The sequence below is a fragment of the Dryas octopetala genome, chromosome 9 (genome assembly GCF_963921425.1).
Source record: "Dryas octopetala chromosome 9, drDryOcto1.1, whole genome shotgun sequence".
NCBI classification, from domain to species: domain Eukaryota; kingdom Viridiplantae; phylum Streptophyta; class Magnoliopsida; order Rosales; family Rosaceae; genus Dryas; species Dryas octopetala.
Genome location: NC_141374.1, coordinates 4,039,141 through 4,110,446, shown reverse-complemented (window position 1 = coordinate 4,110,446; position 71,306 = coordinate 4,039,141). Strand labels below are relative to the sequence as shown.

Sequence of the window (71,306 nt, the reverse complement as noted above, 5' to 3'; positions counted from 1 at the left end):
TCACTTCAAAGGTTCGAATCTCTCAAACCGTAGCTCCGACCGATGTTGCTCGTATCTCTCAAACTGTAGCTCTGATCAATGCACAGTTTGCACCCACGAGTTCGTGTGTTTGAGACCTTTCCAACAAGCCACAAATCAAAGTCAAAAGCCCAATAGTTCAAAAAGTCAAAGAACGGGTCAAATTAATTTAAAACAAAAATTATAAAATTAACCTAAAATATTTTATTTCTCAAATAAATTTTCAAAGTATTTAAAATATTTTTCAAAATAAAACTTGAAAAAATACGGGGTCTCACAATTGTTTTAGAAGAAGAAATCAACGGCCACGTGGAGGGCCGTGATTAGAGCCAAAACGCCTTGCTAATAGTTAAGAGCAAGGTTTTCGACTTCGGTGTGAATGCGTGCCACTCTTCGGCTGATCGAAGCCGAAGAGAAATTAAAATAAAGTTGAAAATTAACAAATCTAGATACTAAATTTGACTTCTAATCAAACGATTGTGCAACAAAGAAGGAATGGAAAAAACTTTATCTAAGTTCTTTTTATGCCTAGGACAATTTAGGACTTCACTGTATGTGATAAAAATTGAAATTAAAAATACTGGGTTAAAGAAGATAAACTGAAGATAATGAGAAAAAAACAAAAAAAACCTAGATCTGGATTAAAGGAGAAAAGAAATAATTGGGAATAATAGATCTAAACAAGGTGAACGCCAGGAAGAGACTTAATTTTGAAGAAAACGACATAACATGAGACACAAAAACTTAAATAAAATAAATAACAGCATAAACATGAAATAAATGCTCGATAATGGAAATATTGGGATCTGGACCCATAAACTATGATAAATTAAGCACTTTTGATGAAATCAGTAATCAAAGCAAAGAAGGAATCACAATTGTATTAAATAAAGCTAGAAAAGTTCACATTGATGGGAAAGAGACAAGAAAATGTAATAAATAAAGCTGAAATCAGTACCAAAGTACATAAAAGTACCTAATGACTATTGAAAAGGACAATTTCTAGTTTACAATGGCAATTAAAAACTCAGAAACAGTATAGATCGATGATGAACAGTACATGGACTGTGTAAGAAAGAATTCAGAATAAAAATAAACTCTGGGTTTATGTGTGGAGGCAAGGGCCTTTTGCACTGTAGCTTTGCTTGCTTTATATAGCCTTGAAATATGCTAGGGTTTTCTTCTCCAACATACACGTGTAGGACCAGGATTAGTGATGTCACAAAATATCTCTTTGCTGACGCCATGCCCTTGGTGGGTAGGTAGATGACCCAATCTTATCTTGAATTATTTGTCCTTATCTGCTGATGCGCTATTGAAACAAAGTTACGCCTATTCGTAACCCAATCCTTTTTGGGGATCATCACACATCATTTTCAACTGGAGACATAAGTTTAGGTAGAACAAACAAGAAGTGTTGACTTTTTATTGACTTAAGAAGGGCCAAATGTTGGCTGATAACTGATGTTCCAATCAACACGTAGAATTTTTAAATAGGGCACCAACATTGCCCCCCCAAGTTATTGTGTTTCGGCCATCATGGCCGAAAACATAATGACTTGAAGTATGGTTTGGTCAGGAAATTCTACACTTAATTAGTATTTTTATACAAAGATGTGCAAAGCTAAGTATGAAAACCAACCGTCAAATGGAAAGGATATGTGCCACAGCTGTCACGTGATAATGGTTGGATTAATCAGAGATGGCCACATGGCATACTAGGGTTTATACTGAAATTATGACAAGACGGCTTGAATATTAAAATCATTATTTACCTCAATTTATGTTTCCAAGGTAATGACCTTTATTGAAACACGCAAGTCGTCTTCGCATTTAATAAAATAATCATTACTTTTTTTGAAACCTGAAATTCGAAAACCCCTCCTCTTCTTCTTCTTCTCCAAATCCTCTATATATACCTCTTGAAAACCTCTGTCATTGTTACGCCTCCATAAGTTTTCCAGAAAGACCTTGCCAAAATTTTCCCAAACCTACACTTGTTATTTCCTATTTTAGAAACTTCTCAAATCTTCTCCTCTTCAATTCGATGGCTTCTCAAACAGAAAATACCCAAAATCAAAACGTCCAGGTCTCAGATCCCGCCATTGTTACTACTCAGAACCCACTGCACATTCCTCCAACTTTTTTCGAAGACCTGGAAAAGGATTCCAACTTGCTTATTCAAGGGCTAACTGCTCTTGGAGCTCCATCGAGGGAAGTCATTCTTAGAGACTACCTTACCCCTTCATCCAAAGATATAAGTACTACTGCCCTCGGCCCAAGCTATGTGGCCAAGATGCCTGAAGATGATGAAGGCTTGCTCTTACGGTATAAGCTAAACTTGGATAGATCTACTCATTTCTCGACTGAAGGCGCTTGGAAACATTGGGCCGTGAAAACTCCTCAACAAGTATGACCGAAAGTATCGAACAAATGGTATGAATGGGTTTACCGTCTGGAGCCACATTTCGGAGCAAACTAGACCTAACTTGGAATTTATGACGCAATTATGGCTTGCACAATTGATATAACAATGGATCGGCCGTTGTTGGCTTCGGCCTTGTGTTTCTGGTCAAATGCGACCAACACTTTGAACTTAAAGCCTGGATGTTTGACACCTTCCGTCCTTGATATGGCGGCAATTTTCGGTCTTCCTGCTTTCGGTGAGGACGTCACCTCTCTTCTCGGCGATCGATGATGCAAATCAAGTTGAGGCGATCGATGAAAGTGTAATAGTTGACTGGTGGGCGATCTTTCGCCGAGATAGTAGGGCCGACAAAAATGTTGGCAACTATGGAACTTTCTACCAACAATAATGACCGAATGATTAGGGAACCGAGACAATAGAAGCGGCGGCAGTTACGCCGGAAGAACATGCTGCGTTCCTGACGTTCTGGATTTGTAAGTTCTTGGTTTGCCCAAAAGGTGCCAAAGTAACTCAAGAATACACCTTACTGGGAGACATGTTAGCTTCAGGCAAACAGTTGGTTCTCGGCCTTTGGGTTTTGGTTCATCTCTACTGGGGATTGCATGAAGCAATCATTTGGAAGATGCAAGTGGGTGGAGACCTTTTGTGGATGTTTCAAGTATGGCTTCAAGCCTACTTTCCCAAGTTCAGATCCGCTTCAGTGACTTTCCCTGTCGACAAAATTATCTCAGCCCACCTTTGCAGGTATCCTCTGGTCGAACATACTGCACATACAGTTTTCGATCATCTCTTTGACATGAAGGAGCTTGCCTTAGACAACTGGTAAGCCTGCTTGTTTTGTCGATATCCTCCTTCAATTGGTCGAGATTTAGTCCATCTTTACCTAGCTACTGAGTCAGAAGTTTTTCACAATAAATGTTTCTGGCGAACTGTTGTGGTTAGCCACGACCTTATCTTCGACAGTGCTGGGTTCAGGAGCAAAGAAGGGGTCGAAGCTTATAACCCACACTTTTGTGCTAGCCAATTTGGCTATATTCAAACTGTTCCAGTGCCACCCTTCCTTTCTCTGAACTGATGTTCATCCTTTTGGCTGGACCTAAGCAGCAGCAAGCTTTGGTCAATTTATACTAATAAAGTATTGGTGCCTAATCAATTGGCCTTTGATCGGTTTGAGCTTACAAAGTTCAAACCATCAACTTTCGCCTCAGTTGCTTATACTGCATTGTGGGGACTTGGACCCAGAATCTTTTCGGTGGGGGATGGGTTGAAAGCCAAGCTAGGGCGATCGGTGGTCTTCTTTTTGATCGGAACGAGACCGGGAGGAAGAAGAAAGCTCAAGTTGAAATTCGACCGAAACCAATTGGCCCCCATGCCCAAAGATTAAGGCCAAAAGTAAGTTTCCACTTATCGATATCTTTTATTTTAAACTCATACTTAGAACAATTCAATTCAGAAAACTTTTACTTTTACTCAGCTTGTAAGAAGGTTGGGACAATAGCTTTGGCTAGCAGTACCGTTGCATCTCCTACTCGGCCAGCATCAAGACGAGTTCCGGCCAGGAGAGGGGCTATAGCACAATTACTTCCCAGATAGCAACGACCGCCCCGGGGTCTTCAACGGTCGACATGCCTTCCATCGAGCAACCTTCGGCCCAAGCTCCCACTTTTTCATTGGACGGAAGCGAAAAACGAGCCGAAGAGAAAAGACAAAGAAAAGAAGAAAAACAAGCCCAAAGTCGGGAATAAGCTCTCCACTAGATTAAGCACCGAATGCTAAACCGTTCGGCTGCTCAGGTAGCCTTTTCATTTATCCTTTTTTTTTTAATCCTTTCTCAAGATTTCAAATCTCAAACATCTTATTTTAATAGGCAAACGAAGCTTTGGAAAAAAGTATCCCAGCCATTGAAACTAAGGGGGGGTGAATTCAATTAGGATTTTAAATGACTTTGGTGGAATTAAAAAATCTAGTGGTATTCAATCAAAATTTTTAAAGAGTTTATAAAAGTCTGGTGGTGTTCAATTAAGACTTTCAAAAAGTCTATAGTATTCAATTAAGACTTTTAGAGAGTTTATAAAAGTGACATAGTATTCAAAAAGTCATTGACTTTATTAAATGATAGACTTTAAAAGACTTTTATGGACTTTGTAGTGTAAATTATGTTATATCAAAGTCAATAATTCTCCAGCATTTTCCATGCAGATTTCAAAGGATTTCAAATATTAAAAAACTATTTAAAAAGTGGTATTTTTTTTTTTTTAAAAGAGTGATTCTAAATCCCCTAATCTTATTTCTTCACCCATCTCTTAATTTATTTTTTTCTAATTACTATATCCTCTTATATTAATTTTCTTTTTCTCTTATATTAATTGACTCCTCATCTTGAGTTGGAACCAATAGTATTGCTACAATGCAATGTAACAACAAGATATTCAAACCAACTACTTCACAGTCTTTAAGTACTCAACAAAATCACAAAATTATATATATTCATAATTTAAGAAATAATGTTACCACCACATCATATAATGTTCTCAACCTATCAATTCAATTAGACAAATTTCAACAACTCGTTAAAACACAATATTTGACAGTCTAACAACATAAAAACATAAAATTCAGAACACTTATAATCAAGGAATGAAATTTCGAAAATTTCGCCGAAATTTCGCCGAAATTTTCGTTTTTTAGGGATCCTGAAATTTTATCACATATCCGTTATTTTTCGTAAAAATTTCGCCGAAATTTCGAAAATGCTCCAAGCACATTTTGGTTAAATTTCGCCGAAATTTCGTCGAAATTTGGCGAAATTTCGCGTAGAAATTGAAGGGAGGCAGAGACCGGAGGGAGAGAGGGCCGCCGTCGCCGGAGGAAGAGAAGAGATCGGGAAGAAAGAGGTCGCCGTCGCCGGAGGGAGAGGAGATCGGGGGAGGAGGAGATCGGGGAGGGGGAGGGAGAGGGAGGAGAGAAAAGAGAAGAAGATCGGGGAGGGGGAGGGAGAGGGAGGGAGAGAGAGGAGAGAGAAGAGATTAGGGAGAGAGGACGGAGGAGGGAGGAGGGAGGAGTGAGGGGGGAGGGAGAGAAGTTGGTCTGCGTGAGTGAGGGGGGAGGGAGGTCTGCGTGAGTGAGGGAGAAGAATAGAAAGGTAGCTGCAGACTCATTTGTGCTAAAAAGTTGGGCCTTTCCAGAAGAATAGTTGAATCTGACTCTCAAGGTTCGGGTGTTCGTTCTTTAGGGTGCAGTCAAGTCAATGGTCAATGGTGGAACTACTTATCATGCTCTTTGTGCTTTGGGTGCAGCTTTTGCTTTTCAGTTAAAAAGGTAAGTGGTAAAATTTGGGTGTTGTTGTATAGCCTGCAGTCACGGGTGAAAAGGAAGAAGGAAAGAAAAAAAAGGAAGAAGGAAAGAAAAAAAAGAAAAGGAAAGAAAAGAAAAGAAAAGAAAAAGAAAAGAAAAAAAGAAAAAGAAAAGAAAAGAAAAGAAAAGGAAAGGAAAGAAAAAAAAAAGAAAAAAAGAAAAAAAAACACGTTTTATTTGCAGATGCGCTCGTTGACCCGAGACTTTTCCAACAAGACTAAAATCAAGACTGAGTCTTTTCTAATTTTTATTGTTTCTCAATGACTTGCCAAAATCACTTAAAATTCAAATAATTTACCAAAATTAACTTCGAGGTTCGAAAAACGTTCTGTAAAATCTCGTGAGCTCGTCTCAATAAATTTTATTTTTTTACTACTTCAAATTCATTTATTTCCTTCCAAAATTCCTCAGAAAAATTCTAATATCTTCGAATTAACAAGATAATTATCAATAAATCACTATTTACTTCAAAATAAATTATAAACCAATTTTTTGGGATCTCACAATCTATTTAGATTGTTTTTTGTTATTAGATTAAGTGGTTTAGAAAATAACAATACATGTCATTTTCTTATTTGTCCACATATGTTTTAAGGACAATTGGATTCAAAATGATTAAATATCCCTTAAAAAGAGGTCATTTTTATGTAATTAGTAATTAGTGAACTATTTTTATTTAACAGTATTTGCCTCCAGCGCACATTATATTCACCTTATATCATATGAAACCTACCATATAATTTGATTTCTTCAATATTTTTTATCAATGTAGTAGATAATTTATATATAATATGTTAAATAAACATATGGTCAAATTTCATTCAAAATTTCCGTATTTTGATAGCAATTTCCGTCGTTTTTGTTTAATTTTATCAAAATCGAAATTTTAATCGAAATTTCCGCGAAAATTTCCGTTGAAATTTCCATCGAAAATTTCCTCGAAACCGAAATTTTACTCCTTGCTTATAATAAATTATAGAACAAAATAATTTTGGTCCTTACAATTTTAGTCCCAACTTTTTATATTGTTTGTAATATTATGACAATTTATAACACATGCATCTCGGTCTTGAAGCTCATCCCCACTCCACTCACTCACGGAGGACAAAAAATTAAAAAACATATTGGAGAAATCCTAAAATAAATAATAAAAAATTATATTAAAGTTATTAGAAGTCTATAAAAATCCTTCAAAATCTATGAGAAAAGTCAGGGAAACTCTAAATAGAATTCTGTCAAAATCTATGAGGAGTTTATGAAAGTCATTAAAAATCCATCAACTCTACCAAAGTCAATGACTTTTAAAAACTCTATAAAAGTCCATTAAAATCCTAATTGAATACACCTCCCTAAGTCTAGGCCGAAATTCCATCCTTCTGCTTTCAAACACCCACCAGTAAGTTTCAAATCCCGACCTGAGTTCTTGACTTAGAGAATTTTACCCTTACCCATTATTATTAAACATATCCCTTTATTCTTCAGCCTAGGAGATTGATGTGTAGGTCTGAAAACTTATCATCTTTGGCCGAAGTAGTATTTATTAGGTCACTTTCTTTTGATGTTAGCCAAATGCCAACGAAGATGGCATATCTTCTTCCCTCTTTTTCCTGGTTTTTTGAATAGTCCTCTCGCAAGACAGGAAAAACTCCTTATACTTTGAGTATTTATATTTTCAGTCAAGAGAAAACATGGCCGATCTGAGGAACGAACTTGAAGATAACATGCCAGTAATGGACGATGTGATGCCGTTGGTTGAAAATATTCCCTCTGACGGCGATGAAACCACTTGTAGGGCACAAGCAGTCTCTGACGATGAAGGGAACGACATAGGTTTAACACTTAGAAAATTTTGTCAATGTGAATCTCTATTTTCTATGGGCCGTGAAATAATGAATAGAGGTGATGATTGTTGAGAAAATAATATTTTTCGGCCTTCAAATAGTCCGAAAAATATTGCCCCTCAGTGTGATAAATTTGTCAATTATCATCTTCAAATAAAACTTTGTCAATTTATTTGAACATGGGTTTTCTAAATCGGCTTCATTTTTTACCACCATGTCAAATTTCAAAGTTGACTCACAATTTTTGGCGCCCACCTCATTTTGCACAACCAAAATATTTTCATTTTCATGAAAAAATTTGCTCTCTGTTGGCTGTATTTTTGTTGAGGTCGGAACACTTTTCTCTTGATTCCCAAGTGTTGAATTGTCAACCTCATAAATTGGCCCCACATTAATATTGGCTTGGGAGGTGACTTTTTGGGCACAAACCTCTTTCTCCTTGAGTTCTTCTCGGCCCACTACAGCTTTTTCTTCACTTACTTCCTCCAATATTTCTTCTTTCTCTTTATGTGAGGAAGGTGGGGGCCCATTTTCTTCATGGATTTTTTGCAAGGTTTTGCCACATATTGGTTGGTCAAGCACATGCTCCAAAGGGGCTGTTTGACTAGTCAAATTATTTTTCGCTCTTGGGAACATGGCTTTAACTCTATCTTGTATTTCCTGATTACTCTCACGGAGCTTCTTCACGATCTCTTCAAGTTGTTTATGTGTTAACATAACCATATGGGTAACCATATGGAATGAAATACCCATGTTGATCATGATGTTGGCCGTTATAACGGCCATCAAAGCCGATATAGGAGTACGTCGGCCCATAGGAATTGTAAACAAATTGCCTTGGATGTTCATATGTCCCACCGGGTGTGCCAATCTGTTTTAGCACAAGAAATCAACGGCCATGTGGAGGGCCATGATTAGAGCCAAAACGCCTTGCTAATAGTTAAGAGCAAGGTTTCCAGCTTTGGTGTGAGGGCGTGCCACTCTTCGGCTGATCGAAGCCGAATAGAAATTAAAATAAAGTTGAACGATTGTGCAACAAAGAAGGAGCGAAAAAAACTTTGTCTAAGTTCTTTTTATGCCTAGGACAGTCTAGGACTTCACTGTATGTGATAAAAATTGAAATTAAAAGTACTTGGTTAAAGAAGATAAATTGAAGATAATGAGGAAAAAAAAAACCTAGATCTGGAAATAAGGAAACCATATCTGGATTAAAGGAGAAAAGAAATAACTGGGAATAATAGATCTAAACAGGGTAAACGCCATGAAGAGACTTAATTTTGAAGAAAATGACATAACATGAGACACAAAGACTTAAATAAAAGACATAAAAGCATAAAACATGAAATAAATGCTCAATAAGGAAATATTGGGATCTAGACCCATAAACCATGATAAATTAAGCACTTTTGATGAAATCAGTAATCAAAGCAAAGAAGGAATTACAATTGTATTAAATAAAGCTAGAAAAGTTCACATTGATGGGAAAGAGACAAGAAAATGTAATAAATAAAGCTGAAATCAGTACCAAAGTACATAAAAGTACATGATGACTATTGAAAAGGACAATTTGTAGTTTATAATGGCGATTAAAAACTCAGAAATAGTACATATCGATGATGAACAGTACATGGACTGTGTAAGAAAGAATTCAGAATAAAAATAAACTTTGGGTTTATATGTGGAGGCGAGGGCCTTTTGCACTGTAGCTTTGCTTACTTTATATAGCCTTGAAATATGCTAAGGTTTTCTTCTCCAACCTACACGTGTAGGACCAGGATTAGTGATGTCACAAAATATCTCTTTGCTGACGCATGCCCTTGGTGGGTAGGTAGATAACCCAATCTTGTCTTGAATTATTTGTCTTTATTTGCTGATGCGCTATTGAAACAAGTTACGCCTATTCTTAACCCAATCCTTTTTAGGGATCATCACACATCATTTTTCGGCCGGACACATAAGTTTAGGCCGAACAAACAAGAAGTGTTGACTTTTTATTGACTTAAGAAGGGCCAAATGTCGGCTGACAACTGATGTTCCAATCTACACGTGGAATTTTTAAATAGGGTACCAACAACAATCTACCCTACTTAAAAGAATTTCATCCTTGAAATTCCCAAGAAAAGTAATAATGGAACAACTTCAATCAAACACAAACAACAACAATCCATAGTTCTGTAAAGTTCTTTTCATTTATGAAAAATTGGAAAATAAATTACACAAGCTTTGAAGCGTTTATTCAATCAAATTTATGTAATTATTAATTAGTGAACCATTTTTTTAATAGTATTTGCCTCCAGCGTGCATTATATTTATCTTATATCACATGAAACTTACTATATAGTTTGGTTTATTCAATGTTTTTTTATCAATGTAGTAAATAATATGTTAAATAAACATATGGTAAAGTTTCATTTAAAATTTTTGTATTTTGATAGCAATTTTCGTCGTCTTTAAAATTAATCAAAATTTCTGCAAAATCTGAAATTTTACTTCTTGCTTCTATGGGGCCGGTTTCTGTGTATAGGGTTAAATTTACATTTTTTGTTTTTTTCGGTCTGAGGTTAAATTTACATTTTAGTACCTTAAGTTTTCTTTAGGCTTAATTGTGTTTTTACCATCAAAGTTTACATTGATTCCCACTTTACCACTCAGAACTTTATTTGTCCCACTTTACCACCCAGAACTATTTCCCATGTCCCAGTTAACCTTTTTTTGTCCATTCCGTCACTCCAGCCGTCAAAAAAGCTGATGTGGCATGAGTATTTTTGTCTTTTCGACCACATGGACACTCACCCAGCCACATGGACAATAAATGAATGCCAAGTCGTTGTGTCATGGAATGGAAGGCTTACTTGAATATTAGATGATGTATTATAGAAAAAGATTTATTTTTCAGAATGTTAAATATCATTTTAAAAGTGGAGAGAAGGGTTTCAAAAAGGCATAAAAGGTTTGGAGGCAAGAGATTCGATCTGTTGGTGGAGGGGAATATTACAAACAAAATCGAAGGTGAAGAATCTTGCAACCATGACTTTTCTGAGAGCGCCTGGGGCAGATCCTCCAGAGTACGGTGAGTGGACCCTAAATCCCCCTTTTTCTTATTCGATTACATGTGATGGAAATGGTTGGATCGATAAAGTTGGAATTTTATACTGTTGTGGTCCCTTGTTTTGAGTAATTCAATGATGCCATTTAAGACTGGTGATTGTTAGGGCACAAAATGTAAAAAAAATAAAAAATTTCTTTGACTGGTTGGGTCGTGTATGTCGTGACATTTTGGCTTCATGTGGTAATGTCTTTGTGTTAATTTAAGCCTAAATTTAATTGTTTATGTGTTCTCTTGCATTTTTTGGGTATTGTGTGTCAAACGGGCCGGGTCAGCCCGAGCACGACACGGGCTCTGCCCGTTTATAAGTACCTTGGCCTGGCACGAGCACGATTCAAGGCGAGCCGGGCCGTGCTGGGCCGGGGTAATCTTGCCCATTGGGCCGTGCCGGCCCGAGTCCATTACGATATTGTGCCGGCTCGGCCCACCATCTATCGGCCCGTTTATTAAAAAATAATTTTAACATGGATATGTGAAGGTGGTTTGAACATATGACCTCTTTATATCAATTAACTACCTCAATACTAATTGGGCTATTATGTTTGTTGTGTTAAAAAAGGGAAATAAATAGTATATAATACATTAGAAATATCAACCATGTTTTTTAAAAGCTAAATTAGGAACAATAACGACACAACCTTTTATGATTTAGGAAACCTAAACGTCAGATTCTTCTTCTACTCATCTTCTAGAATCTAAACCATATGCCATAACTCCCCTTCTTGATGTTTCATTGGAAGGGAGGAAGAAGAACGGCTTCTTCTTCCAAAAAATAGTAAATTTTTTTCTTAATTATCCTCCCAACTCCTAAGTTAATTTCAATGATTTGGTATTTTGGTTCTTCAAATATCCATCCTCTTGTAAATCCCTATTTTCAATTGTTAAAAATCATCAATTTCGACTCTTAATCTCTAGTCTCTGCTCTCAATTTCTCAATCTATCGATCATCTCTCTCAAAAATTTATCAAATATCTTGTTCTAAATCCCTAATTTCTCTCACTCATCCTCTAGTCTGTGGGCAACTCATCGTCTCATCATCGTGAATTCGTGGGTAACTCATCGATAAGTAGGCTGTGGGCAACTCATTTATGTTGTATCATCTACTGAAAAGTGTCTGATATTTGGCTCCAAAATTATCAACTTCATAGCATCAACTTCAACAATCTACAATTTCTGGGTTGGTATGTTTTATTCTGCTAGGTAGAAAGGCCTCTTTCTAAGATTTTTTTTTTGTATTATTCAAAGGGGGTATCCATCCAGTATACTTTTATGTCAAAATATATATGATCTTTGTTTTAATATCGTATAAGAACTTTTTATTTATAATTAGTTGTCTAATTTGTTTTCTTTTTGTTATTTTTTCAGGGTCGATCGACTCGATCTCAATCTCATCGGCACAGAATTATTGAAAATCTGGAATCACAAGGGAAGGTATTTTTCTGTTTCTTCTCAAGTTTTATTTAGATGGACCCTAGGGACCTTATGGATTTGGTGAATATCATGATAATCATTTTGAAACCCCTGCACCTGAAGATATGCCACATGTGGTTCAAACTCACCTAAACCCACTTATATTGACATTGACACTCAACCTGAGGGTAAAAAAAGAAAACGAACTTCTGGAGTGTGGATTCATTTTACACGTGAAACTCGAAAAAATGAGGATGAGAACATTGTACCAGTTGCAGTGTGTAATTTTTGCAAAAAATCTTTAACTTGTAAAAGTTCAAATGGTACTGGGCATCTTAAAAGACATGCTACAAATTGTCTATCTAAACATAGTCCTAAAGATCCTAAGCAGTCCCAACTATCTGTAGATGGAAGTAGTGTATCAGCATTTAAGTACAGTCAACCTAAAATGAGAGATGAATTGGCTAGATTTGTTGCAGGTGCTGAAATGCCTTTTGCTTTTGTTGAGGATCGTAGATTCGGAAGATTTGTGAAAGTGGCATTACAACCTGAGTATAAGAGAATTTCTCGCAACACTAATTGGAGTGATGTTTTGAAACTTTACAATGAGGAGAAAAAGAAGTTGATAAATGATTTTGCTAATTTGAAGGGTTCCATTGCTATTACTACTAACTTATGGGATGGTCGTAATAATTTGCCTTTTATTTGTGTTACTGCTCATTATATTGATGATCGTTGGTTGTTGCACAAAAGAATTATTGGGTTTCGTCTTCTTGAATATCCACATACTGGTAGTGCTATCTTTAATTCTATGATGGATGTGTTTAAGGAGTACTATATTGCTCAAAAAAAAATTTCAGTTAGTTTTGACAATGCTACTAATAATTCTTGTGCTATTGCTTTATTTCAGCGTGTTTTGCGTCCTCCCTATGGTGGAAATTTTTTTCATATGAGGTGTGTGTGTCATATAATTAACCTAATGGTGCAAGATGGGTTGAAACTTATTGGAAACAACCTTAGCTTAGTAAAGGATGCTATTGGTTATATTCATTCTTCTTCTTCTAGGACTCAAGAGTTTGCTAAGTTTTGTACAGCTGAAGGTTTGAAACCTAGGAAATTGAAAAAAGACATGCCTATTCGTTGGAACTCAACATATCATATGATTAGAAAATGCAAAGGTTATAGTAGTGCAATCAATTCTTTTTATAATAATAAAATGGATTCCCATTTGTTGAGGGAGGAAGAGTGGAATATTTGCTTTAAGTTAATGGACTTTTTGAAGGTTTTCTATGATGCTACATGTAATTGCTCTGGTGTTTATTATCCAACATCTCCTATTGCACTTAATGATTTGTATATGATTAGTGCTACTTTTGCTAAATATAAATCTGAAGAAGATGGTGACTTTACAACCATTTGTCAAACCATTGGGAACATGTTCCTTATACTTTTTGTTTTGGTGTGATAATGGATCCTAGGATCAAAGTAAGTGGTTTGGAGGTAATACTTGGTGAAATTGAAAAAAATTTATCTATTACTCTACCAATTACAATATCCATGATTCAGAAAACTTTGAATGATACTTATTTGTTGTATGAGAAGAAATATGCTACTGTTGGTGCACAAGTTACACAAGCACGCCCACTTTTTCCTTCATCTACTTCTACTTCTTCTAGTAGTGAAGCTGTTTTGGGCATGCTTGCTAGTAAAGGAAAACAAAATTATGGAAGCACTCGCAATGAAATTTTCAGGTACTTGGATACATATTTTTTTGAATACGTGACTGAGGAAGAAAGGAAAAGGTGTGATATGTTGGCTTGGTGGAAAGCACATCAAAATAGTTTTCCTGTGCTTTCCAACTTGGCACGTGATATGCTAACAACTCCGGTGTCTACAGTAGCCTCGGAATCTGCTTTCCTTATGTGTGTAAAGGATTGGGATGATGCAGATTTTCGAGCTCAAAGTTTTGTAGATGAAGATCTTGCATATTATGAAGATGATGACACATATTCTATATCTAACGATGAAAGCCAGAAGCGGATAAATCTGTCATAAGTTTTTGTTTTTCTTTAGTTTTTTTTTTTTTTTATCAAGACCAAAATATTCATTTGAAGTGGGTTCAATGCATTGAGTTTGATGTTTATTTGTTGTTTTTGAATTATCACAGATATCTGATTTTGGACTAGCAAAATGACTTCCTATGGAATATGGATACTCATCAGTCAATTGCTCCAAGTGAAATTGATTCACTGCCAAAATGATTGCGCACTAATGTTATATATATATATATATATATATATTGTGCAGGCACTTGGCTCCAGAGTACTATATGAATGGGATTGTGGATGAGAAAATAGATGTGTTTGCTTTTGGAGTTATTTTATTAGAGCACATCTCAGGCAGGAAACCAATGGATAAAAGGGTGGTAAAGCATGCTTACAAGGTGTTTCAGCAACAAGAACTATAGGGTCCTCATAGCTAGGGGTTTTAGCTTCAGTTTCCTGCATTATTCTAATTGCAATTTGTTTTTAGCTTTTTTATATTTTGTATCTCTTTGCTTTCTTTATTTTCAAATTATGTTGTAGTTTTTTATGTGGGTTGTGTGGCAGGGTGTCATCCCCCTTCATCCCTTTTGCTTGTAAGTTGTAATTGTTTTTGCCTTTAGCTTTGAATGAAGTTATTCACCAAAATATGCTAAATAAAAACTTGGGTTCCTTAGTTCATTTTCTGTGAAATAAAAAATTAATGTCATCTGAGAAAGCAAAAAAAAAAAAAAAAAAAAAGGGCTTGTGCTTGGACCCAGGCCCGGCTCGTTAACAGCCCGGCACGAGCACGGCCCGGCCCATCACAGGCTCGTGTTGGGCCTAGTGTTTGGAATAAATGGACCGGGCTGAGCCCGACACGATTATGAATAGGGCCGGGCCAAGCACGGCCCGAAGCTCGAACGTCCCGATTTTAAATGGGCTGGGCCGGGCCCGGCTTGCCCGTTTGACACCTCTAGGTAGGTGTTAGTGTGTTAATTTTGTTAGTAGGTAACACTACATTTATGTCTCTATGTCCTCTTGCATCTAAATAAACACATTGCATTTTGGGTGCTTGTGCATTGATAACTTGGTGTGAGTGTGTCAATTTTCTTAGTGCGTTAATTGTATTAACTTGGAATACATATGAAAATGGATAATGTTTTAGATTAAATTGTCTTAGAAAATGGATGTTGGTGTAAGTGAATAGACATGAAGATTTGACTTTTTTGAATCATTCCACATATCATTTCCATTGTTATAAAATCATTTATCTATAGCTGCCCTTATTGACTTCTTCATGTAATGCCAAGAAATGTATTTATACAGCAGAAAATTTTACATTTGAAAGAACATATTTGAAATTGCATAAACAAGAAACCTTTCTTCTTTTTATTGATGAGACAATGTAATCTTGAAAATTATTGATGGTACATATATATCTGTTGGCACACACTAAGGACAATTTGGTGATTGTGCATTGATAATTTGGTGGATTTGGTGTTTTGAAGTCTGCTGATAAACATGATAATTTGCTAGTTGTTTTATTTTTAATTTTTTGCCATGGCACTGAAATTTCTAGGGCTAAATATTCATGAAATTTTTTTGGTGTAGACATGCCAGATGTTTTAACAGTTGAGGTTCACCATGGGGGTAAGATTGATACCTTAGAATATGTTAGTGGTCAAGTTAGTTGGTCTGATTAATTACATGCATGTGGACTACCCATTCATTTTGGACTTGGGCAAGTGTACCAAACAGTTGGGGCACAATGAGCATGATGTTGCTTACTATGTGAGGATGTTTGACACTCTAGTTGAGTTAAAAACAAGTATACAATTGCATCAATTTATTAAGGCCATATTGGATAAGAGGGAAAGGGTACTTGTGATATATTTGAAGCACAGTAAGCATGTTGCTCTTGACGGCTGGGTGAGTGTCCATGTGGTCAAAAAGACCAAAATACCCATGCCACGTCAGCTTTTTTGACGGCTGAAGTGACAGAATGAACGAAAAAAATGTTAATTGGGACACGATAAATAGTTCTGAGTGGTAAAGTAAGACAAATAAAGTTCTGGGTGGTAAAGTGGATCAATGTAAACTTTGGGTGGTAAAAACACAATTAAGCTTTTTTTTTTTACATAAAATATGTATTTCGAACTTTCTCTCTTATCATTCTCATTTTGCAGTATAATCTTGTAATCGAAACCATTTATTTTTTAGATCACGCTTTTAACACCATATCAGTAAAAAATCAACCAAATTGAAAATCATTTGGTTATATAACTATTATCAAATAAATATATGTTATGGTAATAATTAAGCTCAATCTCTATTTATTTGATAATAGTTACATGACCAAACGATTTTCGATTTTATTGATTTTTCGCATAGAGCTTTAAATGATAATCTAAAAAATAAACGTTTTGGATCATTAAGCTATATACAATGCAAACTGATAATATAAGAGAAGTGGTCGGAGAGAAAGTTAAATTGGGAAGGTAGCTAGCATTCCCCTTCGAGTTATGTTTAGATCCCCAAATTTGAATCCAAATGATGCATCAATGTACGTGCAAGTATTTTATTTGTTCTAAATAAATGAACCTTAAAATTTAGAAAAAGTCTTAAATGGGACAATGGTACCATGTGTATATTATAATTATGGCGCCATGTCTTCAACCTGATTTAAAAAACTGCAAACTTTACTTGGTATAGGGGCACATGCCAATATATTATTATAGCTTTAGAGGTTGCACCATATATGTGGCACAACCACCCTATTGAAGAATCTTTCTAAAATAAATATTGTGCTTCACTTATTCTATGGGGCAAAAAGACTCTATGATTGTTAAGTTAATTGTACTTGTGTAAAAAATAAGGGATGTGCGATTCATTAATCAAATTTGTGGATTGCTTGCTAAATCCAAGTGCAAGTGTCGCGTAACAATATAAACTCAGAAGTCGAGTGTCGAATCCACAAAGAGTAGTGAAAAAGTTCACAAAATTTATTAAGAGAACTGAAACAAACGACAGAAAAATTAAACAAACTTTGAGTTGAGGAAAATTCAATAATAACAAAACACCAAGGCATTAGGGTTCCACCTACAACTTAAATATGCAATCCGTTAATTTGATTCTTCTTTATAACTCAATTAAGGTACAACTAGAGAGTGCTCTTATGTAACAACCAGACCCAAATTTCATGAAAAATTTAAATTTTTATTCGTAATGGCCATTTAGAGGGGTAGTGGGAGATTGAATTGTGAGATTTTGAGAATTTAATTTGATCATTTTGGAAAATAAAGAGGTTGTGATTTAATTTTAACTTTCTTTTAAAATTTCTTTGACCCAAAAGTTGACTTTTCATTCTATTGGGTTTTTAATTTTGACTTTGGACCGGTAGGTAGGTTTCGAGTCCACGATTTCATAGACACGTAGAACGCATCGATCCGAGTTACGGTTTGAGAGATATGGGCTTTTGAAGGGAAAGGTAATTTTGTAAATTAACAAATTTGGTTTTTTTTTTAAAAAAAAAAAACAAAATCAGATTTCTCTCTTTCCCCTCATTGCTCTCTCTCTCTCTCTCTCTCTCTCTCTCTCTCTCTCTCTCTCTCTCTCTTTCTCTTTTTCTCCCCCGCGACATTCCCTCTCTCCCCTGCCCTCCCCCAAGCTCCCTCTCTTCGGCCTCCCTCCCTCGCCAACCGGCCAAGAGGCAGCGACACCACGCCCAGCCCCTGTGTGCAGGTGGTGCCGAGGCCACCTGCAAGAAGCCCAGCTGCCAGCCAGTCCTGCCCCGTGCTTCCCCTCGCCAGCTGCCGCCCCTGTGCCCAGGAGTCCGCCGGAGAAGCCAGCAGCCACCGCCGACCATGATTCTTGAGGGGTTTTACTCCTCTAGGCAGTATCAACGAGGTTCAAGACAATCCGACGGAGGATCGATGTTGATTTCACACTGTGAGTGGACCCCTTGTTTTATAAATGATTTATGAATTTCATGATTTATTATTCTATTTGTTATCTTGCGTTTATTTAGATTTTTGCATCGTAAGTGGACTCTTACTTTTGAAATGTTTTGCATACTTTATAAATTAATTCTCTCTTGACTTATTTAAGTATGGATCAAGTTGAAAGATTCTTGAGAATTGACCCGTCTATAAATGATTTATGATTCTCAAACTGTACATTTACATTTGTTTAATGAATGCCTACCTTGAGTTTTATTAAATTAAGATTTGTTTTGGGTTTAAAATTGATAGAACCACCCCCGAATTCCACCCTGAAATCCGGAAAAGTCCTGTGGGATCCAAAATCAAGGAAAATCCTACCGAAAATTCGGCAAAACCTCCCCTGAAAATGGACTAACCCAAAAATTTCAAAACCTGTTAAAAGCACATCTAAATCAGCAACCACCTCTACCACAACCAAAAAGGGTCTCAGACCCAAAAATACAAAATGACCTTATACTTTAAATATGGTTATTAGAGCCACTACCCCTATTACAGCAAATTCTTCTTTTACAATTAAAGAAAAGAATCTTCCAAAATGGAAGCGAAGCCTACAAGATCCGGGAACAGAAAATGGATGCGATGCCTTGACGTGATTGACTCGACCTCCACCGAACTACTACCTTGGGGGGGCAAAACAATTTAAGACAAACAAGAAAAACTGTGAGATAGACTCAGTGAGTGGACAGTTAAATGGAAATGAAATCAAAGATTAAATATCTGTTCAGAGAAACCCTTTATAAACACGTTTAACTCTAAGACCTCACGTCGCTATTTGAAATCCCCCAGTTTTAAAACATTTTCAGAAACACGTTCAAAGTTGTTTTCATAATTTAATAAACCAAACAGACATAAACCATTTATCAAATAAAATTCAAACATTTAAAATTCTGACTAGTTTATGAATTTTAAATAAACGATCGCAATAAAACCTTATAATACATATATAATACAACACCCCAAGTCAGTTACCCGAAGAATCTGTCATACATGCGCAGAGCCGAGAATCTATCATACGCATGCAGAGCCTAAAATTATGTCGTACGTGCACGCAGAGCCACCCCTAAAGGGTCAAGCATCACGACACACGGCCCAAAACCTATGTGTGTGCCGCAATGGGTCCCAAAGACCTATCTAATCTGATAACCTGGAAGGGCACTGAAGTGGGTGGTTTGAAAATCAATAACAACTCATAAACTCATAAAAACCAATCTCAAGTCCTTTCATTTTCTTTCCAAAGCTCCCCGTAACAAGTCCGAACTCATCAAATATGCATTTGTTCAACTCACAATATCTAATTTCATAAATCCTTGAAACTTTGAAAACAAAAACCATAAATCTCAATTTAAACTTTGGAAAGAAGAATTTAAAAGCCAAATTTTAACTCAAAAATCTTTTAGCTTAAATTCAAACTCAATATAGCCAAGTAATAGAATTTAATCATCAACATATAAAATGTTTCAGAAAAATTAAAAGTTAGTCCACTCACAATGAGAAGTCTAGCTTCGATCCTCCACTGGATCGTCCCCAGCAACCGTCGTCTCGCCTAGAAATAAATAATAAAAACAATTAGTCTCAACTCACTAAAATTTAAAGTGTGTGCGTGTAAAACAAGTCTAATTGTCACGCCCGTCGTCTAGTTCAACCCCAAGATTACTTACTCAAATTTACCCTATAAAAACTTCCTTCTTCCTCGAAAACTCCTTGGCCCAAACCAACCACAACCACAAAACCAAAACACATTTTAATCTTAAGGAAAACAGCGCAAGATCTTACCTCGATCGAAAAATTTGTCCTAAGATGAGTTTAGTATTGGCAAAGTCACAAATTTCTGTCCAACACTTCTCGGCTTCTCCAACAACTTCGGACCTAGTCAAAATGGCAACCTACTTGGTGCTGCCCAAGGTGGCCATTTTCAAGACCAAAATAGCCAAATAAAGATGACCTCAGCAAAGCCCATTCAATTTCTCAGTTCTAAACTTAAATTGAGATTTCTAGAAGTGAAATTGTCCCAAAACAACAACAATAATTTGCCCCTAATTGAAAACCCAAGGTAAATCCTGAAATGGCCCTAAAACCCCATATTTAATCTTTAGAAATTTCTCAAAATCAGACAACCAAATCATGAGAGAATGAAAGTCCACTGAGAAGGGAAGAAAACCCACCTATTTTCGAAGTGGATGGCGTCGGAGCTTGGCCGGAGTCTAACGAGACAGAGGGGTGTCTCTGGCGTCGTTACTGTGCACGTGGGGCTGGGCTACCAGGGGACGTCCGTGGTGGTTTATGTCGGCGAGAGGGGAGCTGCGGAAAGGATGGTCGGCACGAGGGGGTCACGCCGGTGGGTTGTGGTGGTCGGCGAAGGCCAGTGGTGGTGATCGGTGGTGCGGTCTGGGCGGCTGATGTGCGTGCGCAAGGGTGTGTTGCAGAAGAGTGACTTGGAGAGAGAAAGAGTCTTGGGGAGAGAGAGAGAGGGAAGGATGGCGAGTCACTGGGTGGTGGTCTCGCCGCCTTTGGTCGCCGGATGGCGAGACACTCGCTGGAGAAGACCATGGGCCAGAGAAAAAGAGAGAAAATCGGGGGGGGGGGGGGGGGGGGGGTGGTCAGCTCGTGGGTGTGATAGGAGAGAAAAAGAAATGAAAAAAATTTAAGAGAGAGAGAGAGAGGTAGAAGGTTCTAGAAAGGGAAAGAGATTTCTGAATTTAAAATCCCCAATTTCAAAAGTCTAAAATGTCCTCGACTTCACACATCCATAACTTTTAAACTGTAGCTCCGATTGATGTGTGCTTCGTGTCTACGAACTCATGGACTCGAAACCTATCCAACGTGCCAAAAGTCAAAATCAAAAGTCCACTACATTTAAAAGTCAACTTTTTGTCACGCCCAATTTAACACAAAATTTAAAAATTAACCCAAAACCTTTTTAAATTCCAAATAAATTCTCAAAATCCTTAAAATAAATATTCAAAATATTTAAAATAATTATCTGGAAAATACGGGGTCTCACAATTTTAAAAAAATGTAACACTTTTAGTTGATAAGTTTTTAATAGCGTTAATCAATTTCAGTGAAAATACCGAATAAATTCTTAAAATATTTTAAAGTAATTTAGAAAAAAATTTTGAAGGTCTTTCAATTTTTGTTTTCTTATAAAGTCTCTTAAAATAAACAAAGTTTAATAAAAATTTTAAATTCCTAAAGAAATTTGGGTCGGGTCGTTACAAAAATTTCATGTTTTAAGAATAAATTTTCTCACAGCAAGTGTTGATGACATGTCATATGTAGAGATGAATCTGAAAAGAAATACAAGGGGCATTATATTATTAAACAATGATAGTTATGAGTTAGTTTCGAGAATGTTGTGATTGAAGTTGTGCGAGGATACCTGCCTGCTTGTGTATAGATTCGCTCTGCACGTGAAGTGGCGAACATTTCTGCCTGCTCGTGTATAGATTCGCACTGCACGAGAAGTGGTGAGCATTCATGTCTGCTCGTGCATCGATTCACTCTGCACGGGAAGTTTGTCTAAGTTTAGGTATTTATAGAGGAACTTGTTGTTCGTTTGCGTATTTATACATATTAATGTTGATTTATAGAGGAACTTGTTACTCCTATACATATTAATGTTGATTTTTACCTTTATAATCAGCAATAAGTGGTGTGAACCTTGCTAAGAGAATTAAGTTTCAAACCCTATCCTTAATACAATTATTTTCAATCGAAGATAAGTTAGCTTGTCGCAAGCTTTGTCAGTGCGACCTAAATTAGGATCAAGTCGAATATTTAATCTCACCTAAAATCATGCTAGATCAAATCGGGTCAATTTTAAACGGGTCGAGCTTAGGCTGGCCCAGCCCATGTTAATCTCACCTAAAATCAAGCAAATTAAGATAAGCGCCTTGTACACCGGCCAAAAAAAAAATAAAAAAAGATAAGTGTCTTTGTACTCATTGTTGGAATAAGCATATATAGTGGTTTACAAAGTTGCAGTTTTGCTCACCTCCTTTAACTAGGGTGTATGCCCATCTCCATTCTCAAATCATGACATCTGTTTAAATAATTAACCTTGAGTTAACATATTGTATATTTAATTATTTTTTTTTTACACAAAACTCTCTCTCTCTCTCTCTCTCTCTCTCTCTCTCCTCTGCATTCTCTCTCTCTCCCCCTACTCACCTCTCTCCACCCAAAATGTATTTGTTAGCTAGTTACTACTCAGTACTCATCCTCATCCATTCTTCATTAATTTTGTAGGAAATTGAACTTGTTAACAAACTTAGTACCAGAAGAGGTCATTCAACTTGTTCTTTGTGGCAATTTGAGGATCTTATGAGTACTTCACACTCACCCCCTCCTTAATTTTCCTATTTTAAGTCTAAAAAAAAACTGCATGTTTCTTTCTTGATCTAATTCTAATCATTAGCACTATATACATAAATTTCTCTGCATATGGTAATTTAAGCTTTTACTTTCCATACGACTGGGTCATTCAAATTGGTCATTCTTTTGGATTCATTTGGGTCATTCACCTGCAAAGGTTTACTTCCTATTTGCTTACCATATGGTTAAATTTTGCTGCCAGCTTTGTGCATAGTTAGGAATATACTAGTTTGGTTCTTTTGTGTCTTCGAAAAACAAAATCTTACAGTTAGAAATTTTATTTATATACTACAAGTGATGAATCTACTAGTTCTGGCAGGAGAAAATTTTATAAATTTTCAATTGTTTCTAATAAAGGTCCCTTTTCTATTGTTGATTTCTTGACAAATACTCTCTGTGTTAATGTAGCAAGAATTGTAGGAGGCCAGAATAAGGTCAAAAAAGGATTGAGGTATTACTTATAGTTGTCTGAAGTCTCTTTCTCTCTCCCCCCCCCCTTCCCCGCCCTAACTGTTAAATTTATTTCATGCTTGCATTGTTTTGCTTTACATTTTATGTTCTAGACTCATAGCCTCTTATTTTCTGTGTTTAACGTACAAATATTTCTTTTTTTCACAAGTCACAATCAACTTAGTTTATGCTGTATAAAAATTGGAATACGGTGCACTGGTTGGATATTTGAGGTTAGAAGACAACAAGGTATGTATCCCCTGTCTGTATCATTGGTGATTGAAAGCTTTGTCCTTCTATGTTTTGCTTAGTCTAGAGTTTAGTTACATGGTGCCTGAATGTTAGAAATTCTGTGAGATACCTTTTTTTTTTTTTTTTTTTAGTTATATGGTGCTTGAATGTTAGAAGTTTTGTGGGTTTAGTTATTTGGAGCCTGGATGTTATAACTTCAATGAGTTTAGTTATTGCAACTATGGTCCCTCAACTAAGCCACAAAAATTACTCTCTCTCTCTTTGGGATTCATTTCTTTTGACATAACTTGTTTTTGAAATTGTTGTTTATGGGCATGGATTTAGGGTCGCTTTGTTTTGGGGAGGCAATTGGCAGCAGCAAGAGAGCTTTTCACACGGAACTTCAGGTTTGAATAATATAACAACTCTCTCTCTCTCTAGGATTAGTTCCTTTTGATGTAAATTGGTTTCAAATTGTTGTTTATGGGCATGTATATAAGGCCACTTTGGTTTGGGGAGGCAATTGCCAGCAGCAAGAGATCTTTTCGCACAAACTTCGAGTTTGAATAATTTTAACAAATTTATAAAGCATGCACTAGGGTAATACAACTTTATGAAAAATGTCATCAAAGTATATGGTACAATTAGGTATGACCTTTGATGTAGTTTCACTTCATTTTGGGGAGGCCAATTAGGTCTGTAAGGATGTTTCTTCAGTAGGATTAGGTCACATGAAAAAAATTTAATTTGCATGAGATTTGTTTTATTTTTTGCTAAAGTTTATGTAAGGATATTTTAATTTGCATTAAGGTATGAAGTATGCAAATGTTTTACCCAAGTTTCTGGCCCTACTATCTTAAGGTATGGTTCAAAATCAAGTTATGTGTCAGAACATATCTAGGGTGTTCTGACCCAAATTTTTTGCTTTTGGAATAGACCAACAATTTTTCCATTACTCAACGTACATCAGTTAATTTAAAGTATTCTCCATTTTCTAGCTAATATGTGTAATAACTTTGGCGTTTTTTTGGCTTTGGTAGAAGATTTGTGTATATTTCTTGTGACTTTTGAGTTTCTGCTGTTTATTCTAGTTCACATCTTCTCTCTTCCTCTTCCTCTTTTTTTTTTTTTTTTAAAAAAAAAAAAGTTATTTGGGGTAGTGTTTTCTATGTGTGATGGTTTAGTTTATGGTGTAGTTTTTGTGAAATGATAGAGCTGTTATTTTCCTTTGATTTCTCAGAAACCAAACATGACTTCTTCCCTTTTTTTCTTTTTGGTTTTCTTGAATGTTGCTTTCGCAGGAATTCTGGTTTTTATTGATATCACATAGATTGCCCTTGTTGTTGGATCTATTTGATTTCATTTCAGGTAAAAGTGTTGACTCTAGCTCTTTCTCTGTAAGTTTTGATTCATGCTGTTAATTTTTCTAGCTATGTATTATTTGTTTTCGTAGAAAATTATCTTCTAAGAGGGAGATAAGTCTTGTACTCAAAGTGTATTTATGAATTTCAACCCTCCCCCATTGTTGATAATTCAAGTCAGCATCATGTCTTTAAACAAAAATTGTTTTACATATGTACAAGTTACAATCCAAAGAAGGATTTAAATGATAGAGAAAAAGCAGAGGGTCCATGTTCAAGCTTGCAGATAACTCCAATAAAAGATAAAACGCCGCAAACTAACTCCCTTGTAAAGCTGTCAGAGTTGTATTTCAAAATTGGGATGTCAGGTTTTTTCTTTTCTTGCTTTTTGTTTATGATGTGTACCTATTGTTTTGGTTTTAGAGAATAACTTATGTTCTAGTGTTCATTTGTGTTCAGCTCTTGGGTATTGTTTTGCAGATGGCTGTTGTTGGTTCAGTGGAGTATTGGATGAAATTTTCTAAAGTAGAAGTGATACCGGACACCAATATGTACAAAGGATATTCAGAGTCTGGAATCCCTGTTATATATCATCATTTTAAGAGGGAATCTGTGTGGTTTGATGATGCCAAAACTTGGTTCAATTTTGCAATGAGGCATAGTCATTCAAACTTTCTTAGAATGAAAGGGATTTGGACAAGCTCTGATGGAGATGAAATAGTGTTAATATCAGAGTGTTGCCAAACTCTTACTCAATGGTTAAAGGAAAATAAAGTTAGAGATGATAATGGTTACTTAACCGAGGGTTTTAAAAGGATAGTTATTGGCGTACTATCAGGGCTAATATGTATTAATTTTGATTTGGGTGCGACACATGGTACCATTTGTACAGATTCTGTATTCATGGTTGATGGGACGGCGAAACTTGGCCTATTTCAAGACTCGGGAATGACAACGAAAAGTTGTGATGCTAGACAGTTTTCCTTGATGATGCAAAATTTAGTTCTTATTCCGACTAATGGTGATGCTCCCGAATACTTCTCTCACCTTCTTACCGCATTTTACAACGATAAGAAGTAAGTTGCTTTAGACACTAAATATTAATGCACTTCAACTATTAATTGATATGCTGAAATTATTTTTGCTTGTAACAGGTCATTGAGATTCTCAGTATTTCATCCCAGCTTGTTATCCCCTTACTTGAGATGTAGATTTCAACATCTTGTGCACTCTGTATGTAATGAGTTAGGTATGTCCAGCAAAATATCTCATCGGTTGAGAAATGATGCTAGAATCAAGAATACAAAATGAACAAAGGCTGTACCTATGGTGGAATCAAAAGTTCATGGATGTGTTTAACTACAAAATTGATGACAACTCTATGGTCTATCAGGACTTTGTTTGGCATTTTGTTAGATATTGCCGAAATGTTGTGGAACACATGAGGCGTAAGTTCATTAAATTTTACCACACTTTATTTTTACGATTATGTTAGTGTTTCCTTTCCTTCAGTTGTGTACCTTTCGTTTGAAACGATAAATAAATTATGTCTAAACTTTTGTGATCAGTTTGCAGGCATAGTGGATTATGATAATATTGATGCAACATTAGATGTAATATTTCCTCATTTCCTCCCGAAATTGCACGCGAATCTCATCGGATCTAGACTATGTTTGTGGTCATTATATATATGTATATATATGTTTGGTGTCTATTGATAGTATCATAATAAGTCTGATATATCATAATTGCGAGAACATGCATATATCAGACTTATTATGATATTATCAATAGACACCAAACATATATATACATATATATAATAACCACAAACTTGGAGCTTGAATATATCACTACTACAAGCATCATTGCTTGATTCTAATAAAATAGGAGATTTAAAAGGTAATCAATCTCTCCCTCAATTTTTGTACTCCATTGAGTTATAATTCAATGAATTAATATTATCTCTTCCAGTTGACAATGTTATATTTGACTTCAAATGAAATTGAGGATTCGATCCAATTACTTTCTTGTTCGATTGTATGTGGAATCTTATGATCGCTTCAACACTACTCACATGAATTCAATTTTTTTCATTTATCAATCGGACGATGTTAATGAAAAGAGACTAATGTTGCTTTCATTAACATTGTCCGGTTGATAAATGATAAAAATTGAATTCCTGTGAGTAGTGATGAAGCGATCATAAGATTCCACATACAATCGAACAAGAGAGTAAATGAACCGAATCTCAATTCCATTTGAAGTCAAATATAACACGGTTAACCAGAAGAGATAATATTAATACATTGAATTATAACTCAATGAAGTACAAAAATTTAGGGAGAGATTGATTACCTTTTAACTCTCCTACTGTATTAGAATCAAGCATTGATGCTTGTAGTAGTGCAAACTTGACAGCTTCAATTGCTTCTTGTACTGGAATGTCTTTGTTATATGTTGGAAATCTGCTCTGCAATTCAGCGTGAGCAAAACCACCACCCGAGCCAATTGCATGAAAATTAGAAATCTTCACCCATCGTCTTGTAATCTTCTTCATCTCTTTGTTACACCGATATATAGTCCATAATTAGACGAAAACTTAGACATAATTTATTGATGCAAACTTAGACATAATTTATTTATCTTTTCAAACGAAAGGTACACAACTGACGGAAAGGAAACACTAACATAATCGTAAAAATAAAGTGTAGTAAAATTTAATGAACTTACGTCTCATGTGTTCCACAACATTTCGGCAGTATCTAACAAAATGCCAAACAAAGTCCTAATATCCCATAGAATTGCCATCAATCTTGTAGTTAAACACATCCATGAACTTTTGATCCCACCATAGGTACAACCTTTTTTCATTTTGTATTCTTGATTGTAGCATCATTTCTCAACCGATGAGATATTTTGCTGCACATACCTAACTCATCTTGCTGCACATAATTAAGATGTAGATTTCAACATCTTGTGCACTCTGTATGTAATGAGTTAGGTATGTCCAGCAAAATATCTCATCGGTTGAGAAATGATGCTAGAATCAAGAATACAAAATGAACAAAGGCTGTACCTATGGTGGGATCAAAAGTTCATGGATGTGTTTAACTACAAAATTGATGGCAATTCTATGGTATATCAGGACTTTGTTTGGCATTTTCTTAGATATTGCCGAAATGTTGTGGAACACATGAGGCGTAAGTTCAATAAATTTTACCACACTTTATTTTTACGATTATGTTAGTGTTTCTTTTCCTTCAGTTGTGTACCTTTCGTTTGAAAAGATAAATAAATTATGTCTAAACTTTTGTGATCAGTTTGCAGGCATAGTGGATTATGATAATATTGATGCAACATTAGATGTAATATTTCCTCATTTCCTCCCGAAATTGCACGCGAATCTCATCGGATCTAGACTATGTTTGTGGTCATTATATATATGTATATATATGTTTGGTGTCTATTGATAGTATCATAATAAGTCTGATATATCATAATTGCGAGAACATGCATATATCAGACTTATTATGATATTATCAATAGACACCAAACATATATATACATATATATAATAACCACAAACTTGGAGCTTGAATATATCACTACTACAAGCATCATTGCTTGATTCTAATAAAATAGGAGATTTAAAAGGTAATCAATCTCTCCCTCAATTTTTGTACTCCATTGAGTTATAATTCAATGAATTAATATTATCTCTTCCAGTTGACAATGTTATATTTGACTTCAAATGAAATTGAGGATTCGATCCAATTACTTTCTTGTTCGATTGTATGTGGAATCTTATGATCGCTTCAACACTACTCACATGAATTCAATTTTTTTCATTTATCAATCGGACGATGTTAATGAAAAGAGACTAATGTTGCTTTCATTAACATTGTCCGGTTGATAAATGATAAAAATTGAATTCCTGTGAGTAGTGATGAAGCGATCATAAGATTCCACATACAATCGAACAAGAGAGTAAATGAACCGAATCTCAATTCCATTTGAAGTCAAATATAACACGGTTAACCAGAAGAGATAATATTAATACATTGAATTATAACTCAATGAAGTACAAAAATTTAGGGAGAGATTGATTACCTTTTAACTCTCCTACTGTATTAGAATCAAGCATTGATGCTTGTAGTAGTGCAAACTTGACAGCTTCAATTGCTTCTTGTACTGGAATGTCTTTGTTATATGTTGGAAATCTGCTCTGCAATTCAGCGTGAGCAAAACCACCACCCGAGCCAATTGCATGAAAATTAGAAATCTTCACCCATCGTCTTGTAATCTTCTTCATCTCTTTGTTACACCGATATATAGTCCATAATTAGACGAAAACTTAGACATAATTTATTGATGCAAACTTAGACATAATTTATTTATCTTTTCAAACGAAAGGTACACAACTGAAGGAAAGGAAACACTAACATAATCGTAAAAATAAAGTGTAGTAAAATTTAATGAACTTACGTCTCATGTGTTCCACAACATTTCGGCAGTATCTAACAAAATGCCAAACAAAGTCCTAATATCCCATAGAATTGCCATCAATCTTGTAGTTAAACACATCCATGAACTTTTGATCCCACCATAGGTACAACCTTTTTTCATTTTGTATTCTTGATTGTAGCATCATTTCTCAACCGATGAGATATTTTGCTGCACATACCTAACTCATCTTGCTGCACATAATTAAGATGTAGATTTCAACATCTTGTGCACTCTGTATGTAATGAGTTAGGTATGTCCAGCAAAATATCTCATCTGTTGAGAAATGATGCTAGAATCAAGAATTCAAAATGAACAAAGGCTGTACCTATGGTGGGATCAAAAGTTCATGGATGTGTTTAACTACAAAATTGATGGCAATTCTATGGTATATCAGGACTTTTTTTGGCATTTTGTTAGATATTGCCGAAATGTTGTGGAACACATGAGGCGTAAGTTCATTAAATTTTACTACACTTTATTTATACGATTATGTTAGTATTTCTTTTCCTTCAGTTGTGTACCTTTCGTTTGAAAAGATAAATAAATTATGTCTAAACTTTTGTGATCAGTTTGCAGGCATAGTGGATTATGATAATATTGATGCAACATTAGATGTAATATTTCCTCATTTCCTCCCGAAATTGCACGCGAATCTCATCGGATCTAGACTATGTTTGTGGTCATTATATATATGTATATATATGTTTGGTGTCTATTGATAGTATCATAATAAGTCTGATATATCATAATTGCGAGAACATGCATATATCAGACTTATTATGATATTATCAATAGACACCAAACATATATATACATATATATAATAACCACAAACTTGGAGCTTGAATATATCACTACTACAAGCATCATTGCTTGATTCTAATAAAATAGGAGATTTAAAAGGTAATCAATCTCTCCCTCAATTTTTGTACTCCAATGAGTTATAATTCAATGAATTAATATTATCTCTTCCAGTTGACAATGTTATATTTGACTTCAAATGAAATTGAGGATTCGATCCAATTACTTTCTTGTTCGATTGTATGTGGAATCTTATGATCGCTTCAACACTACTCACATGAATTCAATTTTTTTCATTTATCAATCGGACGATGTTAATGAAAAGAGACTAATGTTGCTTTCATTAACATTGTCCGGTTGATAAATGATAAAAATTGAATTCCTGTGAGTAGTGATGAAGCGATCATAAGATTCCACATACAATCGAACAAGAGAGTAAATGAACCGAATCTCAATTCCATTTGAAGTCAAATATAACACGGTTAACCAGAAGAGATAATATTAATACATTGAATTATAACTCAATGAAGTACAAAAATTTAGGGAGAGATTGATTACCTTTTAACTCTCCTACTGTATTAGAATCAAGCATTGATGCTTGTAGTAGTGCAAACTTGACAGCTTCAATTGCTTCTTGTACTGGAATGTCTTTGTTATATGTTGGAAATCTGCTCTGCAATTCAGCGTGAGCAAAACCACCACCCGAGCCAATTGCATGAAAATTAGAAATCTTCACCCATCGTCTTGTAATCTTCTTCATCTCTTTGTTACACCGATATATAGTCCATAATTAGACGAAAACTTAGACATAATTTATTGATGCAAACTTAGACATAATTTATTTATCTTTTCAAACGAAAGGTACACAACTGAAGGAAAGGAAACACTAACATAATCGTAAAAATAAAGTGTAGTAAAATTTAATGAACTTACGTCTCATGTGTTCCACAACATTTCGGCAGTATCTAACAAAATGCCAAACAAAGTCCTAATATCCCATAGAATTGCCATCAATCTTGTAGTTAAACACATCCATGAACTTTTGATCCCACCATAGGTATTAGGTACAACCTTTTTTCATTTTGTATTCTTGATTGTAGCATCATTTCTCAACCGATGAGATATTTTGCTGCACATACCTAACTCATCTTGCTGCACATAATTAAGATGTAGATTTCAACATCTTGTGCACTCTGTATGTAATGAGTTAGGTATGTCCAGCAAAATATCTCATCGGTTGAGAAATGATGCTAGAATCAAGAATACAAAATGAACAAAGGCTGTACCTATGGTGGGATCAAAAGTTCATGGATGTGTTTAACTACAAAATTGATGGCAATTCTATGGTATATCAGGACTTTTTTTGGCATTTTGTTAGATATTGCCGAAATGTTGTGGAACACATGAGGCGTAAGTTCATTAAATTTTACTACACTTTATTTATACGATTATGTTAGTATTTCTTTTCCTTCAGTTGTGTACCTTTCGTTTGAAAAGATAAATAAATTATGTCTAAACTTTTGTGATCAGTTTGCAGGCATAGTGGATTATGATAATATTGATGCAACATTAGATGTAATATTTCCTCATTTCCTCCCGAAATTGCACGCGAATCTCATCGGATCTAGACTATGTTTGTGGTCATTATATATATGTATATATATGTTTGGTGTCTATTGATAGTATCATAATAAGTCTGATATATCATAATTGCGAGAACATGCATATATCAGACTTATTATGATATTATCAATAGACACCAAACATATATATACATATATATAATAACCACAAACTTGGAGCTTGAATATATCACTACTACAAGCATCATTGCTTGATTCTAATAAAATAGGAGATTTAAAAGGTAATCAATCTCTCCCTCAATTTTTGTACTCCAATGAGTTATAATTCAATGAATTAATATTATCTCTTCCAGTTGACAATGTTATATTTGACTTCAAATGAAATTGAGGATTCGATCCAATTACTTTCTTGTTCGATTGTATGTGGAATCTTATGATCGCTTCAACACTACTCACATGAATTCAATTTTTTTCATTTATCAATCGGACGATGTTAATGAAAAGAGACTAATGTTGCTTTCATTAACATTGTCCGGTTGATAAATGATAAAAATTGAATTCCTGTGAGTAGTGATGAAGCGATCATAAGATTCCACATACAATCGAACAAGAGAGTAAATGAACCGAATCTCAATTCCATTTGAAGTCAAATATAACACGGTTAACCAGAAGAGATAATATTAATACATTGAATTATAACTCAATGAAGTACAAAAATTTAGGGAGAGATTGATTACCTTTTAACTCTCCTACTGTATTAGAATCAAGCATTGATGCTTGTAGTAGTGCAAACTTGACAGCTTCAATTGCTTCTTGTACTGGAATGTCTTTGTTATATGTTGGAAATCTGCTCTGCAATTCAGCGTGAGCAAAACCACCACCCGAGCCAATTGCATGAAAATTAGAAATCTTCACCCATCGTCTTGTAATCTTCTTCATCTCTTTGTTACACCGATATATAGTCCATAATTAGACGAAAACTTAGACATAATTTATTGATGCAAACTTAGACATAATTTATTTATCTTTTCAAACGAAAGGTACACAACTGAAGGAAAGGAAACACTAACATAATCGTAAAAATAAAGTGTAGTAAAATTTAATGAACTTACGTCTCATGTGTTCCACAACATTTCGGCAGTATCTAACAAAATGCCAAACAAAGTCCTAATATCCCATAGAATTGCCATCAATCTTGTAGTTAAACACATCCATGAACTTTTGATCCCACCATAGGTACAACCTTTTTTCATTTTGTATTCTTGATTGTAGCATCATTTCTCAACCGATGAGATATTTTGCTGCACATACCTAACTCATCTTGCTGCACATAATTAAGATGTAGATTTCAACATCTTGTGCACTCTGTATGTAATGAGTTAGGTATGTCCAGCAAAATATCTCATCGGTTGAGAAATGATGCTAGAATCAAGAATACAAAATGAACAAAGGCTGTACCTATGGTGGGATCAAAAGTTCATGGATGTGTTTAACTACAAAATTGATGGCAATTCTATGGTATATCAGGACTTTTTTTGGCATTTTGTTAGATATTGCCGAAATGTTGTGGAACACATGAGGCGTAAGTTCATTAAATTTTACTACACTTTATTTATACGATTATGTTAGTATTTCTTTTCCTTCAGTTGTGTACCTTTCGTTTGAAAAGATAAATAAATTATGTCTAAACTTTTGTGATCAGTTTGCAGGCATAGTGGATTATGATAATATTGATGCAACATTAGTTGTCATATTTCCTCGCTTCCTCCAGAAATTGCACGCGAGTCTCATCGGATCTGGACTATATATTCAAGCTCCAAGTTTGTGGTCATTATATATATGTATATATATGTTTGGTGTTTATTGATAGTATCATAATAAGTCTGATATATCATAATATCACAATTGCGAGAACATGCATATATCAGACTTATTATGATATTATCAATAGACACCAAACATATATATACATATATATAATGACCACAAACTTGGAGCTTGAATATATAGTCCATATCCGATAAGACTCGCGTGCAATTTAGAGAGCAACCGAGGAAATATGACATTTAATGTTGCATCAATATTATCATAATCAACTAAGCCTGCAAACTAATCACAAAAGTTTAGACATAATTTATTTATCTTTTCAAACGAAAGGTACACAACTGAAGGAAAAGAAATACTAACATAATCGTATAAATAAAGTGTAGTAAAATTTAATGAACTTACGCCTCATGTGTTCCACAACATTTCGGCAATATCTAACAAAATGCCAAACAAAGTCCTGATATACCATAGAATTGCCATCAATTTTGTAGTTAAACACATCCATGAACTTTTGATTCCACCATAGGTACAGCCTTTGTTCATTTTTTATTCTTAATTCTAGCATCATTTCTCAATCGATGAGATATTTTGCTGGACATACCTAACTCATTACATACATAGTGCACAAGATGTTGAAATCTATATTTTAAGTAAGGGGATAACAAGCTGGGATGAAATACTGAGAATCTCAATGACCTGTTACAAGCAAAAATAATTTCAGCATATCAATTAATAGTTGAAATGCATTAATATTTAGTGTCTAAAGCAACTTACTTCTTATCATTGTAAAATGCGGTAAGAAGGTGAGAGAAGTATTCGGCAGCATCACCATTAGACGGAATAGGAACTAAATTTTGCATTGATCATCAAGGAAAACTGTCTAGCATCACAACTTTTCGTTGTCATTCCCGAGTCTTGAAATAGGCCAAGTTTCGCCGTCCCATCAACCATGAAGACAGAATCTGTACAAATGGTACCATGTGTCACACCCAAATCAAAATTAATACATATTAGTCCTGATAGTATGCCAATAACTATCCTTTTAAAACCCTCGGTTAAGTAACCATTATTATCCCTAACTTTATTTTCCTTTAACCATTGAGTAAGAGTTTGGCAACACTCTGATATTAACACTATTTCATCTCCATCAGAGCTTGTCCAAATCCCTTTCATTCTAAGAAAGTTTGAATGACTATGCCTCATTGCAAAATTGAACCAAGTTTTGGCATCATCAAACCACACAGATTCCCTCTTAAAATGATGATATATAACAGGGATTCCAGACTCTGAATATCCTTTGTACATATTGGTGTCCGGTATCACTTCTACTTTAGAAAATTTCATCCAATACTCCACTGAACCAACAACAGCCATCTGCAAAACAATACCCAAGAGCTGAACACAAATAAACACTAGAACATAAGTTATTCTCTAAAACCAAAACGATAGGTACACATCATAAACAAAAAGCAAGAAAAGAAAAAACCTGACATCCCAATCTTGAAATACAACTCTGACAGCTTTACAAGGGAGTTAGTTTGCGGCGTTTTATCTTTTATTGGAGTTATCTGCAAGCTTGAACATGGACCCTCTGCTTTTTCTCTATCATTTAAATCCTTCTTTGGATTGTAACTTGTACATATGTAAAACAATTTTTGTTTAAAGACATGATGCTGACTTGAATTATCAACAATGGGGGAGGGTTGAAATTCATAAATACACTTTGAGTACAAGACTTATCTCCCTCTTAGAAAATAATTTTCTACGAAAACAAATAATACATAGCTAGGAAAATTAACAGCATGAATCAAAACTTACAGAGAAAGAGCTAGAGTCAACACTTTTACCTGAAATGAAATCAAATAGATCCAACAACAAGGGCAATCTATGTGATATCAATAAAAACCAGAATTCCTGTGAAAGCAACATTCAAGAAAACCAAAAAGAAAAAAAGGGAAGAAGTCATGTTTGGTTTCTGAGAAATCAAAGGAAAATAACAGCTCTATCATTTCACAAAAACTACACCATAAACTAAACCATCACACATAGAAAACACTACCCCAAATAACTTAAAAAAAAAAAAAAAAGAGTAAGAGAGAAGATGTGAACTAGAATAAACAGCAGAAACTCAAAAGTCACAAGAAATATACACAAATCTTCTACCAAAGCCAAAAAAATGCCAAAGTTATTACACATATTAGCTAGAAAATGGAGTATACTTTAAATTAACTGATGTTGAGTAATGGAAAAATTGTTGGTCTATTCCAAAAGCAAAAAATTTGGGTCAGAACACATAGATATGTTCTGACACAGCTTGATTTTGAACCATACCTTAAGGTAGTAGGGCCAGAAACTTGGGTAAAACGTTTGCATACTTCATACCTTAATGCAAATTAAAATATCCTTACATAAACTTTAGCAAAAAATAAAACAAATCTCATGCAAATTAAATTTTTTTCATGTGACCTAATCCTACTGAAGAAACATCCTTACAGACCTAATTGGCCTCCCCAAAATGAAGTGAAACTACATCAAAGGTCATACCTAATTGTACCATCTACTTTGACGACATTTTTCATAAAGTTGTATTACCCTAGTGCATGCTTTATAAATTTGTTAAAATTATTCAAACTTGAAGTTTGTGTGAAAAGATCTCTTGCTACTGACAATTGCCTCCCCAAACCAAAGTGGCCTTATATCCATGCCCATAAACAACAATTTGAAAACAATTTACATCAAAAGGAACTAATCCTAGAGAGAGAGAGAGTTGTTATATTATTCAAACCTGAAGTTCCGTGTGAAAAGCTCTCTTGCTGTTGCCAATTGCCTCCCCAAAACAAAGCGACCCTAAATCCATGCCCATAAACAACAATTTCAAAAACAAGTTATATTAAAAGGAATGAATCCCAGAGAGAGAGAGAGTAATTTTTGTGGCTTAGTTGAGGGACCATAGTTGCAATAACTAAACTCATTGAAGTTATAACATCCAAGGTCCAAATAACTAAACCCACAAAACTTCTAACATTCAAGCACCATATAACTCAAAAAAAAAAAAAAAAAAACGGTATCTCACAGAATTTCTAACATTCAGGCACCATGTAACTAAACTCTAGACTAAGCCAAAATATAGAAAGACAAAGCTTTCTATCACCAATGATACAGACAGGGGATACATACCTTGTTGCCTTCTAACCTCAAATATCCAACCAGTGCACCATATTCCAATTTTTATACTGCATAAACTAAGTTGATTGTGACTTGTGAAAAAAAGAAAAGAAATATTTGTACGTTAAACACAGAAAATAAGAGACTATGAGTCTAGAACATAAAATGTAAAGCAAAACGATGCAAGCATGAAATAAATTTAACAGTTGGGGCGGGGAAGGGGGGGAGAGAGAAAGAGACTTCAGACAGCTATAAGTAATACCTCAATCCTTTTTTGACCTTATTTTGGCCTCCTACAACTCCTGCTACATTAACACAGAGAGTATTTGTTAAGAAATCAACAATAGAAAAGGGACCTTTATCAGAAACAATTGAAAATTTATAAAATTTTCACCTACCAGAACTGGTAGATTCATCACTTGTAGTATTTAAATAAAATTTCTAACTGTAACATTTTGTTTTTCAAAAACACAAAAGAACCAAACTAGTATATTCCTAACTATGCACAAAGCTAGTAGCAAAATTTAACCACATGGTAAGCAAATAGGAAGTAAACCTTTGCAGGTGAATGACCCAAATGAATCCAAAAGAATGACCAAATTGAATGACCCAGTCGTATTGGAAGTAAAAGCTTAAATTACCATATGCAGAGAAATTTATGTATATAGTGCTAATGTTTAGAATTAGATCAAGAAAGAAACATGCAGTTTTTTTTAGACTTAAAAAAGGGAAATTAAGGAGGGGGTGAGTGTGAAGTACTCACAAGATCCTCAAATTTCCACAAAGAACAAGTTGAATGACCTCTACTGGTACTGAGTTTGTTAACAAGTTCAATTTCCTACAAAATTAATGAAGAATGGATGAGGATGAGTACTGAGTAGTGACTAACAAATACATTTTATATAAATCAATGATGGAAAGCTAACATGAAGGAAATTAATAACTCACTTTAAAGTGAAGGAATGACGGAACCAAATAATTAGCAAGCTAAATTGAAGACTACCCTCCTATATCCTCCAATCTCCTTAAGCACAAACTAGTATTCATTTCCATTCTTATTGGCTTTCTAAACATTAATTCAGTTCAATATTCCAAAAACCATCAAATAACACACACAACTAATTACATCCCAATTCAACTTTCATCGAATTCAATGATATTCATCTAACAGAAAAGCAAGTTAAACTAAGAGAGATCAAAATCCAGAGAGAGGCTGAGAAAGAGAGAGAGAGAGAGAGAGGGGGGGGGAGAGATCAAAACGTCAACAATGGGTTTCACAATGGGTCTGAACCTGCTGCTCTTGATAGCTGTGGTGGCCACCAACATACTCTCTCTTTACCCAAATCCCCACTTCCCAAATCAGTCCCTGGCCATGGTGGCCAGAGTCCCAAACCCACCATCAACCACCACCACAACCAAACCCACCATCCCCTCAGATCTCCTCTCCTCCCACTCAACTTCGACCCACCATTCCACAATAGGCAAATGATGTGAATAATTGCAAGGGTACAATATCGCTCAAGTAATATAATAATAAGAAAAGTATTGTTCCAACAGGGATTTAGTTAATCTATTAAATACCAGTGTGATTTCTGTCTAATTGAAATTGGATAAACAAGATATTATTAAAAGGATCGAAAACGAAATATGCAAGATCGTATAAGACGAGTAAACAACAAAGTAACAGATTAAAATAATATGATAAAGTACTAGGTCAATGATTTCACCATAACTAATCCATCCCAAGTCTTTCCAACAAATCAATCCTAATTTTACCTAGCATGTAGCTAATTGTTTCCACGCTTTTCACTAGTATTCTATTCCTAGATATACTAATTGTATTCTCAAACCCATCAACCCATTCTATTCCTAGATATGAATTTAGATGGTGAAAACCCTTTAAGACCATAAGAAACATTTAATGAAAACACAACCCATACTTTCCTCTTCCGATTAAACTATGCAGATTATGGTATTTATTCCTAGAAGCTATTTACTAGATATCTCCTTCCAGTCTCAATCTAGTTCTTCATGGCAATCAATTAGTGATCAATTAATTGAAGGCATTAAACAAAGAAATAAATACTCAACATGCATGAATAAAAATAGAATTAAATTGAGTTAGAAAGACTTAGGGAATTCATAGCTAGGCTACATCGTAGCCTAGTATAAGAAATTTAGTGCATGATGAAGGTGATAGGCGACTTGGGTGTGGTGTAGGAATTCATGATGTTCACCCAAAAATAATAATGATGTTCCAATCCAAATTGTGCAGCCCTTCTCCCGATATATCCACCTAGTACCGCACCCCTCTATTTATACTATTACAAAGACACCACAAATTCCTATCCTTACGGGATTACAATTCCTAATTCATCTAGGGCCTTCATCAATCCTTGACTTCCTAGGAATAGAGCTGGGCCGGCTTCCCTTGTGTAGATGAGAATTAATTTCCTTTGAGAGACCTTTTTCCTTTCCACAATTGGAAAGCTTTTCCTGGTAATTTTGGAAGTTTCCTTTCCTTGATGACTTGGTGAAACATTGACTAGTCTTGGATTTCCCTTCATGCGCGACACCCATTCAATTTCTTCAATCATCATGACTTTTATCCTTTTTAGCTTGATAATCCCTAAATTATCAAAACTACAAAACTTGCACAAAACACATTAACCAACAGTTTTATTGAAGATCATAGAAGATTAATAAGTAATAAAGGCAAACAAAGTGTGTTAAATATTTCATATATCAAATACCCCCAAACCTATCATTTTCTAGTCCTCGAGCAAAACTGCAACATAAAGATTCAAAACAAACAAAACAATCTATCTAAACCACTTTCGCAGGTAATTTCAATGGCACTTAGCATGTGCCATAAGCCTTTAAACCTCTAGGTGTCCCTAGTAGGAGGAGTTGTGTCTCCTGAGGGTTTGTTAGTTATGATACCCACAAACGTTTTACTACAAATCAAAGACGTTAAGAGCATCACTTAAAACAAACTAATGAAAACCAATGCACGCAAATCACAAAAATTCAAAATTAAAGATATGTCAAATAAATATTGCATCATGGTGTAAAGTGTAGGTGCAGAAATTCATAGTGAAGAAGCTTAAAAGTAACCAAACTCGGATTACATAGAAAAATTTCGCTTTGACTCTAATCCTCCCAAGGTATCTCTCAATTTTACTCGAACTCCTAGGCTTAATCTCAGCAAGCATATGTGATAGAATTTATGTGAAAAAGGAAACCAAAGTATAATCACATATGATAAATATTGAAAGAACGCTAATTTCTCAAATGTAGATCTCAAGGAAGAAATTGAAATACTAAGAACGTAGATACATACCTCACCTCCAAGTTGAACTTTCCAAAAGATCCGTTAGGTCTTATTGATGGTTGTAACAAAAAGCTAGGGTGCTGGCTATGAACAAAAAAATGAGGAATTCAAAATAAACTTGAAACACAGGAATGCCTTCACTTTTAAAACTTGCAGCAATTTCTTTGTGATTTTTTTTTAAACAAGCTTTTCACTTGCAATCTGAGCACCAACTCTTTCTTAGGTACACGCCACTTTTACAATAACACTTACCTCCATGCTTCAGCTTCATTACCTTGCCATCTCTCAAGTTATAAGATAAGGCTAAGATAAGGTTAATTTGGTATAATCAACTGTGGGTGATGAAAAAGAAAGGCTAAATTTTAAGGCTTCAAAGGGGCTTTGGAAGCACACAAAAAGGGTAGGAAGATAGGCTATTTAAGTGGCTCAAGCATGCATAGCCTAACTTCATCTCTAATGGTCCATTAACTTAGAAGTGAAGAATATCTACACAAAGAAAATTGTTAGTTCATTAGAATTCAATGCAAAAATAATATGAGATCATAAAACGAATGAATGAAATTAGGAAGAGTGTTTAGGAGTAGAAAAACTGAATCCCCTTTCAAAGACTAGCTATAGGCTCAAAAAGAAACTCTCTAGGGGTAGTCTCCACTAATTTTTCTATAGTCAATCCAAGCATGGAGCCTTGTACACTGTTTCACGTACAATGAATTCAGCATGTGAAGTGTGACAAATGATGATGCAAACCTTCATGACAGCACCTTAAAAGAGAATTAGTGATAACAAAGCATGTACATCCTCATTAGTAAGCATAAGTAATAGCTTCAACTACTTTTGGTGTTCCAACAAAATTTTGGTTTGTCAAATCTAAGCATGAATTTGTGAGCTAAAGAATGAATAAATATCTCAAAAGGAAAAGGACACACCTGGAGATAGCCTCTAGAGGCCTTTTATCTCGGCAGAATTTGATTTGAAATGGCTTGGACATGAAATCTGAAAAATCTAGAATTTTTACCTTTAGCAGCGAAAAAAAAACTGATGAACACCGTCACTAAAAACCTTCCGCGGCGAAAAATCTGATGAACACTGTCGCTAAAAACCCCTTTTGTGACGAAAAATTCTGCATTTCTGGGCTTAGCAGTAGCTGCATTTTTCTTGGCTTTAGGCCACTTTCCCAACTTCAAATCGTCCCAAACTGCAATGTAGACCCCCTGGGACCCCCAAACCTGATTCATAACATCACATTTGCTATCCTAAACCTGTTGACAACCTTAGATTGGCCTAAATAACACTCAAAAACAAATTATGCAGAAAAATTTATTTTGACCGAAACATGAACCCAATGAGCTGTTTTGCTACTTTTTGGTCTCTTAGCCCAGCCATCAAGAAAAATCACTTCCTCATGCTATCTAAAACGTGATGCCACCCTCTTATGGCAAGAAACCTCAAAAATTCCTCTTGTAATTTCTGTGGAAACACAAATATTATTTGCTTTGCGACTCTATAACTAAAATCAAAACTACCAACTCAAAAATTTAAAACCACCCCCAAACCTAAACTTAGCATTGTCCTCAATGTGCATAAACCAAATAAAATAAAAAAAAATAATTCAAATAATAAAAATAAAAGTAAAAGAGTAGAAAGATAGAACCTAGTTGGGTTGCCTCCCAAAAAGCGCTTAGTTTAGTGTCCTCAGCCTGACTTCAGGGGAGCTCGCTACTTCGGATCTTCAAGAGTGAGTGAAACTTTTTGAGGATCAAGATTGGCTTCTAGGTAAGGCTTCAATCTCTGTCCATTAACTTTAAACACAGTACCCATTGAATCATGGCGTATTTCAACTGCTCCATAGGGTAAAATTTGAACAATGGTACAGGGTCCGGACCACCTTGAGCGTAACTTCCCAGGTAAGAGCTTCAAACGGGAGTTGTAGAGCAAAACTTTCTGTCCAACATAAAAATTTCTGCGCAAGATATGTTGATCATGCCATCTCTTGGTTCTTTCTTTGTATATACAAGCATTCTCATAGGAGTCATTACGGAATTTCTCCATTTCATTAAGTTGTAAGGCTCTCTTCTGTCCAGCAGTTTCCAAGTCAAAATTTAGCATATTCTGTGAGACCCCGTATTTTTCAAAGATTTATTTTAAATATTTTGAGAATTTATTTTAAGGATTTTAAGAATTTATTTGGAATTTAATTTTAATTTTTGTTTTAAATTGGGTTTGACCCAAAAGTTGACTTTTAAAATAAATGGGCTTTGTTGCCCTCATCATGGTGAGTTCAACCATGGTCTCCGTTCGTCCATACGAGGCTCCACGACAGAGCAATGAGCTCGGGAAGTCAAGACAGCCGCCGGCTTCTGCCGCCGGCGACTTTTGACCGTTGACTCATTTAGGAGAATTGATCCTCGAGGTATGGGTAATCTTTTCCCTAAGGTGGACACGTCCAATTTTGAGAAATTAGAAATTCGATTTTAGGGTTTATGCCTATTTCGAATTTCTTGAAATTGGACTTGATTTCGAATTGTTTTTGTGTAATTGAAGGTTCCATCGTGCAATTGAGTTTAATTGGAGTTGATTTTAGGTATTTCCAGGTTCGTGCCGCCGTTGCCACCATCGGAACCACCACTTTTGGCGGCGTGTTGGTGGTCGTTTGATCTATTTCTGCCCAATTGAAGTCTCAAGAACCCTTCTAGTTTCTTATGGTGAGAATTTGATGATGTTTGTGTGTTGTTTGTGGCCGGGCAGCCACCGGGTGTGGTGTTGCCGCCCAATTCGACTGTTGAACGGCCAATTTGTGAATATGGGTTGTAATTGTTTGGTTGTCTGGTCTTAATAGGTGCATGGGCTCGGGAAATCTCATTCCGGATGCCGTTTTGCTGCCGGATTGGAGATCCGAGCATTTGCATCGTGAATGGCATTTCGGTCTTTTCACACGGTTAAACAGTGAGTGAAACTTATCGGTTTTTAATTGTTGAGTACCGTAAATGAATTGTCTGTTTTGTGTGTTTGTTGCTTTATGTTAGAGAATGTTAAGTATAGGATTTAGATCATGAGAAGGAATTGATGAGGATTTGAGGCTAAGAAATTAGTTGGGAATTATAGAGTTGCCCTGGGATTAATTACTGATTAGATGAGAAATGTCTATTTTCGAGGATCAAGGAACGATAATAATTGCTAAATTAGAGAAGAAATGTTTATTGTCGAGGTATATGAGTGAGGATTAAGCGATTATTATACAGTAGACTGTGAGTAGGAATGACAAACAAGTGAGGGGGCGTGAGTAGGAATCAGTTTCGAAAGTTTCGGAAGGGATTCGGTGTAGCTCGGGGTAGACTGTGAGTGGATCTTTGGTTTTCAAAATGTTTTGCACTTTTTATAATTCAACTCTTTTCTTGATTTATTTGAGTATGGACAGTTTCTGGAAAAGGTTTTTCGTATTATTTTGGGGAAGTTTTATCAATGAATTTCTGTTCTTTAGAAAATGATTTTGATTGAGCAGCTTTCACGATTTGAGATGTGGTTGATTGAGGTATACAGAAGCGGTTTCAAACCGCTATATTAGTACCCCCTTCAGCAGGTATATATTGCTCTGCACTCGCCTAAAGATGACTCAGTGATGTACGACCAGCACGCAAGTATATATTGCTCTGCACTTGCCTAGAGATGACTCGGCGGTGTACGACCAGTACTTGCTCTGCACTTGCCTAGTTGGCGGTGTATGACCAGCATGATATTTGCTCTGCACTTGCCTAGTAGGCGGTGTACGACCAGCATTTGCTTTGCACTTGCCTAGTCGGCGGTGTATGACCAGCATCACAGCAGGTATAAATTTGCTCTGCACTTGCCTAGAGATGACTCGGCAGTGTATGACCAGCAGTTTCCTGGGTACTAGTGTGGCGTGAGTTTTCAGTTGTGGAGTATTTTGAGAAATGAATTTGCATCAGTAAATATTTTAAATGACAGTTTAAGTAAGACTTTGTGTTTTAATTCAGTTCAGATTTGATACTTCTCAGTTTGAACAGTTTCATTACTTTTTCAGTATATCGAGGTTTATTTGAGTTGAAAGTTTTTAGCCTAAATTATTTATATACAGTTGATAATATCGATTTCAACTTGAGAACTTTGTTACTTTCAAAGTTTGATTTACGGTTGAGAGGATTTAAAAATGGATTTGAAAGAAGAGATTTTGAAAATAGTTTTAAAGCTGGGGGATGTCAAAGAGTGATGTGAGTGAAATTAGGGAGATTTCAAAGAGTGGTGTGAGTGAAATTAGATAGTCTATTTCGTTGTTTTGGGTGCTTGTGTGCATTTGTTTGCTAGAATTTGGTTTGGTTAGGACTTGGTAAAGTTTAGGCTTGAATCTTTGAGAATGAGAATGAGGATGATTATGCACTGAGATTATAGGTTAGGATGTGAATGGTTGATGTTGAGGTTAATAGCTGACGTTTATGCAATTGATTCGCCAGAATGATGATTATTATTTATTGATGGGATTTGATTTGAATACGAGGATGTATGATTTATCTTGATGCTTGGATGATAGGTGATGAAATTATTATGCGATTGAGAAATTATGAATTTTATTGTGGATTATTTTTGAGTATTGGAAATTAAAGAATTTTGAGGATTATTGTTTACCGGGTTGTTTGTTTGAATGACCTGGTGTACCATGGACATGGTGTAGTGTGGTTGTGGTTGTTTTGCAAGTTAAGCAGACATGAGGAAGCAGTGAGGAGAAGACGAGGCAGTGGGACCTAGGAGTTTTATTTAATTATTTTTACACAATGTTTTCGTTTAAATGTTTTCGGTAAAATGGTATTTACTTATGTTGTTATGCATGGCTCAAAAGAAAAGAGAAAACAAGTTTAAAAGTTTGATGTTCAGTATTTTTATGGGCCCGATGTTCGGGGTGTTACATCTTCACAGCCCAAAATGCCTTATGCTCAAGCTCCACGGGTAAGTGGCAGTAGGGGTGAGCATAATAACCAGCGCACCGAAACACCGAACCAAACCAACCGTAAAAAAACCGAAAAAACACCGAGTTGACCAAAAAGTCAACACCGTAAGAGAAAACCGAACCAAACCGTATATGGATAGTTCCGGTTCTGGTTTCATGCTCATTTTACCCGAACCAAACCTTTTATTTTTTAAAAAATATAATTATATATTTTTATGCACATTTTATACATTTTTGTACACATTTTATACATTTTTAAACACATTTTATACATTTTTATTTTTGACCCTAAAATATATTTTATATAACCCTATGAGTTTAATATTATATATAATAATGTTTTAGTATATAATTTTAGTTATATCTTATATAATAAAATTAGTATATTCTATTTCTATATACTCTATAGTCCATAGTCTATATAATAATGTTTTATACATATAGAGTTATATATAAACTTAGTATAGTTAGTTATATATAACTATATAGTTAGTAACTTAGTATATAGTTGTATACATACTACAATAGTTATATATAACTATATAAGTAATATATAATTATAGTAGTATATATACTAGTATATACTATAATAGTATATAGTTATATATATACTATACTCATTACTCTATAATAGCTATATATAATCTTATATATAGTTATAACTTATAAACCAAATTTGCCCAAACCCCAAACGAAATCTCTATCTCCCCAAAAATGCCAATATGAATAATAACTCATTAAACCCAGAACCGTAGTGGAGAACCAAACCGAACCAAACCACACTGCACTTTAAATGGTTTGGTTTGGTTTTTCTCCTTCCTTTCCGGTTTTTAGCACCGAACCGCACCGTATAGGAACGTCCGGTGTGGCGCACGGTTTTGGGGGTGAATCGGGCTGAACCGCACCGTGCCCACCCCTAAGTGGCAGGCTTTCCCAAAAACTAATCGAAAAGGGGACATGCCGATTGGTGTTTTATAGGCCATTCTGTAAGCCCACAAGGCATCATCAAGCTTTGTTGACCAATCTGTCCTTGAATTACTGACTGTCTTTTCTAAGGTACTCTTCAACTCTCGGTTAGAAATTTCAACTTGGCCACATGTTTGAGGATGATAAGGCGTAGCTACCTTGTGCATAATACCATATCGAGCAAGAAGAGCATTGAAAGAACGGTTACAAAAGTGCGTACCTCCATCACTAATAATGGCACGAGGGGTTCCAAATCTTGTAAAGATATTCTTCCTTAAGAACCCAAGCACGCTCTTGGCGTCATTGGTGGGCAAGGCAACAGCTTCCACCCATTTAGACACGTAATCGACAGCTACCAAGATGTAATGATTATTGTAGGAAAGTGGAAAAGGCCCCATGAAGTCAATGCCCCAAACATCGAACAATTCAACCTCTAATATGTTAGAAAGAGGCATTTGGTGTATGCTGGAAATATTTCCAGTTCTTTGGCAACGATCACAGGTTTGAACAAAGATATGAGCATCCTTAAAAAGAGTAGGCCAAAATAAACCCGATTGTAACACTTTGGCCTCTGTTTTTGTAGCTCCAAAGTGACCTCCACAAGCTAGCTTATGACAATGATGAAGAATATCAATCATCTCGGATTCATTGTCACATCTTCTAATTACAGTATCCGGGCAGTGCTTCCATAAATAAGGATCATCCCAATAGTAATGTTTAACCAAAGATAAGAATCTCTTCTTTTGTTGATAAGAGAGATCAGGAGGAAGGATATTGCTAGCGAGATAATTAACAAAATCGGCATACCATGGTGTCACTGTGGAGTGGACCGCGAAAAGCTGCTCGTCGGGAAACATCTCAACTATGGGGACAGTGGCGTCATTGGCTAGCTCATCTTGGGTTAACCGTGAAAGGTGGTCTGCCACCACGTTTTCAGAGCCCTTTTTATCTCGAATCTCCAAGTCAAATTCTTGTAGAAGGAGAACCCATCTAATCAACCTAGGCTTGGCATCTTTCTTCGATAATAAATATTTCAAAGCAGAGTGATCCGTGTAGACAATAACTTTAGACCCAATTAAATAGGAACGGAATTTATCCAAAGCAAAAACTACGGCAAGTAGCTCCTTTTCAATAGTAGCATAATTTAATTGAGCATCATTTAAAGTGCGGCTAGCATAAGATATAACATGAAGTACCTTGTCATTCCTTTGACCAAGCACGGCTCCCACTGCATAGTCACTTGCGTCACACATTATTTCGAACGGCAAACTCTAATTGGGCGCGATAATGATAGGAGCTGTGGTTAATTTCTCTTTCAATAGCTTGAATGCTTCCATACAGTCAGAATTAAATTGAAAATCTGCATCTTTGAGTAATAAACTGCACAACGGCTTGGTGATATGGGAAAAGTCCTTATGAAACGACGATAAAAGCCTGCATGACCTAAGAAACTCCGAACCCCCTTCACTGATGTTGGCGGCGGCAGGTTGGAAATTGTCTCAATCTTAGCTTTATCAACTTCAATTCCTTGTGCGGAAATTTTATGCCCAAGCACTATCCCTTCTCGAACCATAAAATGACACTTCTTCCAATTCAAAACTAAGTTCGTCTCTTCACAACACTGAAGGACTTGTGCCAAATTATCAAGACAAGTATCAAAAGAGAAACCAAAGACGGAAAAGTCGTCCATAAATACCTCTATAAAGCGTTCAACCATATCGGAGAATATACTCATCATACAACGTTGAAAAGTAGCTGGGGCATTGCATAAACCAAACGGCATATATACGACGATAGGCGAAGGTGGCAAACGGACAAGTAAATGTCGTCTTCTCTTGATCTTCAGGGGCGATGGGGATTTGATTATAACCCGAATAACCATCCAAAAAATAGTAGTAGGCGTGACCAGCTAATCTCTCCAACATTTGATCGCTGAAAGGCAATAGGAAGTGATCTTTTCTGGTAGCAGTGTTCAATTTCCTATAGTCTATGCACACTCTCCATCCAGTGACTGTTCTTGTGGGAATGAGCTCATTGTTATCATTTTTTACCACAGTAATTCCTCCTTTTTTCGGAACCACGTGCACAGGACTTACCCACTTGCTGTCAGCTGAAGGATAAATGATACCAGCATCAAGTAGCTTAAGAACTTCAGCACGTACAACCTCCTTCATGTTTGGATTCAACCTTCTTTGATTCTCAATGGTAGGTTTGCAATTGTCTTCCATCAAAATTCGGTGCATATATACACAAAGAAGGACTGATTCCCTTGATATCTGCTATAGTCCATCCAATAGCTGACTTATGCTCTCCTAGTACGTGCAGTAATTTCTCTTCTTCTTCTTTACTTAACTCCGAGGAAACAATTACAGGAAGAGTTTCAGCGCTGCCAAGATAAGCATAATGCAGATGAAAAGGTAAAGGCTTTAAGGTGAGTGTAAGCGCGGCATCAATGCTCGGCATGGGCTTTATGGGTGCGACACCTAACTGCTCGAACTCTAATAGGCATCTTGGAGAAGTGTATCGTGGTATTGAATCCATATAATTAACTATTTCCACAATTCTCGGCTCGTCTTTGATCGTTTCATACTGATGTACCAAGCTGGCCTCCAAAGGATCTTCAGGATAATGAGTGGAGAAGCGATGTACAATGACTTGATCTATCACTTCCAATCTAAAGCAATACTCGGAATCTAGTGGGTGCTTGGTAGCATCAAATACACAAAACTCTACTTCCTAATCCCCTACTCTCAGGATCAATGAACCTTTGGCCACGTCAATCAGTGTTCTTCCTGTAATCAAGAATGGCCTCCCTAAAATAATAGGGGTCTCAATATCTACCTCCATGTCTATGATCAGAAAATCGGCAGGGAAAATGAATCTATCTACCTTGATCAGCACATCTTCAATTATGCCATGTGGATGCGTGAGGGACCTGTCAGCCATTTGCAATGTAACATTAGTGGGTTTGATCTCCCCCAAACCAATTTTTTTAGCTATAGACAATGGCATTAAATTGATACTGGAGCCCAAATCACATAAACCTTTGCCAAAAGAAATTGTGCCAATGGTGCAAGGTATAGTAAAACTCCCTGGATCCTTCCTTTTAGGTGGCAATTGCTTTTGGATGACAGCACTGCACTCCTTAGTAAGTTGTACGGTCTCAGCATCATCAAGCTTCCTTTTCTTACTCAAAATATCTTTTAAGAATTTCCCATAGCTAGGCATCTACTCCAATGCTTCGCTAAAGGGAATGGTGACCTGCAATTTCTTGAAAATATCAAGGAACCTTGAAAATTGTGCATTCTTCTTGTTCTTGCGGAGGCGTTGAGGGAATGGAATGGGCGGCACGTACTGCTTGGGATCGATTGAAACTGGAACAAATTAAGCTTGTGTCAACAACGACATGTTCAAGTTCTACAAAGTCTGCAGGTGGCCGCATAGATTCTCCAGCGGTGTCAGCGACGGCAAAAAAATTTTCAGAGTCAGTTTCTCCTATTCGCTCGGCTGCTAGCTGCTGCTCAAGCTTCTTTCTGCTGTTTTTCTTCATCCAAATCCACAGCAGTCTTGATTTGCCTTCCCGTCCTAAGTGATATAGCCTTTGCATGCTCTTGTCTTCTCGGATTAACTTCAGTTTGGCTAGGTAACACTCCTTTTTTTCTCCCATTAATTGCTTCAGTTATTTGCCAGACCTGGACCTCCAAATTCCGGATAGAAGCTGCTTGGTTTTGGAGACTTGTGTCAGTTTTGTTCATGAACTGAGTGGTGGCTTTGACGAGTTGTGCAATGGCGTCCTCCCATCCTCCTGTTCTTTTTATAATCAAGAATGATGTGTTTCAAGAGCTAGAGTATCAAACAAAGTTTGACATTCAGTTAATGTCTTGTTCTTAGTAGATCCACCTGCATAATTATTCACTGTAGCCTTACTCGACACGGTTAGAGCCTTATAAAAAATTCGCATTAAAACTAGAGTAGGCAAACCATGGTGAGGACATTGTATTAATAAATTATTAAACTGTTCCCGTGCCTTAGAAAACGACTCATCTGCCTGTTGAGTGAATTGCATGATCTTATCCCTCAGTGCATCAGTTTTCTGAGTTGAATAAAACTTCTCCAAGAACTTGTTCTGAATTTCAGTCCAGCTCGTCAGTGACTCAGGCCTCAAGGAGTTCAGCCACGTCTTGGCTTTGTCTTTCACCATATAGGGAAAAACTTTCATCCTGAGATGTTCTTCAGTGACCTCAGCTGTCAAGGCCATGTTAGAAACCATGTTAAAAATATCTCTAATATGAGCTAAAGGATCTTCAGTACTCATTCCATGGAAAGAAGGCATCATATTAAAGTGGATATTCTTCAATTCATAATTCCTGGCAGTCGCAGGTAGGACGATGCTTGATGGTGACGTCGGCATTGTTGGGATATCGAGGTCTCCCATTGTTTCTTGTGGTACAAGGGTCATCTCTTCTTCTCTTTGTTGATTCTCTTTTTCTCTGTCCTCTCTTTGTTTCTTTCTAATCGCTCGAAGCTTCTGTTCAATCTCAGGTTCAAATTCAACTAATTTGCAAGTTGATGATCGTGTACCAGTCATCCACCTTCAAGAGAAAACAAGAGACAGTGAGAAATTGCACTAAAATTTATGTTGACAAACCACAAATAAAAAAATTATTATTATTATTAATATTATCAATCCAAAAATACAACTAGAAAATAAATCGTCCTAATATTAACAGACTAAGCTAAGTCCCCGGCAACGGTGCCAAAAACTTGATGTGAATAATTGCAAGGGTACAATATCGCTCAAGTAATATAGTAATAAAAAAAGTATCGTTCCTACAGGGATTTAGTTAATCTATTAAATACTAGTGTGATTTCTGCCTAATTGAAATTGGATAAACAAGAAGTTATTAAAAGGATCGAAAACGAAATATGCAAGATCGTATAAGACGAGTAAACAACAAAGTAACAGATTAAAATAATATGATAAAGTACTAGGCCAACGATTTCATCATAACTAATCCATCCCAAGTCTTTCCAACAAATCAATCCTAATTTTACCTAGCATGTAGCTAATTGTTTCCACGCTTTTCACTAGTATTCTATTCCTAGATATACTAATTGTATTCTCAAACCCATCAACCCAATCTATTCCTAGATATGAATTTAGATGGTGAAAACCCTTTAAGACCATAAGAAACATTTAATGAAAACACAACCCATACTTTCCTCTTCCGATTAAACTATGCAGATTATGGTATTTATTCTTAGAAGCTATTTACTAGATATCTCCTTCCAGTCTCAATCTAGTTCTTCATGGCAATCAATTAGTGATCAATTAATTGAAGGCATTAAACAAAGAAATAAATACTCAACATGCATGAATAAAAATAGAATTAAATTGAGTTAGAAAAACTTAGGGAATTCATAGCTAGGCTACATCATAGCCTACTATAAGAAATTTAGTGCATGATGAAGGTGATAGGTGACTTGGGTGTGGTGTAGGAATTCATGATGTTCACCCAAAAATAATAATGATGTTCCAATCCAAATTGTGCAGCCCTTCTCCCGATATATCCACCTAGTACCGCACTCCCCTATTTATACTATTACAAATTAAGACACCACAAATTCCTATCCTTACGGGATTACACTTCCTAAATCATCTAGGGCCTTCATCAATCCTTGACTTCCTAGGAATAGAGCTGGGCCGGCTTCCCTTATGTAGATGAGAATTAATTTCCTTTGAGAGACCTCTTTCCTTTCCACAATTGGAAAGCTTTTCCTGGTAATTTTGGAAGTTTCCTTTCCTTGATGACTTGGTGAAACGTTGACTAGTCTTGGATTTCCCTTCATGCGCGACACCCATTCAATTTCTTCAATCATCATGACTTTTGTCCTTTTTAGCTTGATAATCCCTAAATTATCAAAACTACAAAACTTGCACAAAACACATTAAAACCAACAGTTTCATTGAAGATCATAGCAGATTAATAAGTAATTATAAAGGCAAACAAAGTGTGTTAAATATTTGATATATCAGCAAACAGTACAAAATCCACAATAGGCAAATGCATCCTTTAAATAAGCAAACCCACAAAAAAAAAAATTCCAAGAACTAAACCATTTCAAAGTTAAATAGAACCAAAAAAAAATTCGGTTCTGTCAAAGACCCACTTCAGAATTTTTGGCATTGAAATGAAACAACAACAAAGAGTAACAAAGAGTATCAAACACCAAAAACGGAAAAAGAAAATAGAAAAAAACAAGACACGAGTGATAGTTGCAGACGAGATAACTTACTGAGTTAGAATTTAAAAGGCTTAATTATCGATTTACCGCCCAAAACTGTAATTCATTCCCACTTTGCCACCTGAAAGTTTTTTTGTCCCAAATTATCACCTGTAACTTACATCTGTGTCCCATTTTACCTTGTTCCATCAACAATTCTGTTAAAATTGATGACCTGGCTGTTAATGCTGACGTGGCGCGCTGGATGTGCGCCATGTGTCACATCTTTTCTTGTATTTTCTGATTTTTTTTTATTTTCCTATTTTTATAAACTTTGAAAATTAATTAAAAATAGCTCCGAACTTAGAAAAATACACGGAAAATTCTTATTGACTTGTCTTGACTAGTACTAATTTACTATGGGGTCAAAATGCCAATTTTCCCTCTAAAAATTTTACCTCAAAAGAGCCAAACCAAACCCCAAACGAAACCTCAAATCCTTGTTTTTTTCTTTTCAATTGCCCAAACCCTTGTTTTTTTTCTTTTTTTCCTTTTCTTTTCTTTTTTCTTTCCTTCCTTCCTTTTTTCTTTTTTTTCTTTCCTTCCTTTTTCCTCCTGTGTGACCGTGAGTCTCTTTTCTTTTTCTTAGTATGTCTCTAAGTCTAATTATGCTTGTGACCCCAGGTGTTAGCTTGAGGGGTCTCAATGCAGCTTGTTGAGCACAATTTTTAGTAATTAATTCATGATCTCCGAATTCTATATTTTAGTACTTCTTTTTAGTATTATTTAGTAGCTTAACTTCTATTTTTGGTATTTATTTAATTAATAGGCGTTATTAGCTTTTAATTATCTCTTCCTTAGTTTTTATTTCGGTTTATTTTATATTTAATTATCTCTTCCTTAGGTTTATTATATGTTATTTTATTTTGATTTAGCTTTGTAAGAATAAGAAGAAATGGCCTAAGTTTTAAAAGACTAGCAGACCAAAAAAATCAGATTGGGATGAGAGAGAGAAGCCAAGCGCAGACCCAATTCACCAAAGGAAGAAGAGGGCTCATAATCCAGCAGCCAGTGTTGAGTTTAATTTATATATATTTTATATTCTTAAAATTTTACATTTTAGTCCTTGTGTTTTAGCAATTTTAGTATTATATTTTTTATTTTAATTATTTAGTTTTTGTTTTGTCAAAAATTATTTAGTTATTTAGTGGTTTTTTTTAGTTTTTGTTTTATTTCCTAGATTTTATTAGGATTTATTTTAGTTAGATTTATTTCATTTTAATTATTTTATTTTTAGAAAATTAGGATTAAATACCAAATTCCAATAATTTTTTGGTATAACATAAAAACCATATAATATTTCAATTGAACTACTAAATTTAAATGTAGTTTTTTAGATTAGGTCACAAATATGTTGGTCCTTTTGATTTGAGCCTTTTCTATTTGACATTTTTGTCTTTTGGCCGGCCCACATATGATGGGTGTTAGTTAAAATTTATAAGGTTTTGACACAATTACTGTTGAGGCTTTTATATTATCTTGAAAATTTGCTAATGTAGTCTCAACTTCACATTTAGTTGTGACTGTACATACTCACAACTTCAAATTTAGTTGTGACTGAACGACAGTCAAAGTTAAGTTGTGACTTAATTGAATTATTTTTAGAGAAATTATACTACAATATAGTATAAATAGAGGTCAAAACAATACCTTTACTCAAAATAATACATAGTATAGTGGTGTGAGTTGTCTCTTTCAATTTACCAAGACAGTCACAGTTAAGTTGTGACTGAATTGATTTTTTTTAATACAATATAATATAAATTAATGTAATATTTGTGATGTTATATTAATTTTTTTTAATTGTAGTGGCATGTGATGTAATATTTGTAAATTTTAATACCTTTTACTTTATTATTTTGTTTGACTTTTCAACTAGTACCTAATCTAAAATGATATTTAATTTTGGTATCTAAACTAAAAAGTTATTAAAATTTAGTAGTTAAAATCAATGTACTTTTAAAAAAATTAATAAAATTCTGACTAAAGTAAACAAAGAAAACAAACCCAGATATGAGAAAGATAGTTTCTGAAAAATTATCCAGCCACTGTGATGTATATATATTTCCAGAAAAAAAAATTTGAGAAAGATAAAAAGTTTTAATAAATGGTAATTGCCATTGTATGTTTTCATTGATCAATTTAATTTGAATAATCCTAAAGCTTCACCATCCAATTACATAATCGTCTTGTCCTTTGAATCAAAGAGGCTAGCTTCCTAAGCCTAGTGGCAGCAAGTTTGTTAACAAGAACCAGTAATATGGTGATACAAGTGGCTTTAACCCAATTAATTTCTCAATTGTTTTTTATTATCACTATCGGTGTTGGATGCTAGTGGGCTGCCTAGTTCGATCCTTTGCTGGTCGGAGAAAACCGGTGGTGAAGAGCAGCCCACGACTTTAATCTAAACTCAATTTAGATGATATTCTTTTTTTTTCTTTCTTTAAGAATGGGTTAAAATCAAGATCTAAGAAAACAATTAATCATCAAGATCAAAGGAACAAAATGGAAATTTCCAACAAGGCATAACCCCTTTCATGATTCACCTAATATCTAATTATAGTGGGTTTATTTTGTTGTTTAGTTGGTGTGATTTTTTTCATATTTTAAACGGAAGGTAATTAAGTTACACATTTTAGTTCATTAACTATTGGGTATGGCAGACATAGAATTGTATTGTATTCCGTATGATCAGTTTCTGGGGTAGGTTCTATTTACTTATTCAGTATGTACTGAAGAACTGTTTAGTTGAAAAAAGTAGATGGACAAAAAATGATTGAGAGAAGAAGCATGTATTGGAGTATTAATTTTGATTAGAAAAGATTCAATGTTGGAGATTTGGAGTCGGAGAACAATCAAAGTTGTAGTTGGAGAATAATATTCAATGATGCAGATATTTTTAAGAGCTGAAGACCATCGATGCAGATTATGGATAGTTGGAGAAGATAACAAATTATTAATATAATTTTTTTTATAAAATAAAAATGAAATCACATTAATTCATTGGATTTGAGTTGGGTAAGATTGTCTTTCACAAACAAGGATATTAAGGTCACATAGAAAATAAATAATGATGTGTACATTTTATCTTTGCCACATAAGATTAGGGCACATAGATGTTGTGCGCGGCATAATAGGGCACAAAATCTTTTCTCTATCATGTTTATTGTTGACTCCAATTAGTAAATCTGATAAGGTTGCTTTGACATAGAGATAAAAATTTATGTTCTTCACTAATAATCTATCATCAAATGCTAGAAGAAGACAGTTTGGAGTAGGAATCAAACAGATTTGGATCCTTTCCTAAGCTTTCTAATCTCCTATCCTAACCTGACTAACATTTTAATTGTAGAATGATATGTGTCTCTTGTAACATCCTATGGTTCACACTTATTTAAAACTATATATAATTTTAAATAAAAAATTAAATATAAGCCACATGTGTAATTAAAGGTTTTGTTGGACTCTCTCTCTTCCCCTAAACTCTCTCACCTCCTCTCTGGTCCTCAGAGTCTATTTTCTTTTTGTTGGTTTTCGTTCCCATTTCAATTAGGATTGTATATAACCAATTGAAAATAATTTTTATCTATTTTGCTTCTCCCTGCTTTGGTTCTTTTTTTTTTTTTTTTTGAAATTGTAAGACATGAATGAATTTATGAAAAACAAACAAGATGGAGGAATAAAAACTCCATCTTTGCAAATAGAAGAACATTCAAGAGATTGACTCCATAGATTAATGTATAGCAATAAAAAACAGTCTCATTTGACGCCGTTTGGGAAATCAAGAAAGAATGATGCTCTACACTCAGTTTTCAACCATAGAGATCACTTTAACCAGACACATTGTCGTGGCCAAAAAAAAAAAAAAACCAGACATATTGTCACTTTTGTTCCCAAAATCTTTGCATTCATCTGCTCCATATGCGTATGTAAATAGATCAAAGTAAAATGATATTTACATGAAACCTATATATATATCCTATATGAAGCGTTGGAGGATGTTATTAATTAATTTTCATTTTTCAGTTTCATATGAAGACTTTGTGTACAGAGAGAGAAGTGGGGAGAGATTTTAGGGGAAGAGAGAGAGTCCAACAAAACCTTTAATTACACATGTTGCTTATATTTAAATGTTTATTTAAAATTATGATTCTAAATAAGTGTGAACCATAAAATGTTACAAGAGACACATGTCATTTTATAATTAAAAGGTTAGTCAGGTTAGAAAGCTTAGGAGAGGATTCAGGTCCGACTCAAACTGTCACGTACAATGTGCAACTTAATTTAAATATTATCTCCAATATTTTTTTTTTCAAATAAAGCATAATAAATCTTTAATTTTAGAAGATAATGTAAAATAACATTCAAAAAACAAAGTGAGGGACAAAATAGGTATTGCATAATTATATATGTTTTTATTTAAATAAAGGATTGCTGATGTGTCATGAGTTTTTGGACTTGAGTCTTAAAAATTGGATTTGAGTAAAACTTAGAAAACCATTTTAAGATTTTAGTCCGAATGGATGCCTAAAATTGAACCTATGTCTGATTTTTTATTTTTTATTTAATTTTTTAACACTGGACCTCTATTTTTTCCTTAGCCTTCCGTTTGTCAATGAATCAAGTTTGTTCATACTCGGTGATATATGAAACATAGAAAGGTTACTTGAATTTAAGCATCAACAAATTGATCCCCAACCTCTCTCGGTGCTTAATTGTAGAGAGGGGAAAATAGGTCATCATATGCTCACTATAAAATCATCAAAAGGATTTGGATTTGGATATATCTGATTCAATACCAATGATCCAAAGAGAAGGCAACAATATGTATATAATTTCCATAGATCAAGTATGAATCATTTAACAAATAACTTAAAACAACACATAAAATATCTTCAAACTACATTAAACAAATCAAATTAGTTTTAGTACTAAAAGTGGCAGAGAACAAGTGAATTATATACATACATGGACTTGAGATGATTTATTTTAAAAGCCACAATCTCGAAGCACAAACAATGAAGATAAAGAAAAATAAAAATAAAGAGATTAGTTCTCCAATGTGAAAGATATACCATCAATAAATGTGATTTCAAGTGCAAACTAAACAAACAGTGACATTTAATTATTAGCTGCACAAGTATAGGAAATCTCCAATTAATAGCAAAAACAAGTTGGTACTTGAACCAATTCACTCCAATCCCTAAGTGAGTTAAGTGAGATTAAAATGGGGAAATGAAAAATATCACATAGAAAATGATTGAGGAAATTACAGATTTGGTCCACTTATTTTATATCTAGCTCAATTTTGATCAACGATCTTTTTTAAGTTCTGTTTTGGTCTACTAATTGTATCATTTGTTCAATAAAGGTCCAGATTTGTGACTTTAAATCCTTTGGATTATGTTTTCTTCAATTATAATTGAAGTATAAGTTATATTTCTTCATTTCTTAGTTATAAAAATAAATTTGGAGTATTAGAATCTAAGAGAATTGAGATTGGGTGAAGTTAATTTGAAAAATTAGCAGTTTCGAGTACCCTACTTTGGGGTCAATTATCTTGAGTTTTAGAACTTCAATTTGAATGATCTTTATATGGTTGTAAAGAAGAAATGTATAAATTTAAAACAAGTATATGTTTGCTGAATTTGAGTGAGATTTGATAGGGTAAAAGACAGGTCAAATTTGAGAAATAAATCTGGACCTTTATTAAACAAGTGGAACAATTAGTGGACCAAAACAGAACTTAAAAAAGATTATGAACCAAAATTGAAATAGATATAAAATAACTGAACTAAATCTGTAATTTCCTCAAAATATACGATGACAACCTGTGAGGATTATAAATATCTTTCTACCAACAAGTCTATAAAATCAAACATAACATAACAACTACAAGAAAACTGCTCGACTATAGCAAAGTAGTTGGTTCATTACAAAACTGATGTTAAATACAAATTGCAGCTTGGTCTAGAGATTCAAATTGTGCCTATTTCAGCGAAGTGATCATTCTTTACTACTTTGCTATAGTCGAGCAGTTTTCTTGTACTTTGGCTATTTCAGAGATCATCTCAACAACAAATTTTACATCGAAATTACCAATCCAACATCCAACTTTGGCTAGACGCCAACACGAACGCCGAAGATGTACTTTGGCATTGGCCTGCAATTTTTTTTTTTTTTTTGTTAATTAGTTTTGATGTCTTTTATTCTGTCTTATCAAATTAATTAGAGTTAAATGTTAAACTAAAAAAAATTATTAATTAATATGATATGGTTGCGACATCATCTATCATATGATTTGAGATTATTAAGTTTGGGATAATAAGGTGGTGCCTCTAACATTATTGAAATGAAAAATAAGAGAGGCTGATGTGTAATACATTGAATTAGGGGTCGGCAATGGGCCGGGCCGGGCTAGCCCGGCCCAAATTTTTCGGGTTCGGGCCGGGCTCGGGCTTGAATGATAGAAGCCCAATAAGGCTTTCGGGCCGGGCCGGGCCGGGCTTGGGCTTTAATACACAAGCCCAAGGCCCGCCCATCGGACTTTGGCTTGCGGGCTTGGAGGGCCGGGCCGGGCTAGGCCCAAACGGGCGGCCCAAATAGGCCCAAAGCCTGTTTAGACACATATATATGTTAAAAAAAAATATAGGATTTTGGCTATGTTGTGATTTGAACATGAGACCTCACAACAAACTTCAACTCTCAACCAACTAAGCTGACCAGTTTATTTGTTAAGTTTGTGAATCATAACATATTTAATAGCTTTTTCGTTTGTTTATTTCAATAAATTATTAATATGCTTATTAAGTTATTCTATAATACTATTATGTTAGTAATAGTGTAATACCATAAATAATAAACTTTTAAAATTATATACAACATTACAACTATAATAAAACATAAATGTACATATGTTTTATTATATATTTTATTACATATTTTTATAAACAAACGATGCAATTGTGTTGTCAACGATCCGAACCGTTCAAATTTTAGTTCCTCACTCAAAGATAATTCGTGCAAAAAATTAGCTTAATCGGAGATGTAAAAGTGACATAATGGTGGTCGAATTAATGAACGATCGTGGTTTTTCTAATGATGATCGAATGGGTAGATGAATGTCGATTTAGCCGATTTTTTGTACGGATGATCTTTGACTATGAACATAGAAAATGAACGGGTCAAATTGTTGAAATCACGTTGTGGTCTTCATAATTATGGAAACAACAAGGTTTCAACGGGAAAGTTATTAGAATTATACTCTTCAACTCTTCAAGTGTATTTATATGTAGAAGTTCACATATCGATCGTGTTTTCAACGATCCGAATCGTTCAAGTTTAAGTTCCCCACTCAAAGAGAATTCTTGCAAAAAATTAGCTTAATCAGAGATGTAAAAGTGACATAACGGTGGTCGAATTAATGAACGATTGTGGTTTTTCTAATGATAATCGAATGGGTAGATGAATTCCGATATAGCCAATTTTTTGTAAGGATGATCTTTGACTATTAACATAAAAAATGAACGGCTAAGATTGTTAAAATCACGTTGTGGTCTTCACAATTATGGAAACGACAATGTTTCAACCGGAAAGTTATTAGAATTATATTCTTCAACTCTTCAAGTGTATTTATATGTAGAAGCTCACATCTCGATCGTGTTTCCAAGTTTTCAATGATCCGAACCGTTCATTTTTTAGTTTTTCACTCAAAAATCATCCCTGCAAAAAATTAGTTCAATTGGAAATGTAGAAATTAGATAATGGTGGTCCAACTTATGAACGATCGTGATTTTTCTAATGATAATCGAATGGGTAGATGAGTTCTGATTTTGCTGATTTTTTGTAAGGATGATCTTTGACTATGAATATAGAAAATGAACGGCTCAGATTGTTGAAATCACGTTGTGGTCTTCACAATTATGAAAACAATAAGGTTTCAACGAGAAAGTTATTAGAATTATACTCTTCAACTCTTCAAGTGTATTTATATGTAAAAGTGACGTAACGATGGTCGAATTAATGAATGATCATGGTTTTTTTACTGATAATCGAATGGGTAAATGAATTCCGATTTGGCCGATTTTTTGTAAAGATAATCTTTGACTATCAACATATAAAATGAACGGTTCAAATTATTAAATTAATGAACAATCATGGTTTAATAACTTTAATTATAGTTGTATTATAAAAGTTGTATATATACATATACATTTATGTTTTATTATAGTTGTAAATTTGTAATGTTGTATATAATTTTCAAAGTTTATTATTTATGGTATTACATAGTATAGTTTACACTTTACACTATTACTATTTACTAATATTATAGAATTATATAATAACTTAATAAGCATATTAATAATTTATTAGAGTAAACAAACGAAAAACCTATTAAATATGTTATGATTCACAAATTAGACAAATAAACTAGTCAGCTCAGTTGGTTGAGAGTTGAAATTTGTTCTATGAGGTCTCAAGTTCAATTCATAACATAGCCAAAATCCTATATTTTTTTTTATTGAAGATATTAAACGGGCTTTGGGCTTTGGGCGGGCCTAATCGGGCCGGACTTTGGGCGGGCCGTGGGCTTCAAGGGGATGGCCCAAGCCCAACCCAAGAAATTTTCGGTCTGGGCCGGGCCGGCCCAAATGTCGGGCCAAATCGGGCTTCGGGCCCAATGGGCCGGGCGGGCTTCGGGTGGGCTTCGGGCCTTGGGCTATTTGGTGAGCCCTACATTGAATTACTAGTTGTTGACATGACTGCACATTCAAAAGATTAAAGTTAAGTTTCAAATGTCCAATAAGTTTAAATTAAAGAATTATTTATATTTACACTCTCTAAGATTTTTCGTCTTGTCACATACACTTCATCGGGTTTAAAAAATTATACATATATCCCCTGAGGTTTCAAAACTGTTGCACATAATCCTCTATAGTGAGACGAAAAATGATGAGAAAATATGTAAAAAGACATGCTAAGGGGTGAAATGGCCTACTAAGATTACTCAAGGTGTCAGGTCCAACCTCAATATAAATATATTTTTTTTTGTTTATTTAATTTTTTTTTTTTTTTTGCAAGGAATATACAACAGTTTTGAAACCTTAGAGAGTATATGTGTAATTTTTAAAACCTCAATAATTGTACGTGGAGAGACAATAAATCTCAAAGGTATAAATGTAAATAACTTTTAAATTAAGTAACCATCTTTGCCAAGAATTACAAATTTACAATCTAAAAAATCGTTAAACAGCTTTGTCCAAAATAGTATTTTAGCACAAAAAATACTTAACTATATTTTTCCATACAAACGCGGGACCATCTCACGTGGAAGAGTTTAAAAAGTGTCGACACAAGTTGGCTGGCATCTTCCTCTCCTATTTTGAAACATAAACGACTGTTAATGAAAGTTTTGATCAGATTCATGTGTATTCTCTGACATACACTCGTTTTCATGAATGAGCACCAAACACGCGTACACAGACAGGACAAGATTTCCTACTATGCTTTGCAGCTGTGAGCAATAATGTCGGTTGGATTCGTTCGTGAAGGCCTGAAGGGTGATCACTTTTTCGTTTGGATATAATAATGAGCTACTTTGTAAACTTTGGTACTCCATTATTACCAAAGAGCTTTCTTCACTCCCCACATTTTCAATTTCTTTGCTTTTAGTTCTCTTCCATTACTCTCAGTTATAGTTTGGCATAAGAAGCCCAACTTCTCAACTGGGTTTCTCTCCCATTCTTTGAGTCCTTCAAGTGTTCTCTCTCTGTTTCCAAAGGTATAAATTAGCAATATATGCTTTTGGTTCGTTCTCATAGTAAGAAAGCAGTCCTGTTTTACTTTTTTCTTTATTTGGTTTGTAGAGAACAACTTGCTATGAAGGCTATGAAGCTTTTATTCAGTGTTTGTTCTTTGAATGCTGACAACATTGTACATTGAATATATTCTTTTTTCCTGTAGTATATATATTCTGCCTAGCAAATAAAACAGAGTAAGATCAATAAGCATTGTCTTTCAGTCCAAATTAGCTAAAAATATATCAATGTTCCTTCTGGATTGGAAATTTGGAAGTTTATTAAATATTTGATGGACCTATACTTTATTATGTTAGATACAGTAATTGAGTGAAGACAACAATTTTGTATCTTCGAGTATTTCATTAAACCAACTAGGAACTTCACAGCATATGTTACTGTGATGTAGTGGGAAATTGTCTAAAATTAAGATATGCAAATGCTCTGTTTTTCTTTGTAATCCTTTTGGTTTTGTTAATTTTGGGGTATTAATTGCAAAAACATTTATATGCGCAGAATGGCCCATGCAAGATTAGGCCAATGGCTAAGTCTTGTAGTGTGTTTGCTGATCTTGCTGAAAGCAGAAAGCCATCCTGTGGGAATCACTTTTGTGCAGGATGCAGTAGCCAAAGGAGCCGGTGAGAAATATTAGAATTGAGTATTTTTCTAAAGTTCCATTGCTCCCATGTCAATTTCTTTTGAGGTTTCTTTTGATACCATATGAATTTGAAAAACTATACAGTTTGTTTGGACGGGAGTGCACCGGCTTACCACTTTGACAAGGGATTCGGTGCAGGAATTAACAATTGGTTGGTTCACATCGAGGTTTGTACTTTTAATTTCCTGCCATGATAAAATTGATTTGAAAGAAAGAAAGGATAGGGTGGGAATGTTAATTAAACAAATTTATTTAGTTGTAACAAACTTTTTTGCATTAATGTTTGACATTCCTATTAATTGATATTAATTGGTGGTTCTTAGGGAGGAGGATGGTGTAACAATGTTGCGAGTTGCCTTGAGCGGAAGAACACTTTCAGAGGTTCATCTAAGAAAATGGAAAAGGAAATGTCTTTTTCTGGGGTTCTTAGTAACAAGCAAAAATTCAGTCCAGGTTCAGTTTGCCTTCATATCTCATTAATTTAGCTGTCTTTAAATTAATTTTTTCGCCTTGATCTCGAGTTTTGCTTTGTTAAAACAAGCATATCCAAAGTATGATTCAGTAACTGATCAACATAGCTCTCAATTTTTTAATATGAGTTTCTTCTTTTTGTTTCCTTTATTTTTTCCAACACTAAAAATAGAACTTATTTTTTTGTGCTAGACTTCTATAATTGGAACAGAATCAAAGTTAGGTACTGTGATGGGTCGTCCTTCACTGGTGATGTGGAAGCTGTAGACCCAGTAAGTTCAATTAACAAACCATGTTTTCTTTGGTAAGAAATTTTGAATGTTCGCGCGGTTTCATCTGTTTCACATGGCCTGTTCTTAATTAAACAATAATTTGATCAGGCTACAAACCTTCACTTCAGAGGAGCAAGGGTTTTCCGTGCCATCATTGACGATCTATTAGCAAAAGGAATGAAAAATGCTCGAAATGTATGACCTATTCTTGGAACTGTCTACTTTTGTCAATCTTGTCCTCCCCTCTGATGGTTAATTTGTTAGTACTACTTGTCTGATTCAGGCTATTCTCTCTGGTTGTTCGGCTGGCGCATTGGCGTCTATTCTTCATTGTGATAACTTCCGTTCTCTCCTACCTGTGGGTACTAAAGTGAAATGTCTATCAGATGCTGGTTATTTCATTAATGCGTAAGCTTGCATTTCATTTCTTCCATCTCGACCAGATGTATTTCCTTACTAAAATTTCACAGTTGCTAACACCTTGTAATGACTAACAGGAAGACAGTTACTGGATCAGTTCACATTCAAGCCTATTACAGTGAAGTAGTTGCAACACATGTATCTCTCTCTCTCTCTCTCTCTCTCTCTCTCTCTCTCTCTCTCTCTCTCTCTCTCTCTCTCTCTCCCTCTCAGCCTTCATTCTGTGCATATGGTAAATGTTAGCTTCTGCTTCTGATTATCAATCTTTTGTGGCAGGGTTCAGCAAAGAATTTACCTGCATCCTGCACTTCAAAATTGAGACCAGAGTTCGTACGTATTTCTATTTTTGTATGATTTTAATCTTCCCTATTTCCTTATTACTTCTTATATTTCCTTCAAAAATATTGCAAATTTGCAGTGCTTCTTCCCACAAAATGTGGTACCACGAACCAAGACCCCAATATTTTTTGTAAATGCAGCTTATGATTCTTGGCAGGTTAGCTCATTCTAATCCATGATTGCATATCAATACTTTCCAATTTTTTGTATTGCATGCAACCTTCTTTTCTAGTTCTATTTAATGATTGTATGAAAAGAAGTCTTTTTGCCAGCAGCATGTATAATAATAAATATGTGATGTTTTTGCCTTATGCTCAAAGTTATAAATGTCGAAAACTTTTTATTAGCATATGTATTATGAATCTGCAACCCTGAATATAGAACTAAGTAATAGTTTAGGGTACAATAGTTTCTTTTTCTTTCTTTTTTTTTTAATTCTCATCCTTATTGTATTCTATACTTATATACTTGATTTTATCTATTTTCTTAGATAACCCAAGATTATCCCCAGTGTAACCCATCCTTTCGCCAAATTAGTGGCTAAATTAACATATTGAGTCTCTTTCTCTTTCTCCATTTATTTTTATCTTTTGTAGCTCGATAAGCAATTTAATTATTCTGGTTTAGCTCAGCTAGCTTCTTGCGCAATTTTCTTTTTATCATCGGTGCTGTTTCCTCAGGAACTTTGTATACAAGAATAGCTTAGCTTGTATTATTCTTTCTTTGATAACAAAACAAACAACAACCTCAATGCAAGGGCCAGTTTGGTGGAAAACGGATCTATGATTATTCTCTCCATATGTCAGTGCTAACTTGTTCTATCATACTATTTGGCAATTGTATAAATAGAAAACAGTATCACCCGAACCCACGCTAAACCCTAAACCCTAAACCCTATGACAGTTATATAACATCTAAATATAAATGCTTTGTTTTCACTTCCTAAATTAAGAGAATATGTCGGCATGCATTTCTTTGATTCCTCACTGTATCCCTTCAGATAAAGAACATTTTGGCACCGGGTATTTCGGATCCTCGGGGATCCTGGCGCAGCTGCAAGCTTGGTATAAAGAACTGCTCACCCACTCAACTTCAAACCATGGAAGGTAAATACCAAAAGCCTCCTATATACCATTAGACAATCCTTCAGAGATTCAAGTTAATTATTCTAGAATCCTTCATAGCCCCTTGAGAATATAAACCGAGAATTCAGTTCATACAAAATGGACTTGGGTTAAATCTCTTATGGTTTTTGGGACATACCAAGAGAAGACTGGGTGCTGGAAAATTTACTTGGTTTGTTGTTGTGTTGGCATTTGTTTCAGATTTTAGGTTGCAGTTCTTAAAAACAATTTCTGGTGTGAGCAACTCTCCATCCAATGGATTGTTCATAGACTCTTGCTATGCCCACTGCCAAATTGGAACGCAGGAGACATGGTTGGCGGCTGACTCTCCCATGTTGGGCAAGACGGTAAGAAGTCCTGTAATCTTCACTTAATCTCCACCCATTATCAATTAATTATCTTTACATTTCCCTCAACTTTTTATTGGTTTCATTCATATTTATAGAAACAAATGACTGATTAAACTATAATTTTCTGAACAATCTTTTCGTAATATATTATGCAGACAATTGCGAAGGCAGTTGGAGATTGGTATTACGACCGTAGTCCGTTCAAAAAGATAGATTGCCGTTATCCTTGCAATCCTACTTGCAAAAACCGTGTTTTTGATTCGAACGAGCAACAAGATTAATTTCTTTATGTTGAAAATATATAATGTATTTTTCTACCGAAACGATATATGTAATTTTAATAAGCTATGGACATTTATGTATTGACCGCATATCGTTCTCAAATAATATTTATTCCTTTGAGCTTGGTTGTGTCATGAGGATTTTCTGCACTGACAAAGCAAGAGGATGTTAACAGTTGCAGCAAAATCATTTGTTATGGTGGTGGATGGTCAAAGGATTTGTTGTTTTGTTTCGGCTTTTTTACCAAAATACCACTGGACTATAGGGAGTGTGCTCTCATCCCACCCAAATTTTTTTTCTTGCCAATTTATCACCTGAAGTTATCAATATGTGCCAATTTGCAACCTGACATCTATTTTTCTGTTAAATCATTAAAAAATTTTCAAACTTTCCATTTTGTCCATGAATACAATAAAAAAATATTATTATTTTAAAAACAATTTTTAAAATGTAATTAAAAAAAAAAACTTAAAAACAAAAAAACAAAAAAAGGAAATACCCTTAAAGTCTTTTATTTTCTAGTGGGTTTAATTTGAATTTTTTTTCAATATTATATAAAATTAGGATTAAATACCTATTTTCAATAATCTTTTAGAAAACCAGTAAGACTCTATCATTTTTTGGTTGGACTACTAATTAATAGAGTTGATTTTCAGATTAGGTCACAAACTAACAGCCCCTTTCTTTTGGGCCTTATTGGTTGACAGATTTGCCCACCCACGGCTGATGAAGTTTATGCAAGAGTTTCAATACTCTTGTATCATTCATTGAAATATACAATTGTGGTTCACAATGACTAAACTACACTCATGAACGGGCCACTGCATATGTTGCCCAACATACCACTAGAGCAACATCTGTATCATTTTTAATTTTATTTTTGGAAAGTTAGTTCAGATGTTTTTTATTGAGTTTCATGGCAGGTTTGTTGGATTATGATTTAATATAGTTTAGGGCTTAACGTTTCAAGTTGCTATTTTAAGATTTAAAATCAAATTTTAGAGTTAATAGGTTATGCTTTTATGATTTAGCTCTCGACCTAAGCTCAAATCCGGGAGTTATATCCTAAATACTAAGTGAAAACGAGATCCTAAGTAAAATAAATAGGTAAAATTATTTAGTGTATGTATAAATATTAATATAATTTTGACTGATCTGTATTGGTATAATTGTGACTTAGCTACATTGGTGACTGCATGTCAGTCACAATTGTGATTGCTATATAGTGTGAGTATCACAATTGTGACTAAGTCACCACATTAGTGACTACATGACAGTCACAATTGTGACTATATACATTCACAGTTGTATGTCACACAATCATAATGTAATTGTGACTAAATTAACAAATGAAACACCAAAATGAAATTTGCAGACATAATTCGCAACTGGGTCATTAGAAAAACATGTGCATAGGTGAGGCTTGAAAGTTGGGTTTGGTTACATGCCATGAAAGTACTTGATCTGTGTTTGATGAGATTAATTGATGAAGGAGGTGCTTTCGATTTTGGATTGGGGCAGCAATTCCATGATGTAATTAATTAATGGTCATCTCTCTGTTGTTTTTGTCTCTGTTTCTCTCTCTCTTCATCTTTAATTGTTGGCTAAGGAGATGGATTATACGTATTATATATTTAGGAAAAGAGGAAGGTGGGATTGGTTGCATAGGTTAAGGAAGTGGGTGGAGTAATTGACCCGTCACATAACATTATACATTTGGACAAGGACCCCAATGGTGGCTCTTTGTAATTGGGCATGTGGGGTTGGACGCTTCATCAAACACATTGTTTGCTGTCATGTACGTATGTGACTCCATTTTCTCTATGTATTGGGTATTAGTATATTGTTCAGACTGAGACAAACCTAATTTTTAATAGGGTAGATTCGTAAATAACATGATAATTGGATACATTTATATATTTAGACTCTTTGAAAAGTCAACTGGTACCTAAACTAAATCTAATTATATTTTGGTAGTTAAACTAAAATTTAATTAAACTTTAGTAGTTATAATGAACGGACCTTATTTCAAATGCTTTTATCATATGAATTGACAGAAATATCCTTAAAATAAACAAAAAAAAATTAACTGAAGTGACGGTATGTGGTAGATTGGCCAATATGTGAAAGTTCAGGTGGTAATTAAATTAACAAAAAAAAAAAAGTTTTGGTGGTATTTGAGCACACCCCTACAGCTCAAGTGATATTTGAGTAAAAAACCTTTTGTTTAAGCACCAAGATGGATCCTGCACAAGGAAGAAAGGGTCACTAGAAAGGTATCAGTATGGACTGGTCTAATAACTACATGAAGATCACACACCAAACTTCCACGTACCCCCAGTGCCATAAATTAACAAGAAAAAAATTGGATTGTAGAAAGAATTTAATTTTAAAAATTTTCAGGTATCAGTATGGTACGTGCTAGTCTAACCCTCTCCAATGCTAAAGTTAGAGTAGAATTCTAGAGAGAAATTAGCAGGGGTTAGTTTTCAAATGTTGCTTATATTTGTAAGAATTAATATATGCATGGCTTTGTGTATAGAGGAGCATTAGTGTAGAATTATGTAATTTCTTGACTTTATTGATTATGTTAAAGGGCTATTTATACAAGTACAAACGTGTAAGCCTCAAGGAACAAATCTTGGTGAACAAGTAATACAACCCTATACAAACTAGGATAGCCCTACACTAATCTTGGGCGGCAAGTGTTAGACAAGGAATCCTTCACTACTAGAAAACTGGGCATACGACATTGTTTAATAGCCACTGTTAATACATAGGGCACAATTGAATAAAAATAGGTGTGTAATCTCATATAGGATACCGATTAAGGGTGCCCAATAGATTTTCCGCTACTATACCGTGCCCATTTAGAAATGCTATCAAGCTTTTTCTGTCGGCCCTGACATTCTGACATTCATTTCGAATAGAAAAATAAATTTATTCCTAGTTGGGCACTAATTTGGAATTTTTTAATATTAAATTTTAAAAAAGAGTTGAAAATAAATGTTCAAATATTAATCTAAAGATTTGGGGGGAAGGGAGGGGTTGATGCAGTTGATGCAGATGGGGTTGGGCGGGCTGCTGGGGATTTTAATTTCAAATACTTTACCTCTCAGCCCACTCCTATTATAACCTCTCTCAGCCTCATCCCCACCACTTATGTACATCTTGCTGCAGATACTGGAGCCTTCGCCCAGGTACTACTCCAAGCTATTTGCTCGTCTTCTTCTTACCCCATATTTTTCTTACCCATTGTTAGCGAGTTCCTAGATGCCGCCTCGCAATCATCGTTGCACCGGATCTCCTCGATCGCACAACACCACTTGAAAGTCCACGATTTAGAGAACGTCAGTGACACCACCACCTTCCAATGTCAGAAATAGCTCAAACTCGTCGCCGCATAGTTTCCCACACTATTGTGGCTAGTTGGTGATTCTCGCAACACCTCCTTGGCTCACCACAACTACTACTTAATATGGAAGTCTTCGATCTAGTGTTCTCACAAAATCTTGAGTCATGTTGATGCCAAAGTCCAGCGACTTTAAGTCACCGTTGAAAATGGGTAGAGGTGGGGGACGTTCCTGTAGATGGGGTTTGGGGATTCTTGGGTATTTGCATTTTAAATAATATTAATTTTAATTAGATAATGATAGGTAAGAAAAAATAAAAAAGGATTGACCATGGTTAATGCAATATCCAAGAAATTTGTGACTGCTTAAGACATACAATAAGGCAGTGCAAAAGCATGTGGGACCCACTCACAATTGTGCCACGGTTGGACTATGCAGTGTTGAATAGCATAATTAGCATTAGAGACCCCTACAATGGCCATTCTGTGGCCAAAAGGCTCTAGGCCATAGAGTACCGTGCCCGTTAATGCCTAAGGGCACTGCCCTGGGCAGTGCTTTATGACCCGCTTTTTAGTAGTGCTTGCATGTCTTATTACTTCTTAAAGTTTGCATTTGCTTTCTAACTTAATACTAAACATAGTTTATTTGATTTCTTCGTAAATGTAGTACACTCATTCCATTAGCCTTCACACTAATGCATTTTATTGGAACTAAATCTTACAAATAGGCATTTAATAGGGCCCCATATTAAAATTCTGCACAGGGACTTTTTTCGATGCAGGTGCCCATGCACTAATATTTGTTCCATCAATTGCCCGACCCAACACAATTCTACCAAGTGACAATTCAAATAATTAAATGTTAGTACCAAACTATATTGAATTTAGTAAAATTATTAAATTTGTATTATATACTAATACTAATTGAATTTAATACCTCAAATCATGAATAATGCTTGGGATTTCTCATGATCTTAGGAAGAGTCTCATCCATATTTCCGGCCAAGTTGAATTATATGAGCGCCAAGTCGACATATTGCTTTGAGAACTCTTGTAAATTGTCTTGATACAGTCTCTTTAGAATGTTGAAATATCTCATCAACAACCTTATTGCGAATTGTATGACAAATAGTATACAAAAACATACACAATGCCTCGCTCCTCGACACAAACTGATCTATCATCTTGTAAAAAATCTGACCCCCTTAAAGTCGAGCACAAGTTCACAAATATATCTTTGTTCATTCTTACTAAATCAAATAACCTATCAGGATGTCCATTCAACAACTCTATCACATATTGACGACCTGATAATTGTGAAGTCCTATACGGCTCTTTACTTAAACGTAAGTGATTTTTATGTAGATTTGTAATTACGAGCAACTCTTCAAGTGAATCCTCTAAATTAGTCGATGAATCACTTTCAAAACTTGAATCATCATTGTCAATCTTATTTGGGTTCATCCTATAATAAATACACATAATTAAATAAGTTAGTTATATATAAATATGTGTTATTGAAGAGGGCTCAATACCAAAAATCCAAAAAAAAAAAAAATATTGCGGTCACCCACTCTAGGAAATTTGTTAATTAATGAACTGTAAGTAAGTAACTAAGAAAAAAAATATAGTTCACACTCGTACAATGGGAATACAGCTAATAGATCCACCTCTTGCACCCCAAAAAAGAAAGAAAAAAATATTAGATTATGTAGTCCAACCAAGGGTTTAAATTTCGAAGTTTTCGGCGAAATTTCGCCGAAAATTTCGTTTTTTAGGGGTTCCGAAATTTTAACACGGATTCGACTTCCTCATAAATGACCTTAAAAAATAGGGTTTATTTCATATTTAGTACCTAAACTTTGACCTTTGTCTTAATGTGGTACCTAAACTTTTATTTGTCCTAATTGAGTACCTAAACTTTTATTTTGTGTCTAATAGGTACCAAAATGAATTTCTGTTAAAATTGTCAAAAAAAGTTAAGGGCAATATAGTCAAAGTATATTTTAATTATTTTCTTTATATGTTTAAAATTATTAAAAAAAAACACAACAAACAAAAAAAATAAAAAATTATAATTAAAATATAAATTTTTTGAAGTAACTATATTGCCCCTAACTTTTGTTGAAAATTTTAACAGAAATTCATTTTGGTACCTATTAGACACAAAATAAAAGTTTAGGTACTCAATTGGGACAAATAAAAGTTTAGGTATC

The 71,306-nt window shown here is 34.8% G+C and overlaps 1 protein-coding gene, 1 long non-coding RNA gene, 1 other non-coding gene and 1 pseudogene across 3 annotated transcripts; 2 read left to right on the top strand and 2 right to left on the bottom strand.

Annotated features, from left to right (window-relative positions):
* Nucleotides 1-18,638: 18,638 nt before the first annotated feature.
* Nucleotides 18,639-20,749, bottom strand: LOC147273252 (uncharacterized). The gene is made up of 4 exons (XR_015119726.1): nucleotides 20,345-20,749; nucleotides 19,956-20,075; nucleotides 19,669-19,725; nucleotides 18,639-18,802 (listed from the first exon to the last, which is right to left on the bottom strand). It is a non-coding gene; the product is annotated as an uncharacterized LOC147273252 (long non-coding RNA).
* A 13,400-nt stretch (nucleotides 20,750-34,149) lies between these two features.
* Nucleotides 34,150-49,076, bottom strand: LOC147273251 (uncharacterized; annotated as a pseudogene).
* A 641-nt stretch (nucleotides 49,077-49,717) lies between these two features.
* LOC147273250 (small nucleolar RNA R71) lies at nucleotides 49,718-49,824 on the top strand. The gene has a single exon (XR_015119793.1). It is a non-coding gene; the product is annotated as a small nucleolar RNA R71 (small nucleolar RNA).
* Nucleotides 49,825-61,524: 11,700 nt separating this feature from the next.
* Nucleotides 61,525-65,858, top strand: LOC147273249 (pectin acetylesterase 8-like). Its single transcript, XM_086256349.1, has 13 exons — nucleotides 61,525-61,806; nucleotides 62,339-62,460; nucleotides 62,565-62,647; nucleotides 62,804-62,933; nucleotides 63,144-63,223; nucleotides 63,332-63,418; nucleotides 63,507-63,631; nucleotides 63,721-63,781; nucleotides 63,920-63,973; nucleotides 64,062-64,139; nucleotides 64,983-65,088; nucleotides 65,308-65,453; nucleotides 65,612-65,858. The coding sequence occupies exons 2-13, from the start codon at nucleotides 62,340-62,342 to the stop codon at nucleotides 65,735-65,737; spliced, it is 1,197 nt and encodes a 398-aa protein (XP_086112475.1). The 5' UTR covers nucleotides 61,525-61,806; nucleotide 62,339; the 3' UTR covers nucleotides 65,738-65,858.
* The last annotated feature ends 5,448 nt before the right edge of the window (nucleotides 65,859-71,306 follow it).

Bases quoted from the DNA above. Each gene is read 5' to 3' on its own strand.
- LOC147273249 (XM_086256349.1), top strand. From the start codon at position 62,340: ATGGCCCATGCAAGATTAGGCCAATGGCTAAGTCTTGTAGTGTGTTTG. The intron at 64,140-64,982 runs GTTAGCTCATTC...GTATCCCTTCAG, and splicing joins CAGCTTATGATTCTTGGCAG to ATAAAGAACATTTTGGCACC. The intron at 65,454-65,611 runs GTAAGAAGTCCT...TATATTATGCAG, and splicing joins CTCCCATGTTGGGCAAGACG to ACAATTGCGAAGGCAGTTGG.